Raw genomic sequence first — 72,089 nt, forward strand, 5'->3', positions numbered from 1 at the left:
ATAAACCCAAGTTAATAATAAACCCAAGAGATTATGAACCGAAGGAAATAATACTAAACCCAAGGGACTAATATTAAAAACTCGTCATTATTAAACCAAAATATAAATATTACAAACACTAAAATAAACATGGTTTATTTTCATGGTGAGACAATATTTGTCACATTGCGACATTGAACCATGGTTAAACACCATTGAAAATGGTTGACCACAATTTACATTATAAACCTAATGGAATAATAAACCCAAGGGATTGATATTACAAACCAATGGATTAATACTAAAACCCCAAGGGATTATGAACCGAAGGGAATAATATTAAACCCAAGGGATTGATGTTACAAACCAATGGATTAACACTAAAACCCCAAGGGATTATGAACCCAAGAGAATAATATTAAACCCAAGGGGCTAATATTATAAACAAAACATTGGTAAAACCAAATATAAATATTACAAATGCTAAAATAAACATGGCTTATTTTTATGATGAGACAATTCATGTCACAATGCGACATTCAAACATGGTTGACCATGGTTCCCTATGATTGACAATGGTTGACCACGATTGATATTATAAACTCAATTTATTAAAAAGCCTAAGAAATTATGAACCCAACAGAGTAATATTAAACCCAAGGGAGTAATATTAAAAACCCAACATTTGTAAATCTAAATATAAATATTACAAACACTAAAATAAACATGGTTTATTTTCATGGTGAGACAATCTTTGTCACAATGTGACATTGAACCATGGTTGACCATGGTTAGCTATGATGACAATGGTTGACCATCATTGATATTATAAACATAAGGGAATAATAAACCCAAGGGATTGATATTATCAACCCAAAGGAATAATAAAACCAAGGTATTAATGCTGAAACCAAAGGGATTATGAACCCACGAGAATGATATTATACCCAAGGGACTAATATTATAAACACAACATTGGTAAACCCAAATATAAATATTACAAACACTAAAAAAACGTGGTTTATTTTCATGGTGAGACAATCCTTCTCACAATGCGACATTCAAACATGGTTAACCATGGTTGGCTATGATTGACAATGGTTGACCATGATTGATATTATAAACCTAAGGGAATAATAAATCCAAGGGATTGATATTATAAAACCAAAGGAATAATAAACCCAAGAGATTGAGATTATAAAGAGAAAGGAACAATAAACCCAAGGGATTAATACTAAAACCCAAGGTATTATGAACCTAAGGGAATAATATTAAACAAAAGGGACTAATATTATAAACACAAGGTATACACACCGTAATATAAATTTTAAAAATACTAAAATAAACATGGTTGAATTACTAAACCCTAAGAATTTATATTTTAAGCTCAAGGGATTAATAAACCAAATGGATTATTAATATTATAAACCCAAGGAACTAATAAACCCAATCGTTTAATATTAAAAACCCGACGAATTAGAGAACTGAAGGGATAAATATTAAAGACCTAAGGGATCAAGAAGCATAAAGGATTGATATTATAGACACAAGAGATTCATAAATTTGACCATGATTGATATTATAAACCAAACCTAATAATAAACCCAAGTGATTAATACTAAAACCCCAAGGGATTATGAACCGAAGGGAATAATATTTAACCCAAGAGACTAATATTATAAACCCAACATTGGTAAACCCTAATATAGATATTAGAAATACTAAAATAAATATGGTTTATTTTCATGGTGAGACATTCATTGTCACAATGTCACATTCAACCATGGTTCATCATGGTTGGCTATGATTGAAAATGGTTGAGCATGATTGATATTATAAGCCTAAGGGAATAATAAACCAAAGGGATTGATATTATAAACCAAAAGGAATAATAAACCCAAAGAATTAACACAAAAACCCTAAGGGATTATGAACCCAAGGGAATAAGATTAAACCCAAGGGACTAATATTATAAACCCAACATATATAAACCCAAGGGAATAATATTAAACCCAAGGGATAAATCTTACAAATCCAAGGTATATAAACCCCAAGGGATTAATAAACCCTAGGTATTCTTAATAGTATAAACCCAAACACAAAACTAAATCTCGTCTAAAAGCATCGATAAGCATTAATAAACCTTATGAATAATATTACACCCTAGGAATACAAACCTATAGATTAATAAACCCAAGGGATTGATACTAAAAACCCATGATAATAATAAAACTAAGGGATTAATGCAAAATAACCAATGGATTATAAACCGAAGGGAATAATATTACACCCAATAGATTAATATTGTAAACCCAATGTCTATAAAACCTAAGATAAATATTGCAAACCCTAGAATTATCATGGCTCACCATGGTTGATTTTCATATTGAAACAATCTCTGTCACAATGCGACATTGAGCCATGGTTGACCATGGTTGACCATGGTTTTTTTTTTCTCGTTAATACTATGCTATTCTATTATATACATGAACAGGAAAACAATTACAGTCATTGAGTCATACTGCCCAAGGTCATGGATGGCACTTTGGACTGGAAGTTACCAGAAAGAGCAGCCCACGCAGGGGCACCGCAAATGAGACTAACCGCCCGTGCAGGGGCTTTAAACCATAGAAGTGTTATCAGAGCCAAAATTGACCACCCACGCAGGGGCTCAAAAAGGAAAAAGGAGACCTTCAGTAGGAGCCCGTGCAGGGGCTTCAAAAACCATTCAAAAACAGCAAACATAAACAGCATAAACATAAACAGTAGGCCTAAGGAGACATAGCATAACATGGGTGAACCTGAGCAGCGACGCTGAGCAAGAGGACGGCTAATCGTCCGGCTCCTCCTCGATAATTGGGTACCAACCATAGTCTTCAGGAAGAGGGTCCGGTTCTTTCTTGTCCTCCGCTGGAGAAGGCGCTGCCTGAGACGGAGGTGGACTAACAGCCCATTCTGGAGCAGCCTCTGGCGAACCCTCGACGTCCCTTGAGCTTCCTTCCTAGTGCTTCTTCTTGCTGGGGTGATCCTCGCTCTCCTCCTTCGGTTCCACAAGGAAAAGGACCGAGACATGGGCGTTGATGCGGGAATTCTCCTGGGGGCTACTGAAAGAGAAGACAGCCGTGCTAAACGCAGGTAAAGGCTCCGAGTCCAGTTCTGGGCTTCTAGAGTCCAAGAATTGGCTCGCTTGAATTGGATGGGCTTCAGCCACTCTATGGCAGAGGTAGCGACAGCAGCGAGATTGGGGTGGCGCCTCGGAGGGACGTGAAGACCTGCCTCGGCTAGTGCCTCGACGGCTGAGAAGGCGCTGTCGTGGCCTAACCATTTTCCCACAGACAACCGGAGGGAAGAACAGAACAGAAAGGGAGGAATTGGGGAAACTGAAGCGCCTGCCACCCGCGTTTTCCGCCTGGAGGCCGCAGTAACTTGACAGAGGAATGGCGTGAGCAGTAGCTCCGTGAACCATAAACACAACAGACGCAAACTTCCTAATCCATGAACCAGGCTCCAGATTCTGGGCTCGAACCAACATAATGCAATCCATCCCCTCACCATTTTTAACCTCCTCAGCGAATTCTCGAATTTTACATGCCATAACTGCGCTCTGAGAATGCATCTGAACCCCAGACAATGCATTGAAATGTCGTCCCAGTACCCACGCTTATAATCTTCGGCGGCGGAGCGCATTGAATGCCTGTCTCAGGCATGAGGCCACACATGGCCTCCATGTGGCTCCCCTCCTTCGCTCATGGTGTCACCCGCATCCGGGGAACCATGGTTGACAATGGTTAACAATATTTGATTTTCATATTGAGAAAAACTCTTTCATAATGTGACAATGGAACATGGTTGACCATGATTATAATCCCAAGGGATTTATATTAAATCATAGGAGTAATATTATAAACCTTATGAATAATATTTCTCACTGAGACAATCTTTGTGAGAATGCAACATTGGACCATGGTTGACCATGGTTGATTTTCATATTGAGACAATATTTGTCACAATGTGACATTGCACCATGGTTGACCATGGTTGACCATGAATGATTTTCATATGGATACAATCTTTGCCAAAATGTGACATTGGACCATGTTTGATTTCCGTATTGAGAAAAACCTTGTCATAGTGTGATGTTCGACCATGGATGACCATGATTATAAACGAAGGGGATTTATATTATACCCAAGCATTAATATTATAAATCATATGAATAACATTACACCTTAGGAATAACAACCCTTAGATTAATAAATAAAAGGGATTGATATTATAAACCTAAGGGAATAATAAACCAAAAGGTTTAATACTAAAAACCAAAAGGATTATAAACACAAGGGAATAATGTTAAACCCAAGGGATAAATATTATAAACCCAAGGTATATAAACCTTAAGGGATTAATAAATCCTATGGATACTTAATATTATAAACCTAACCACATTAGTAAATATGGTTGAAAAACATCGATAAGTGTTAATGATATAAACCCAATGAATAAATTATTGACAATGATTGTCACCTTGTTTGTCACATTACGACGATGCTTGTCCCACTGCGACGTTGGATAGATTTTTGTACCATTAACAATAATAATATAATTGCCTTCACCAACTACACTTCTTTTTCTTAACCAATTACACTTCATCTACTTTCTACTCCTATATGATTTGGACCTTCCAGCAACTTCCGCACTGCATGTACCTTGTCTAGCACAATATCTTACTCTTGTAAAAAGAATTTTCCATGTAATCTATTTCATATCAGAAGAGAATTAAATATTTAGTAGAAATTCCATTGTCAATTAATAAAAACAAAAAGAATTACTTAAATATTCCTTCAAATCTAACTTTTATCCTATTGATCTATGTCATGAATTGAATTACATCCTTGTGGAGAACTTCCTTCTTAGGTTTGAACTCTACTTTGCTCTCCTCCTCCATATATCTGTTTCATATCATAAGAAATTTAAATTTTCATTTGAAATTTTATCTTTATATAATAAATACAAAATACAATTAATTAAATATTCTTTCAAATCCAATTCAAAATAAATAAATGTGATACACAATAGAAATCTGGGCTTTATAAATTTCCCCAAGCATTTCACATGAAATCAAAAGTAATAAATTGTAATATATATATAGGTATACATGAGATTATCTAGAGCAGTAAAAGTAAGAGACAAAGTCTTAAACAACTGAATAATCTCTCTTTTCTCTCAATATCAGCAACCTAAATACAAGCTAGAGAATAATAGGAGGCCTTTTTTCTGGCACACATCTCCACTTCATACTTCAAAGTCACAAACATAGCAAAAATATTTGTTGGCATATGTTTTGCAATTTCCATCTACTCTTTTCCCTTTCCAAAGCATTTTGATCCACTGAGTGTTAGAAAATGTTGTGAATGTTGTTATGATTTCATTTCAATTCAGTTGACATGGACATCCTTAGATGTCACTGTCATTTCAATTGGATTCGTTGGGTTGTAATATCTTAAGATGAAATATAAAACACACTTATATGTGCTAAGGCCACAAAATTGTTTAGAAATAGAAAACACACTTATATGGCCTAACCCCACAAAAATGTTGATAGTAGACTTATGAAGGGAGAATAAAGAATGCGAAATCTGCATCACACCATTTCTAAGCAATTGATTTCAGATAAGGAGGCAGTAATTTGGTTTAATGTTAACAAAATAAATGTGCCCAGCCTAAACTACTGATCATTAGCACACATCAGAAGACCTATTGGTGTGAAGAAAGCAAGGGCATTGTCCCTCTAGAAGAACCATGAGCAACACTCGACAGAGGAAATAACAAAGCAAAAACTGGAACAGGTCAGTAGTTGAACATGAATATGCGTTGCCAAATTAAGTAACGACCCTTTTAGGTAGATACCCTGTAATTTTTAGCCACCTCACCCGCATTTTTTTAGGGCCACGTGAGGAATCAGTTCTAAAAACTATAGATGTGACAAGGTAATGAGGAATGAGTTCTAAAAACTATAGGTGTGACCATGTAGGTTTAATTAGGCATATATAATAAATAACAAACGAATGGCCCTTATTACGAGAATGTATTATAAAAAAACTGATTGATGACTGGTTCGTAGGGCGACTGCAGGATTTTCCCTGCGGTAGGCATCTATATTTACCTACCCATGCTCTGCACATTGCCTGGGAGTAGGCAAGGGTGCTGACCCTCACGCAAGTATTTGTTTCCATAGCTATGCCAACTGGGGTTGTGTGAGACCATATCTTTGAAATAGAATCCTAACAGTGTGGGAGAACGAACGAATCCGGATAAACCCCAATTCCTTTTAAAGGTTTTCATAGAATTAAATTTTATCTAGTTTCTCTGAGAGAAAAAACAAAACAATGCATAGTCAAAAATATAACTCTACTCTATTAAAATCGAACATTATAAAAGAAAATAAACCTATAACTATCTAAGAACATTGAATGAAAAGAATCCTTAACGATAATCCACAGCTCTTAAATACATACAATCTTAGAAATCCAAGGCATCAGAGATCATGAATGTTTTTGGGTCTATCTTTACATGGAGTTGGAATACAAGGGAAAATTATAATAGTAGCATATCTGTATTTAAACCTCAGTCTATTCTATTTATGAGTAAAATGCTAATTAGGGAAGCCATAATTTATATTCTCAACTGCAATAGCAGCGAAAATCCATAGCATGCATTGTACAATTATTGATTGAATCTATAATTCTTCTGCCTCTGTACCGTAAACACAAAGCCAAAATAGGAAGTATTAGGGAAAATAAATGTGCATAATAAAATGTTCCAGCCACACTCACAATTAATTTAGAGAGTCCATTAAAAACCATCCTAAAATACAAATAAAAAATAAAAGGGTGCATACCTTGTCCCGGTAGGATCCCGTCCCATGTTCTCTTCTCTTCTCTTTGGCATTATCCTCCCTCCTAACCCCAACCAACTAGAGGCAACCTCCTCTCCCTCCTAACCACAACCAACTAGAGCTAATGTCCTCTCCCTCTAGACCGAGAATGAAAAAAGAAAACCAAAACCAATCCAAAACAAAAATTCAAAAATAAAAGCAGAACCAAAAACCTAGAAAAAGACAGAAACATGAAACAATTATTCAATTAAGGATGGCCATGCTTGAAAAACAACAAAAACAGAAAACAAGTGAAAACATATAACAAATTCGGCTATGATTTCTTCTTTAGGTTGCATGGCCATGCTTGAAAAACAACAAAAACCGAAAACAAGTGAAAACATCTAACAAATTCGGCTCTGATTTCTTCTTCTGCCAACCTAAAGAACCCTACCATGTTTGATATCCTGCTCACCCAACTCACAAATTCCATGTAGTGGGATGGGTCCATGGATTGTGAAGCTCCACAGTTAGCATCAGATGGAACAGTACCAAAGGGGGCATAATCAAGGAAGCCAAGGTAAAAATTTGTGTTTCATTAATTTAATGTTAAATTATGAATGATTATGTCTTACAATTGTTTCCAGATGACGTAAATTACATTTTACCTTAATCTTGCACATATGTCTAGAGACACTCTCGCTCACATGCAATTTGTCTGGACACAAAGAGAATATGAATAGGCGGCCATTACATAGCCACTTTTATGACAAAGGCGCACAAGTAAAATATTAACACGTAGTAACATAACTGGTATGATAGGGCACGAAAATGTGTCATCCAAGTTTCAACATTCATACATTTCAAAATGCAAATACACATGACTTTCAATAAGTGTTTGGCACAATTTTTTTAATTTAATTTTTTTCTAATCCCACATAAGTGGAGATAAATAAGAGCCACATCAATTTTTTAATGATCATTTGGTAAAAAATTAATTTAAGTAGGGTTTAAACACTTGATTTAGATATGCAAGGAGGTTATCACTTTCAATTTCATTCATTGATCAAGTAGCTATGACATCATTAAATTTACACCCTCCAAGTAGAAATATTAATTAACAAAATGATTAAAGTGCCCAACTTCAATAAGAGGGACACCTATAGTGTAATAATATCGATGAAATTACTAAAGTTGATTATAAGTTTTAAGTTTATAGTTATATGTTTTTAAACTTATTGAAATTAATTATAAATTTATTTCTTCTATAATTTGATTTCCTTGTCATAGACTCTACACTTTTGAAAAATTTTCTTTCGATCTCTTAAAACAATGATGAAGAAGCCCCTTTCTTCTGGCCCTACATCTTATCCCTTACTAAGAGCTTCATTAATGATGAAGCCCCTTTCTTCTAGCTCTACCTCTTAGTCATCCCTCACTAAGAACATCATTAATTATAAGGCTTCCGATGGATTTGTTTCCTCACGATCAATTTACTAATCATCTCTTTCATTGTTAATGAAATGAATTTGTTTACAAGTTGCTCGAGATAGATGTGTTAGTGTCAAGCTTCCCTACCATTGAAAACTCAGTCATCGAATTTTTATGCCGAAGTTTGATATAGAGTGTGAAGCATCAACAACCCTAACAAATTATGCTGAAAATACATATATAATATGGTTTACATGTGACAAAGAGTCAACACACAAAAGTAACATTTTGTAGATTACAAGTGGATGTGTAAGGCAACATACAAACTTAAATTGAACATTGTTGACTAAGGTGGTATGGATTTAGCATAAAGAATGTTTTAGGAGAAATATGAATTATTTTAATTTAATAATATATTAATTTATATTAGAAAATAAAATATAATTATAGTTATAATGTTAAATTTTTAAGTGATAATGTTAAATTTTATTTAAATAAATTAAAATTAATGTGAAAATACATTAATGAAATACAATGTAATTAAGTGTTAAAGTATTTGATAATAATGATTTATATTTTATAATGATGATGTTAGGACTTTAAACTACTTATTTTTAATATTTGTTTATTTAATTTTAATTTCAAAAATTTAAATAAATGGAAGCAGTCTATTTTTAAAAAAAATTAATTTTTAATTTAATTAATAAAAACCAAATTACAATACAATAATTTGAATTTAGCGAAAAATTATATATTATTAATTACTTTTATTATTAATTCTTTTAATTAATAATGTATTATAATATCTATTTTATAATATCCACCATGCTTAAAATTAATGCCCACACGGCTTTGAATTAACTATAATAATATACTAAGGAAAAACCGTCACCAATTCGAATCCCCTAAATGAATCAACCAAAAAAAGATATTTGTCTCGTCATGATGAAGAAAAGTAAATAAATATATATATATAATATAAGTTTACATCCAAAACTCCAATGCATTTTTTCATTACTACAATGTATATTTATTAAATTTTTATTAATATTAATATGGGTAAATAATATATAAAATGCGGATAATGAATTCAAAACTGATGTCGAGATTGGAAAGATAGAGGATGGTTCTGGGAGGTTGTCTATTAGGTGGTACCAGGACAGCCTCTATTACCTTTAGAGGCAGCTGAATTTGCCAGCAATAAATATCAGGGTTCTCCAATGCATTTTTTCAGTACTACAATGTATATTTATTAAATTTTTATTAATATTAATATGGGTAAATAATATATAAAATGCGGATAATGAATTGAAAACTGATGTCCAGATTGGAAAGATAGAGGATGGGTTGTCTATTAGGTGGTACCAGGACAGCCTCTATTACCTTTAGAGGCAGCTGAATTTGCGAGCAATAAATATCAGGGTTCTCCATGGGTATATCCAGCTGCCACTTCAAACTTGACCTACTTCCCTTCTCGAAAGGCCCTGACCCACTTAAATAGATGGAGGTGACAGGTTTGCTGGTGGTAGCAGACAAGTTGTGAGGGGCCGGAAGATTCGGGAATCCGGAGGAGGGTGCTAGGTAAGACGCGAGTACTCATTTTTGTAACACTGTAGATTCCTCGATTGCTTGATGATACCTACTATACTTTGTTAGGTCACAAGTCAGTACCTAATTTTCTAGATGTGAGTACCTATTTTGTTATGTCAGGTCAAATATGAGTTCTCATTTTTCTAACTATATATATTTTTATTTTTTTCTTAAACAGAGAAAAATTTAGTAAGTGTATTAATTTAACTAGTCTATTATCAGTTAATTTTTAGTGTATTTTATTTATTTATTTTTTTCTTTATTGAATTATATTCATTATTGGGTTGAGTATTTTTAAATAATTTTCATTTTTATAATTTAATGCTTTTGTCTTAAATGTAATTATTGTGATGATAATTAAGATTCTTTGTTTGTTATTTTTGCAACACTTTAGATTCTTTGATGATATAGAGGATATTTTGTCATTTTTCCAACTATGTAGATTATTATAAGTTAATTTTTAGTGTATTTTATTTATTTATTTATTTCCTTATTGAATTATATTCATTATTGTGTTGAGTATTTTTAAATAATTTTCATTTTTATAATTTAATGCTTTTGTCTTAAATGTAATTATTGTGATGATAATTAAGATGCTTTGTTTGTTATTTTTCCAACACTGTAGATTCTTTGATGATATAGAGGATATTTTGTCATTTTTCCAACTATGTAGATTTTGTTTTGATGGTATAGGTAGCATACTTTGTTAAATCATAGAGGATATTTTGTCATTTTTCCAACAATGTAGATTTTTGATGGCAGGTAGGATACTTTGTTAAGTCAGATATGAGTTCTCATTTTTCTAAATCTATATATTTTTTTCTTAAATAGAGAAAGGTTAGATATGTTTATTAACTTGTCTATATTGTAAGTTATTTTTCCATGTATTTATTTAAATTATTTCTTCATTAGTTTTTTTTTTACTGAATTATATTTACTAATGTGTTGGATACTTTTAGATAATTTTCATTTTCATAATTTAATGCAATTTTTTTTTAAATATAGATTCCTTGATGATACCTAGGATACTTTGTTAGGTCAGATGGGAGTACTAATTTTTGCAACATTGTAGATTTCTTGATGATACCTACCATACTTTGTTCACTCAAATATAAGTTCTCATTTTTCTAAAGCCATGCATTTTTTTTCTTAAATAGAGAAAGGTTAGATATGTCTACCAACTTGTGTATATTATAAGTTAATTTGACTATTCTTTTTATTTACTTTTAGATATTTTTTTTTCTTCTTAGTGAATTATATTTACTAATGTGTTGGGTTTTTTTAGATAATTTTCATTTTTATAATTTAATGCAATTTTTTTTTAAATGTAGATTCCTTGATGATACCTAGGATATTTTGTTAGATGAGATGTGAGTATTCATTTACTCTTACTCTACTTTGTTAGGTTGCAAATGAGTTCACATTTTTCTAACTCCATACCTTTTTTCTTAAATAGAGAAAGGTTAGATATGTCTATTAACTTGTCTATATTGTAAGTTAATTTTTCCTGTATTTCTTTTTTTTTCTTTTTTTTTTTTCTTCTTAGTGAATTATATTTAATAATGTGTTAGGTATTTTAAAATAATTTTCATTCTTATAATTTAATGCAATTTTTTTTAAATATATTGTTTTTATTTCTTTAGATTTTATTTTATTTTGAATGAGGTTGCATTTAAAGGGTTATTTTTATGAAGATGAGCATAATGAAAAGATTTTATATTTATATTTGTGTTTTCAATTCTTTTTAGTTAATGTTAAAATTTTATAAAAACATTTTGAAAATATAAGTTTAAGTTATGTAATATACCTAATCTCAGTATTTTATGGGTTTCTCATGGCTTTATAGTTATTTACTTTTCAAAAAATGAAAATTAAGTAATAAAAAAAATTATAAGAAATAAATTAAAAAAAAAACATAAAACAAATAGACCTAACAAATTCTCCCTTGTTATAATATATATATTTTTTTTCCAATATTCTTAAATACTATTTCTTTATTTCAAATATTCTTAAATATTAATTTTTTATTTTAAATATTCTTAAAAAAATATAGAGAGTAATTAGTATTAATTTGCATATAGATAATTTTTATTTTTGTCTTTGACTAAAGTTTGACAGACACACACATATTCCCTTTAATATTCTTTTTAGTTAAACTTTTATAAAAACCTATTGAAAATATAAGTTTGAGTTATGTAATCAACCTAATCTCAGTGTTTTTTAGGTTTTTCATGGCTTTATAGTTATTTACTTTTCAGAAAATAAAAATTAAATAATAATAAAAAATTATGAGAAATAATTTAAAGAAACATAAAACAATTAAACATATATAAAAGTCAAATTTTCCCTTGTTATAATATTTTTTTAAGATATTCTTAAAAAAATATATAGTAATTAGTATTAATTTGCCCAGAGATAATTTTTATTTTTGTCTTTGGCTAAAATTTGACATATACATATATATATTCCCCTTAATTGGCACCTTAGGGGTGTTGTTGATTGTGAAAGTTTGAGTCTCTGGTGGTACGGGACATTGGGGTCCGGACTTTGTAAAATAGGGAGGCGTTCATTGATATGGATAGGGTTGGGTGGTGGTCTATTAGTTAGCAACTTAGCAGCACACAAGTCATTAACAGATTTAGGGAATTTAATCGCGTGACCTATTTTAAGAAAAAACCACGCGTTGTGATCGGCCATTTCATTAAGATCTTCCCAGTAATGGCAAAGGGAAATCCAAGAGTATATGAAAATCAATTTACCTGCTCGAACGACGATTTCAGTTCCCCGAATTCTCCCAGAGTTTGAAGTGTGTTCTCCGTGGAAGATTTGTGGAGCCCTAAATCTTCCGGGAACGATTATTGTAGACATCAAATCTCCTTAGAAGAAATTGGTCGTCCAGACAGAGTCTATTACCTTTACCTTGCGAGCAATAAATATCAGGGTTCTCCATGGGTATGTCCAGCTGCCACTTCAACTTGACCTACTTCCCTTCTGAAAAGGCCCTCACCCAGTTAAATAGATGGACATGACAGGTTTGATGCTCGTAGCAGACAAGTTGTGCGGGGCCGGAAGATTCGGAAATCCGGACGAGGGTGCATAATTCCTCGAATGCTTGGTGATACTACGTCCTAGTATACTTGTTATGTCAGATGTGAGTACCTATTTTCCTAACACTGTAGATTCCAGGATGATATTTAGGAAACTTTCTTAGGTCAAATGAATTATATATATATGTTTTTTTTTTCTTAAATAGAGAAAAGTTAGAGACTTAATTTAGCTGCTCTTTCCGAGAGACGGGAATGCAAATAGAAAACATCTCCCGGATAAGCTTCTCGGTCAGGTGGTCTTCTTAATAGAAGAGACATTTGTCCATAAGCTTGTGTCTCTTTGGAGAGATCATCATAAATGATTGATGTGAGTTGTTTTTTATAGATGAAGTATTCAAGCAAAGTTGCTCCTGTATAAGGGGCAAGATATTGTAATGTAGCACGAGAAACCGCAGTTTCTGTTACCACAATGGTATATGCCATTGCCCTACGTTCTCGGAATGTATTAACTACCTGAGCCAGGAAGAAGCTCTTTGACCAATTGCTACATAGACACAAATTACATTTTGACTCTTTTGATTAAGAATAGTATCTGTAGCTACTGCTGTTGTCTGTCCCCAATAATTAATTCTCGCTGACCACGTCCTATAGGAATCGTAGAATCAATAGCAATAAGCCCTGTTTGAAGGGGTTCTTATACCGAACGTCATGATATAATACCTCGAGCGGTTCGGACGCTGAAATTTTACCCTTACCATCAATGGGTTGAGCTAGAGCATTTACAACATGACCCAAATACGCATCACTTACTGGCAATTTTTATTTTTCCTGTTGCTCTCACGGAACTACCTTCTTGTATCATCAAGCCATCCGCCATTAATACAACTCCAACATTATCCGATCCCAAATTTAGGGCAATGCCTACTCTACCACCTTCAAATTCCGCTAATTCCCCTGCCATTACTTCACCAAGACCATGAATACGAGCAATGCCATCTCCTACTTGAAGTACGGTGCCAAGAAAAGTTAGATATGTCTACTAACTTATTTATATTGTAAGTTAATTTTTCATGTATTTTCTTTTTTCTTTTTATTGAATTATATTTAGTATTGTGTTAAGTATTTTTAAATAAAATTTTTAAGTGTAATTTTTTTTTATGATACTTAAGATACTTTGTTAGGTTAGATTCTTTGATGATATCCAAGACATTTTGTCATTTTTCCAATAATTTAGATATTTTGATAATAGGTATTTTTAAATAATTTTCATTTTCACAATTTTCTTTTAAATGTAGATTTTTTGATGATATCTAGGACACTTTGTTGGGTCAGATGTGAGTACTAATTTTTCCAACATTGTAGATTTCATGATGATACTTACGATACCTTGTTAGGTCAGATATGAGTTCTCATTTTTCTAAAGCCATACATTTTTTTCCTTAAATAAAGAAAGGTTAGATATGTCTATCTAATTGTGTATATTGTAAGTTAATTTGAGTATTCTTTTAATTTATTTTTAAACATTTTTTTTTCTTTTTACTGAATTATATTTTCTAATGTGTTAGGTATTTTTAGATAATTTTCATTTTTGTAATTTAATGCAAATTTTTTAAAATGTAGATTCCTTGATGATACTTAGGATAATGTTTTAGGTCAAATGTGAGTACTCATTTACTCTACTTTGTTAGGTCTGATATGAGCTCACATTTTTCTAACTCCATACTTTTTTTCTTAGATAGAGAAAGGTTAGATATGTCTACTAACTTCTATATTGTAAGTTAATTTTTCTTGTATTTCTTTTTTTTTCTTTTTAGTGAATTATATTTATTAATGTATTGGGTATTTTTAGATAATTTTCATTCTTATAATTTAACACAATTTTTTATAAATATATTGTTTATATTTCTTTATATTTTATTTTATTTTGAATGAGGTTGCATTGAAAAAAGGGTTATTTTTATGAAGATGAGCATAATGAAAAGATTTTATATGTATATTTCTATTTTCAATTATTTTTAGTTAATGTTAAAATTTGATAAAAACATATTGAAAATATAAGTTTAAGTTATGTAATACACTTAATCTCAGTATTTTATGGGTTTCTCATGGGTTTAAAGTTATTTATCTTTTCAAGAATGAAAATTAAGTAATATAGAATAATTATGAGAAATAACTTAAAAAAAAAAACATAAAACAATTAAAACTATATAAATGTCAAATTTTCCCTTGTTATAATAATATTTTTTTATTTTAAATATTCTTAAAAAACATATATAATAATTAGTATTAATTTTCACCTAGATAGTTTTTATTTTTGTCTTTGGCTAAAGTTTTACCACATGAATATATATATATATATATATATATATATATATATATATATATATATATATATATATTCCCTTTAATTGGCACCTTAAGGGTGTTGTTGATTATGAAAATTTGAGTGTGTGGTGGTATGGGACATTGGGGTCCGCACCTAGTAATATAGGGAGAGGTTGATTGATATTGATTGGGTTGGGTGGTGGTCTATTAGTTAGAGGCACAAAAGTCATTACTACATGTAAGGAATTTAATCACGAGTCTTATTGTTCACCACTTTTGTCATTTTCAACTTTTGTTTGCCTACATAACAATTTATCCAACTAGTTTATAATATTTTTTTCATGTGCCATCTTTGTAGTAGAAATTTGAGGGTGGTGGTGCAATTATTAATGGAGGTAGTTCTACTAGTAGAAGGATTTGTTGTTGGGAATTCCTATTACCTAATAGTTTGAGTAAGTTTTTACAAACTCTGTTGTTGTTTGCATGCATGAGGGTTCTTTTTGCAATTCATTTAACAATTGACTCTTTCCATCAATCTACTACACAATTTGATTTCTTATATAGATTTTTTTACTCCCAACCCTTATTTACAATGGTGGCTTGAGGGTAGTGGTGTGGTTACTACTAGACCTGGATTTGTTCGTATACAATTTGATGGCTGGAAATTACTATGAAACTTGTCTTCTTCGGAGTAGTTATTTGAGAATGTTTTTTACCCCCACAAAGATTATAGCCTATAGGCTATCAAGGGGTGCTCTCTTTAGTTTTGTGATTCCTATGCTTGGTTTATTTTGCATTGTAGATCGTCCCTTACAAACATGATTTCAGCATACAAAAGATATTTTCAATTAGAAAAATTGATGCATGAAGATATGAACAAGGGGTTATTGGAACTACTCAAAATTCTATGTTGTTGTTAGTCCCTCTATTGAGGTCTATACACAACCTTTGATGGATAATATTTCTATAATGAAACATAAGTAAAATATACAGTCCTTGAAGTTTTTATCTACTATAAATGGTTGTTATTTAACTTATTCATTTGATTTTCATAAATATTATAGCTTGCTACTAACTATTTGAATATTTGTTTATAACTCTTCTTTCTTCTAACATTAAATTTTTTCATTGATGAATTTATGTGCGCTGTTTTCACTTAGTGGAAAGGCAACTGCGGTAAAAAATCTAAGGTAACCTCAAACCTCTTTGAGGTTAAAATATAGCCTTTAGCCTCGTGAGGGATCTCTCTCTAAAACTCAAATAGTCTAGGTCAATTTAGCAGTAGGTTTTGCAATTGAGTTCTCTAGCCATATTTAGTTTGTAGGATAAAAATTTGGTTGGCCTGTATATAAAACACACCATTGGGCATGGAGTCCAGTTTTACCAAATGATGTTATAGATCTAATGAGAAGGACACAAAAATCAAGGTAGCAATAAATCCTTTGACAATTTGAGAAATTTAAAAGAAGAAGGCTGAAAAGAAAACAAATATTTAGTTGATACGAACAACAAGTACTAATGATTGAGAAATATGACAAAGAAGCATTAATGAATCCCAATCTCAAATACTAATGTTTTCTAGACATGAAGTTTTTTCATAACAGAGAAATAATAGACAGGGAACTGCAACACATGAATCTTTTGTGAATGCTCAAGAAACTATAATATATCTAAGATTTGCTCAGATACACTAGAATGTTAATGTTTTTTCAGTAAAATCCAACCCTTCTTCATTCTTCAGAAATTATCTTTATAGGAAAGACTGCAAACTAAAAATAAGCTTCTAGGAAAACTTAATTACAAAATCTAAAACTAAAAATATACTTTATCAAATGAATGCATATAGAAAACTTCCTAATCCTATCAGCATCTAAAGATAATGTTGTTGCTGGAGTCATGGCTGGATATAAGGATCAGCTAGTCGAATTTGGTGAGGTGGCATCCAAGTCAACAACTATCCATGAGCTTTTTCCTCATGAAATCTTGAAACATAGGGTCCGGTGATCCCTTTGGAAATGAAAAACCATGATAGATGTTAGAAAACTGAGAGAGTTTTTTCTAAATGGGTTTGTTGTGGACAAAAAACTATTTTGCGTCGTCAAGTTTATTCCCATTTATCCTAGATATGGTTTTGAAAACAATTACTAATACAAGATTGCAAAATTATGAAAAGCAACCTTTTAAATCCCCTTTTGAATATTTGAGGCCATAACACATGTTAGAAAACTAAAACAGGTTTTTGTAAATGGCTTAGCTATGGCCAAAAGCTACTTTCGGTTTCATAAATTTCGCTCTCATTTATCTCAAAATAATGCTCGAAATTTCTGTGATGTACAAGAAATATTGCTTTTTAACTCACCAATTTTATTGAAAATGCTGATAAGCCCGTTGTCAACGAATTTCTTTAGAAAAAATTATCGGAACATTAAGGCGTTGATAGCCCCACTATTGATGATTTCCCTATTTATTACAAATAAAATAATGGCACTTAAATAGTTAACATTTTATGACATTTTCTAAAACTAGAGTTAACGTGATAACAAATCACTTCATGGGGATGTTGTCGATCATAGATAGAAGCAAGAACTCCATACACCAAAGGCCTCATCCATTGGGTGACTCCCAACCAATAATCAAGAAACCTGTAAGCTGTACCACAATGAAGTCCATATTGAAACTGCAAACTGAAAACTATATTGCAATGTGAAAGATCAATTTTTTTATTACAATTCAATCCACATTCGAACTATGGTTTCACCCTGAACACCAATTTCTTGAAACTAAAAACTAAAATTCATGCTTTTTATTTCCTACTCTAAGATGAAACATGAGTTGTTGTTAGGTGATGTCAAACACCCAATGCAACCATGCAAGAATCTTGTCCATGGATTGAATACCTTGCATGTATTGGTTATGGAGTAAACCAAAAAGCCTATTTAATGACAACTCAAAAGAAGATCTAAAAATAAATTTGATATTTATAAAACTTGAAAAATTGGGTCTATTTTCTGACTCCAAACATGTTCCAAAAGGATCCTTATAAGAATCGAAACTCATTTTACAAATTTGTGAAATTTTTTCACTCTCATATGGAACTCTGCGAGGTGCATTTTCTTTCTCAAATACCTCCATCTCATGATGTCATAATGCTGCAAGAAAAAACTTTATGGACAGGAAAATGTTTCCTACAAAAATGATTCTTGATTATCTTTATGTTTATAAGAGAAAGATGAAAAATCCATGACTTTCAAAACAAGAGTGTTTGAGGATGGTTGTTCATATGTTTCAACAAAAGCATCATCTTGATATCCTCAATTTTCTAGTTTTATATCTTCAAGAGATGTGAGATCCTGAATGACCTCTCCATTTTGGAAACCGTCCACAAGAACTTTCTCTTCTTCCATGAATGAAACATGAGGTAAATGATCTATAGAAATTACTAACTTCATATCATTACCCGTTTGTTGGTCACTTAAAGTCTAAACATTTTCATCAACTTCAAGGGAAGAATTATAATTTTCAAGTTTAACATCCTAATCTAATTCGCTTTCATCCGAGGAAACATCCATTTGTTGTCGGGATGAATATTCACATAGGGTTTCATAGATTTTCTCATTCATTAAATATGCATTACCATGCACATCTTATAGATACTAAATGAAAATTTCATATTTTTCACAACAATATTCAAGCAACAATAAGGGAGGGTGTTTTTCTCTATAATGCTCAAAGAATGTTGTGTGAAAATCTTTTAGAGAATACAAGTTATGAGGTTGTAGTTTTTCATACCATGATCTCGCATCTTCTTCTAGGGTAGCCATAAACATCTTCATGAGGTAGTCTTTAGGCAAATAAACACCTAACTTATGAATATGGAAATGAAATTTGACCGAATTTAAAACAACATCATCCCTTTCTTGATCATTATACTTTGGAAGACAAGAGTGCCAATCTATGTGATGGACGTGATTTAGAAAACTAGGAATATGACTACAATTCATCTGAGCATACCTTGCACAAAGGGAATCCATCTCAAGAAAATGGAGTCACCAAATAGTTCTTTACACAACTGAGTCTTTGGCTAATAGAGTCGTCATGAAGGTTTTGAGTTATACATTAAGTTGATAATGGAGTGGCTAGATGAATGATGCACAAACTTTCTACATCTGTCCTCTATTCACCATCACAGAGCATATCTAATCTTTTTTATTCTCCCAAGGATTTTTTTACATGAAATTTTGCGTCCCCTGCAATGATGCCAAAATGTTATCACTTAGAGGAAACCCAGCTACGGGAAACCCTCCAAGGTAACCTCAAACCTCTGTTAGGTTGAAATATGGCCCTTCAACCTGGAGGGGGATCTCTCCCTAAAACTTAACTACTCTAGGTCAATGTGGAAGTATGTTTTGCAATTAAGTTTTGTGGTGAGATTTAGTTTGTAGGATGAAAATTTGGTTGGGATGTATATAAAAAACACCATTGGGCATTGAGTCCAGTTCTATCAAAATGATTCTACAAATCTAATGAGAAGGACACAAAAAATATGCTAGCAATAACTCCTTTGACAATTTAAGAAATTCCGAAGAAGAATATTAAAACGAAAACAAAAATATAGTTGATAGGAACAAGAAGTACTAATGACTAAGAAATACTATAAAGGAGCATTGATGAATCCCAGTCTTAGATACTAACATTTTCAAGACATGAAGAAGATTTTTCATCACAGAGAAATAATGGACGGGGAATTACAACACATGAATTTTCTACAAATTCTCATCAATCTATAATATATTTGAGATCTTCTCAAATACAACATAATTCTAATGTTTTTACAACAAAATCCAACCCTTCTTCATTCTCCAGAAACAGTATTTATAGGAAAGATTGTAAAAGAAAAACAAGTTTCTAGCAAAATTTAATTACAAAATCTAAAAGTAATAACATACTTTATCAAATACATGCATATAGAAAACTTTCTAATCCTATCCACATATAAAGATCATGTTGTTTCTGGAGTAGTGACTAGAGATAAGGATCAGCAAGTCAAATTTGGTGAGGTGGCATCCAAGTCAACAACTGTCCATGAGCTTTTTCGTCTCGAAATCCTGAAAAATAGGGTCTAGTGATCCCTGCGAAAATCCAAAACCATGATAGTTGTTAGAAAACTGAGAGAGGTTTCTATAAATGGGTCTATTTTGGACAAAATGTCTTTCAGCTTCATAAAATTCATTCTCATTTATCTCGGATGTGATTTTGAAAACAATTGCTAAAATTGGATTGCAAAATTCTAAAAAAAAGCCTTTCAAATACCCCTTCAAATATTTCAAACCGTAACACTTGTTAGAAAATAGAGATAATTTTTTCTAATTTGTCCTCATTTTTCTAGAAAGCATGCCCAAAATTACTATGTTGTAGAGGAAAATCAAAGTTTTAACGTGTTAATTTTATCGAAAACACTGATAAGCCTATTGTTAGCGAATTTCTTCATAAATGATTATCGGAACATTAAATTACTGATAGCCCCATTATCAATGATTTTTGTGTTTATTATAACTAAAATTTTGACACTGAAACTATCAACATTTTCTAAAAAAATAATAGTAGAGTTAATGTGATAACATGCCCCATCGTGTAGTGTCTTTGCACTCAATAATATATGTTTTTTCTTGAAGTCTAAAATATGAAAACACTAATGTGAATGTATTTAGGAACATTATGTCGGTATTACTTGTGACATTTAACTATTATCTTATGCATGCATGGCTTACCTTTTGTATTGAATCAAACAACTACCATGGCGTTCTAGTTGGTGGTACCTCGACTCTAGTTCTAGAACACAATGCAATCTAGATGCTCTATTATATTTTAGGTTACAAAGGTGTATTTAGTTACATCATAATCTAATTAAAAATATGGATTTGTATTTTCCTTTTGCAGATAATTTGTAGTGGCAGTTAGATCTTAACTATAATAATAACTTGTGCTAAGCCTCTTAGTTTATGTCTAGATACTCTACATAAATCTCTATAAAAGTAGTATAGACAAATATTTTAAATTCCAAGGTTTGAAAATTGCCTCAATCAAAGCTCAGATGTGACAGTTATGCCTCCTAGAAGTTGACCTACCTTATCGATCATCATGGTAGTAGTGGATGTCACATAATCCAACATTACTCACACATGTGGGGCTAGCCACATGTGGGATTTTGTCACATACCTCTTCACTATTGTAACTTTTTTTTTTTGTATTCGCACTAAGAAATATTGCCTTCTATTATCTAGCTGTTTAGATGATAGCCATATCCTCCTTGATTATTTATTATTATTTATTATTATATATATATATATATATATATATATATATATATATATATATATATATATATATATATATATATATATATATATATATATATATATATATATATATTTGAGAAGAATAAAGAGACCACATTCCTTACTTCATATTATACATAACTCATGTTGTAACTTCCCTTCCTATCTACCTTTCTTTGGCACTTACATAGACCCTGTGCCTTACCCCTAAAATAAATGACCGTTATTGCACCAGGAGGATTTACTATGAAAATTGAATTAGGATATAACTTGTTCAATGAGCTTAATACTAATGGCAACGATGTGATTTTTCCTCCATTTACTATTGTTGTTTTTTATAAAGTAAATCTACCCTTCATCAATTTATTAAATTAACTTTTCTTTGGGTATTATAGTATTTGGGTCATATAACTATTGGGCGCATGTCTTCCAATGTTCTCATGGACTATTTATTGTGCTAATAGTATAAGATTAATAGAGTTGATGCCTAGAAATATATTTGGTTAAAACTCATCCCTAAGTTATGATCCCCCCTAGTAGTGTATTACACACTCCACTACACGAATTATCAGAAGGCACAAATATTTATGCCTAGAAAAGTAATGGCCAATCCCCCTCTGCTAGCACATCGAAAGCCATGTACGCATCACATGAAGGCTCAAAATTAGGTTTCTTGTTTTTTTTGGATGGCTAGAATGGATCGAGATGATCTTATGATTTTCCATGCAAATCCTCAAACCCTAAACCACCTGGTCCAATTTCCCTCTTATCAGTTGTGGGGTGACTTACACTCTGAGAAATGCACAATGAATACAGAGGCATTCGAATAGTTGTGGGATTGTGGTTAAATATGATTCTTTCCCTATCATGGAGGCCTCATATTGTGGCTCCTAAAACATCTCTGGCATTCTTTATGTCACACTATACTAGCATCATCATGGAAATGAGGGAGTAATTAGTAGATGGGTTTTCAGCACAAATCGTTGAGGAACTACCTCTTCAACAAATCTTCACCCCCACCTGCCACTGGCAAGGAAAAAATTCTAATGCATATGTGCTTTAGATAACTATTTTATATGAATTAAAATTTCTCATGAACTATGTTTTGTTTTTTTTTCATTTATTTCCAAATGACCAAAATTACACCAAGTTTTATTGCTATGGATAATTCATTTTTTGGGCATGTTTACTTCTTATAATTTTACAGGTGAAAAAATATTCTCTGTTATCTCCTTGAATACGACCCTAATAAAGTTTTTTAATGATACATGATTATCATACTTATTTTTTACTCTCGTGCATAATTTTGTTGTTCTGAACATGGTTCCATTTATCGATTTGGGGATTTATCATGGAGAGACAATCATTACTTGGGGTGCATATAGGTACTCTCAATTTCACTATTCAGAGTGCACTTGTTTATATTTAATCTACACCTAATATTATAGAACTAACATCCGCAATCACTCATGGCTTGGTGCAATATTCTAGGAAGGACAATGCCTTTAATTAAGGACCCATCCTCAGTAGGTAACATGTGTAGTTTCTAAGAGTTTCTTTTGATTTCCCTATAATTTATATTTCCCATTATCTCATGCAAGACTTTTAGCTATCAAATTCTTTATTGTAGGTAATGTCAATCTATCTACACACATGATTTTATGTTCAAATTGAACCAAATATCAACACTATCTTCGACCTGCTAACCTTTTGTTGTTTTCTCAGATCGGTTATGCATACATCTGCTTCTTGAAGTGGTCATGCAAGTGTAGGAGGAATAATTTCTTTCTGTATTTGTTTACTTCTCAATTTAAGTTCCATGTTGGTGCATATAGCCACATAAATAGGAACCAAACTTTCTATTGTTGGAAAATTTGTTATGTTTTCGCATATTAATAGATTTGGGCAAGGGACAAAAATCATCCCCTATGTTTATGTGCAAAACACTTTTCAGAAATCTCTAAGTTTTGTAAGTTCAGAAGAGAATTTTTTCTCAATTTCCTTCTAAGTACAATGTATATTTTGATTAATGGTAACATAAAATCCCTCTCTGTGACAAACATTTTTCATTTTCATTCTTGCTTTCTCAAATCTCATTTTGGTCTCATAACTGATCACTATATTTGTTTATAGTTGGTATGTTTTCACCTATATTATGGTTTCAATCATTGTATGCCATTGCTGCAAAAATAAATGGAATCAATTTAATTTTTTTCTTTATCTTTATTCATTACCTTTACAACTGACTTCACAGCTCTGTCAAATAGTCAAGTTGTAAGGAGTCTCGTTCTAATGATCTAAAATCACCGTAAAGGATTTATGCCACCATCCCAAATGAAGAAATTTTTCTTTTCTTTCGACGAACTTTGTACCAAGGTTTAATCATCATCTCGGTAACTATATTTCCTTCAATTCATACCCCATAAACCACAATTTCAAATATTACTATCATCCCTAGATAGAGGTCGAATACAACCCCTCTTTTCTCACCTTTTTCTCCTACCTCGCTTGAAACCATGAGGAATAACTTAGGGGTATTTTGAAAACTATAAAAATTTGAAAACCATTTTTAATAACATCATAAATTATGGCTTTTGAAAATCATCTAGACTTCTATCTTAGCACATGAAATTATCTTTTTGTAAATGTTCTGTAGAGTTTTGATTCTACATTAGCTCAACTTCTCATTATTCGATTTACCTCCCCTATATTTATATTTACCTAGGGTATCTTAACAATCTAGAAACTCATGTTGTTTAACCTTAACTAAAGTCTAAGATAATCCCTATGCACGTAGATGGCCTTGACTCAATAAGGCTTCTATGTAACCTGCTCTAAATAAAATCATAAAGTATTGATATATTCAATTTAGAAGTCATCACAATTTCCCCTCACATACTGTTCTGCATGTAGTGGGGTCTCTTTTTCAATAAGTCTTTGGGTTTGTTTGAGTCGTGTGCAATCCATTGTGTAGAGATTTATTCTTTATATGATATCTTCTATTTCATGATAGAAGCAATAACTAGTCTTCTTCCATATATTATAATGGTTCCTGTGAGAATAATTTGTTTCATGAGTTCAGACATTTGATAGATATATTCTTTTCTCTTTGGTATCTAAATGGAATCATCACAGTCTTAGATTGTTGTTTTATCAATAATTGAATTATCAAATTCATAAAATAAAATGTATAGGTACCAACATACGAAAAACTGTGCTCCAAATTTATTCTAGCTAACCCATAAGTAGAATTATTTATTGACTTTAATTATATTGGCATATAATATAGCATCAACTACTTATGTACTAAATAGCTAAGGAATCTCATCTATCTACTAGATTATTTGCTCTTTTATGCATATAGATTTTACTCATGTAAGTAGTAAATAAATTACTATCTGCTATGAACTATATTGTTAGTTGTATGTTTAATTTGTACCTCTATACTAGATAGTAAATTTTCATATGAGGTGTTTTCTTGGAATCATTTCTTATCTTTGTGAGCCTTTCCCCTAGCAATGTCCAAAACATGTGCATAGAATATTCATGTATAACTAACTAAATATTCTTTAAACTACTACAAATCGTAAATATAATGTGTTCAACAACTCTATTTAATTTTTTTTTTTTTTTATTGTTGTAAACAAGTAGATTGGCTCTCGTGTTAGTTAATGAATAAACAAATAAACATTTGATAATTCAACGATTAGAAATATAAGAAACATAAATTTCAATTGCAAACATCAAAATAGTTTTCATGTAAAATAATAAACCTATAAACATAATCACTAACTATAGGCCAACTGGATATGCTTGGAATGAACAAATTTCCACCTAACCGTGAACCATCACCACTCATAACCCCCTAGCCAAGATCTCATTACCCCTGAATCGACAACCTACTATTATTCTAGACTAGGTATTTTTATGCTCTGCTTCCCTAGCATACTTTTATTTAGTGGCGTCCTGCTTTTTAGGGCATGCCAACTTAATAGCCTATGATTTTTCCTATATTTTGAAAAAAACATCTTCCCTTTTTCAATTAAATCCCACCTTTTTTCTCCTGTGATGCTTTATTCACTGTTACTCGGTGTTTTTTCTACATTGGGTGATTTAATATAATTTTCTCTCTAATGATATTAAATCTAATTTAGCAGTCCCTACAAATATTTAGAAATGATTTTAGGGAAGTTTGTCTCGATCTTATCAGTCTGCATTAGTTTCTGGATCTAGGTAATTATCTCTTTAAGTCAAGTGTTTCTTTCCCAAGTAAATATCCAATCTTTCTCTTTTGATTAATAGAACTTGTTATTACATCCTCATACTTTATCATTTATTTCAAATCTAGTTCACCATGGCTCCTCTAGGCATCACTACTAAGAATAATTCAATTTAAAAATATATTTACGTAGAAATGGAGGGGTATTATTGATCTGAAAATTAGATCTTAGATTACTTTTAAGGTATTACAGACTCATGTGCATGGATTTGCCTATATTACTTAGTGCAACAGATCGATAAGATTGCGAATAATATAGACAATGAGCAGTTAGAGAAACATAATAGACAAACACACATAACACAACAAGTTTAATATGGATTTCACCCAAAACTCTTGGGCTATGTCTCCTAGTCCAGCCTTCAGTGGTGACCTCTCTATTATGTCTTCAAGAGCAGAGTTTTACAAAATGTGAGCTCAAATTGAGTCTCAACACAACAAATACAAAACTGCAGGAGTTTGCTTGAATCCCTCAAGCCTCTCTGAGTACACAGAGTCTCCCTCTTACTCTCTATCTTTGTCTTTGCTCTGTCTCAGCTCTGCTTCCCTCTGTCTTTCGTCTTTTGTGGCTTTTAAGCTAATCAGTGTTGTCTGTTCGTTTCCTCTTCTAGGCTCTCTGGCTCCCAGCCTCTGTCAAGCTCAAATCCCCCTCGAAGTGTTAGCAATCATTGCCAAACACCTTCAGGGATGGTGGCCACATGTTCTATAACGGAAGGACCATCGGCGCCTTTGAAATCCTCAGAATAGTCATTCTCTATTTACACAGATAAATACACTAAAACACAGGAAAATCTACCAATCTATCATTTATCGGTCTTGAAATATCATTAAATCCACCCTAGACTCCTATCAGGTCTGCCTTTATACCGCTATCACATATCCACCATTGATCTGACTGATCTTCATCCAATGGTTGAGATTCATTTCGTGTAGCTAAGGCATACGGAGATTACCTGCCTGAAAAGGTGGTTTTCTTAAGCCACAGTTAAGTAAATGTAGCCGAACTGGAGAAATTAGGAAGAAAGCCTCCTGATGCCAAGTAAATAAAGCACTGGAAATTTAATCTAGGAACTTGAAAAGTCATTAAAACATTACAGTATATTTTAAAAGACAGAGATATGAGCCGTGGCAGTTAACGGGCAGAGCTTCAATTAAATATCAGTTTCAATTATAAACAGAGAGACTCTGTTGAAAAAAAACATTTATACCAAATTCAAATTTCTACGTGAAAATAATTCAAGAGAACACAGCGTGAAGGCACAAAGGAAGTAAATAGTAATAGAACCCTCACACAAAGGAATAACACCAAGTAGGCCATAATTATCTCATGACGTAAAATAAGAAGTATACAGACTTTTGTAAATTTATAGCCGAGTAAGTTTAAGAGCACGGGTTGAAATAGGTAAAGCCTGGAAATCCGAACAAGAAATAGACTAATCAGACATCTAGGTCTTCGGGTCGTAACGACCAAAACCCTTCATTCAAAACATTAAAATAAACTTCTTAAGCTTCTGATACAATAGTAGGAATAAATTCCTTAGCCATTTAATTTGTTCTGTAATTTGTCAAAAACCCCTTTACAAATATAAACAAAGCCGACATGTATTCGGTAAAAAAACTTGACCATAACCCTACACTATTTACATGCTGCCCCTAACTATCGAAGGGCTGAAATTGATACGATCATACCCGAAATTTCGCAGTAGTGGTATTTTGGTAAGGAAACTCGCGCCCTTTGGGGCAGTAGAACGAAACCCCCGGCCTCCTCGCCTTCATTCCTGTAGATTCACGGAAGAAGAGGGGTCAGCGAAGACCCATGGCCATATTACCTTGTCAAGATAAACAACATCCATCAGAGAAGAATCAAAAGGAATAAATGAAGACTAAGAAACCTTACCTGGTTCGTAGAGTTGAAGGCAAGCAGAAGACGGAGGATTCCTCCATGGAACCCCTCTGCTATTGCATAGCGGCATGACGCACCGAGTTATGCAGCCTGACGGAGAAGCGAATCAAACTCCCGGAAGCGGGGAAACCAAACTGAATTGAAAAAATGAAATGAATTTCCAGCCTTCAAGCTTGAATAACCCTCCCAAGCTCGCCTAGCCGTAGGATCCAGAATGCAAGTGCCACACCGTCGATGTGAGTAGCATCCCAAGGAATCGGCAGACGAGGTACTGTCCTGCCATGCCACGTTACCATGGCTGGGCAGGACCATTAAATGTTAGAAGACAGACAAAAACCACTGGTGGATGGATGTAAGATGAATTTAAATAAAAATCTAAGTAATGAATTAGATCATTGGACTAGTCAGCAATGGAGTAGAAGCAGAACACGTGGAAAAGCCTAGCATTGGGTTAACCACGTGACAACCGAGAACCCAACTGTACTATGGATAATGTTGCAAGGCTTGAACTAAAAAAACTGATAAACTTCATAATACAACAAATCAACCTGTATAGCAATATCAAATGATAATTTATTTATTTAATTATACAGCGACCCAAAACTCTAAAGAATTGTTCAAATATTTTGTATTATTCATGTATTTGCATGTAAAAAAATAAATAATAAATGTGCTTAGGAGATGTGACAGTGGTATGAGAGCCCAGATTACAAAACTGTGGCCTCTGGCAATTAATTGTTGAAACTTTTGATACAATTTTTCAATGATTGTTAACTTACTGATGTATTAAGTTTAGGACACTAGTAGAATCATAGAAGAGGAGGCAGTGTTCCACACAGGAATATGGCTGGCCCAGAATTTGCGGCTTTCCCTCAAAATAATCCTGAAATATGGATACAGCTGGGAGAGGAGGCGCACAATACCAATCTTACAATATTGGAAACAGTTCAGGAACTAAAGAATGAGATGGCTCGGCTGCGGGAGGACAATGCAAGATTAACTATGGAAAAGGAAAAAATTATGAAAAGCCTGTTTGATAGGCAGAATCAACACCAACCGATTCCCAGCCCCGAACGGGAACGAATGTCTGAAGAACAAGGTTATCAGACAGAACAAGAAGAGAATCGGGAAGAGAAATTGGATAACGCTTTGAGCACCCCACAACAAAAAGGCAGCAAATAGAATTACAAGGGGAATTTCGAAAAATAAAGCCGCCACATATTGATGGAGAGTTGGAAGAGGTAGGTGAGGCCTGGCTTATTAACATGAATAAGTACTTTCAGTTATACGAATATGATCACAACTTAAAGGCCCGACTGTCCATCTGCCAACTGCAGGGGAAGGCCACCTTATGGTGGGAAGAGGTTAAGATTGTGCGTGGGGTAAATGAGCAAAGTATCACTTGGGAGAAGTTTCAAAAATACTTCAAGGAAAGATACTTGACTGAATGATTTTATGACGAGAAAGCCAAAGAATTTCATGAATTGCGGCTGGGGCAGGAAACAATAGATGAGTTTATCACCCGATTTACCTCTTTACTCCGATATGTGCCTTATATACGGGAGGAAAAGGCTAAGGTACAACGATTCATCAGCAGTTTACCTGTGGCAATGAGAGAAAGAATTGAATTTGAACCTGAAAATGATGGACGAGGATTATACGAAAGGCCAGGATATGCTATCAGCAAAGTAAGCAGAAGGGAGAACTTGTGGGGAAAAAGTGGGCAAACAAGAAAGGTAAGAGGATCCCTATAGGCAATAAGGGAAATCGAGGCAGCATTGGCAAGGGTTTCTAAAAAGGGAAGAACACCAGAAATCTGCAAAATAATCAGTTCAAAATTAGACCACCTGCTGAAAACAGATTCAGTGAGTAGACTAGTAAAGTTGATAACGAAGGGACAGCAAGACCCTCGGTGCAATGCTGGGGATGTGGAGGGCCACATTACGTTTAAAATTGCCCTCACTAGAAGGGAACCGATTAGATTTCACAGATCCACGAGGCATCTATAGTAGGTGATGTGGCCCGGAGCATCCCAAAAATTAACGTAGCACTCGAAGACCATCAGGCGGAGTACCAGCCGACAATGGTGGAGTTTGAAGGTAAAATTTTTGATCATCCTGTTTCTGTTTTAATTGATCCCAGTGCTACGTTAAGTTATGTAAGTCCAAAGGTTATGGAATGGTGTAAGTTACAGTCGATTAAGTTTAAAAATTCTTGGCTAGTACAGCTCGCAACAGGAGCAAAGTGACATGTGTTAGCCAAAGTTAATGACTGTCCACCTGAAATAGCAGGTTAGCCTTTGAAGGTAGATCTAAACATACTTCCCCTTGGGTCGTATGATGTGTTGCTAGGCATGGACTGGCTGGAAAAATGCTGGTCCATTATTAATTGCAAAACAAAACAATCTGCTACAAAAATGAATTGATAGAGCAACAAGTAATGCAAGGAATTTCGAGGCCATTACAGACATGGCCCATAAGCGCTTCACAACTAGCGAAGTGTATCTGGAAAGGGTGTATTCCAATAGTTCAAGAGTTTGCAGATGTGTTCCCTTAACAGATACCAAGACTGCCACCCAAGAGAGACATAGATTTCACCATTGAATTGGTGCCAGGGGCAGCCCCGGTGTCCCGCGCTCCATATTGTATGAGCACACCAGAATTGATGGAGCTCAAAATGCAATTGCAGGAGTTATTAGATAAAAAATACATCTGCCCCAACGTGTCACCCTGGGGAGCCCCCGTGTTGTTCGTCAAAAAGAAGGATGGAACCCTTCGCATGTGTATGGACTACCACCAGCTGAGTAAGTTGACAATTAAGAACAAATACCCACTAGCTCGTATTGATGAATTATTCGATTAGGTGAAAGGGGCTACGGTATTATCTAAAATTGACTTGCGTTTGGGATACCATCAGATCAGAATTAAAGAGGAGGATATAGCCAAAATTTCTTTTAGGACTCGCTATGGGCACTATGAGTTCGTAGTATTACCCTTTGGGTTAACCAATGCCCCCGCGACCTTTATGTGCTTAATGAAAAACATATTTCATCAATATTTAAACAAATTTGTGTTAATCTTTATTGACGACATACTAATATACTCTCGAAGCATCGAAGAGCACAAGGAGCATCTTAGATGGGTATTGAAAACTCTCTGGGAGCATCATTTATATGCCAAAAACAACAAGTGTGATTTCTTTAAGGAACTGATTCAGTACTTAGGACATATTATTACGAAAGACGGAATTGTGGTGGATCCCAAAAAGATCAAGACCGTAATGGAATGGCCAGTACCGAAGGATGTAATGGATATAAGATCCTTTATGGGGTTAGCAGGTTACTATAGGCGGTTTGTGGAAGGATTTTCCAGAGTGGCCTATCCTATCACCTCCCTGCAGAAAAAGGGGAAATTTTTTAAATGGACAGCTGAATGCCAAAAAAGTTTTGAACAACTCAAGCATCTGCTCACCACTGCGCCTGTACTAAGCATAGCAGATCTGGCTAAGGATTATGTGGTATGCACGGATGCAACTAAAGAAGGGGTAGGAGGAGTCCTGATGCAGGAGGGTAAGGTAATCACCTATTAGTCAAGGAAATTGAAGGAAAATGAGCATAAATATTCTGCCTATGATTTGGAGTTGGCAGCTGTCATTCACGCCCTAAAGATGTGGCATCATTATCTGTTAGGCAGAAAATTTCTCCTAATGATAGATCACCACAGCCTGAATAGATATTTCAATAAGCTTACCTTGAACGCTAGACAAGCACGGTGGGTAGATTTTCAGAGCAGTTTTGATTTTGAGATTAAACATTTGAAAGGGAAGGAGATCCATGTATCAAACGCTTTAAGTCGAAAGGTACACTGCCTCTACGAAATTTCTTGCAGTGAAGGGTCGACTACCTTCGATGAAGTGTTGAAAGAGGCAAAAAATCAGGATCTGAAATATCAACAAATAGGGCAGCAAGTTCAAAATCCAACCAGCAGTGAATATCACCAAGGTTATGTGATGGATCATGCCAGCCTGTTGAGATATAAAAAAAGACTATATGTGTCCAACCAAAGTGGCATTAAAAGTAATATTTTAGATGAACTTCATAAGAGTCCCTACGAGGGACATCTAGGTTACCAAAAATTGATTACCGCACTCCGGAAGGAGTATTACCGGCCAGGCATGAAGAAATATGTAGCAGAGTATCTGTCATGATGTTCGGAATGTCAACAAGTCAGGCCGTAACATCAGCACCCTGCGGGGCTATTGCAGCCACTACCAATTCTAGAATGGAAGTGGGAAACTGTCTTTATGGATTTTATAACTGGATTACCAAGATCTAAAAAGAGCAATGACTCTATCATGGTGGTGGTGGACAAATTAAGCAAAGCAGCCCATTTTATCCCCATAAAATACACTTTCAAAGCGGTGCAGATTGCCAACATCTTCATGCAGAATGTTTTCAGGCTACATGGGCTACCAAAAACCATAATTTCTGATCGCGATGTGAAATTTACATAATTCTTCTAGAGGACTCTATTTAAGAGGTTGGGAACTCAACTAAATTTCAGTACTTCCTATCACCCTCAAACAGACGGACAGACAGAACGGGTGAACCAAGTAGTGGAAGACATGCTCAGATCATACATAATGCAACAACCGTCAAAATGGGAAGATTATCTGCATTTGGTCAAATTTGCATACAACAACAACTATCATACTTCTTTGCAAATGAGCCCTTTTGAAGTTCTGTACGGAAGAAAATGCCGCACACCCTACAGTTGGGGGGACCTTAAGACAAGCTGTTGTTGGGGCACGAAATGCTAAAGGAGATGGTCAAGAAGGTGCGGAGCAACTTAAAGGCAGCTCAAGATAGGCAGAAGAATTTTGCCGATAGGAAGTGAAGTTTTAAGGAATTTCAAGTAGGAGACCACGTGTATGTGAGAATAAGACCTAAAAAGAGTACATTACAGTGGAGCGGGTGCAGCAAACTGGCACCACGGTTTTGTGGGCCATTTCAAATATTAGCAAGAGTTAAGCCAGTGGCATACCAACTTTCTCTACCAAGCTACATTTGCGGCCATAACGTCTTTCATGTGTATGTCTTAAAAAGATACATTTATGATCCTAAGCATATAGTCAGTTGGCAAGATATCCAGGTAAAAGGGTAACTTAGGTAGACCTAAATAATTGTGTTATTAAAGAAGACAAAGTGATGTAGGTTTTGTTTGTTTCAGGTCGAGCCGGAAGGAGAATTCTCGGTCGAGCCACTGAATATACTAGAACGGAGAGAAGTAACGCTGTGAAAATGAGCCATCACCCAGGTTAAAGTGCAATGGTAGCACTTTGGACCGGAGGAGGCCACCTGGGAGGATGAACAGCTCAAGAAAGAAGCATATCCGGGTCTGTTTGTGTCAAAAAAAATGGGATGATGTTTGACTTCAGGGGGGGAAGATGTGATAACCCCAGATAGGCTATAAATATTTGTTTTACCACAGTAAAGACAGATATATTGTAAATATTTATTTTACCAAAGTAAGCAGACATACTGTAGTATTTTGGTTTTTCCACAGTAAAAATAAAAAAACAACAAACTGGTAATCATGGTTGTTAATGTTAAGTTAAATAGTTTGTTAACTTTGAAACAGGAAAATGTGGTGAATTAAGCAGGCTCTGTAACTTCTCAAGGGAAGTTGGGAAAAGAGCAGTTGTTGGAAAGAAAATCCCTATCTACCTCCCATGCTCGAAAGAAAAGAGTGGAAGGGGAGGGAAAAATTCATGCTGATAGGTTAGATGGAAAGTGAAAGGGTGTGTACGCTAAGTCTAGTGAGGACCATATAGCTTAGCACTGTGTGCAAATGACCTTGCAGAGGACAGTGGTCCTACAAGAAGCTAGGGGGGAGATTTGGTCTGGAGGACAAATCTCAAGGATGGGAGGATAAGGAGCTGCAGATGTTAAGGTGTCTTCTACCCTGATGATCTTTTTCTTTAAAGAATTAGGTAAGTAACACCCTTTTAAATATCTATTGCTCAGTCGACTTTATAAGACTTATTATGTACGTTATTGGAAATGATGGTAATTTAAGTACTTGTATGTGCAGTAAATAGAGAATTTATAGGAATGAAATGATGCAGTTATGGTTCAATGTTGTTTAACCCTCGGCAATAAAGAGTTTTAGTGACAAAACTAATTGGACCTGAACTGGTTAATATACTATCCCTAGGTCTAGGTAGGGAAATAGTGGTGAATAGGTAAATATTAACTACTGACAAATCTTCTATAGTCGCGCTGTTTGCAGAAGTTAAAAGAAATAGTTCTGGTAGTTCTTTTCTGAAAATTTGTGAATAACACTAAACTGGAAGATATGCTTAATTCGATATCTAGAAAAATTGAACTTTAAAAACAGGGAAAAGAAAACCCATATGTTTCATTCTCAGGAGGAGTTAAATAAAATACAGAACTGACTTCTTTCTTTCGAGACAAGTTATGGCAGAGAGGACTTAACACACAGAGCTGGGAATTAGTGAAAACCCTATTAGCCTAGCATCTACGTAAAATAATGAAGTCGAGAAATAGAAACAGTAAATACCCTATCTATTATCAAACTGAACAAACAATGGAAAACAATTAAGTAAATGTAGCCAAACTGGAGAAATTAGAAAGAAAGCCTCCTGATGCCAAGTAAATAAAGCACTGGAACTTTAATCTAGGAACTTGAAAAGTCATAAAACATTACAGTATATTTTAAAAGACAGAGATATGAGCCGCAACAGTTAACGGGTAGAAATTCAATTAAATATCAGTTTCAATTGTAAACAGAGAGACTTCGTTGAAAAAAAACATTTATACCAAATTCGAATTTCCACATGAAAATAATTCAAGAGCACACATCGCGAAGGCGCAAAGGAAGTAAATAGTAATAGAGCCCTCGCATAGAGGAATAACACCAAGAAGGCCATAATTAACTCATGACGTAAAATAAGCAGTATACAGACTTTTGTAAATTTACAGCCAAGCAAGTTTAAGAGCACGGGTTGAAACAGGTAAAGCCCAGAAATCCAAACAAGAAATAGACTATTCAAACATCTAGGTCTCTGAGTCGTAACGACAAAAAAACTTCATTCAAAACATTAAAATAAATTTCTTAAGCTTCTGATACAACAGTAGGAAGAAATTCCTTAGCCATTTAATTCGTTTGGAAATTTGTCAAAAAACCCTTTACAAATCTAAAAAAGCCGGCGTGTATTCGGTAAAAAAAATTGACCAGAACCCTACACTATTTACATGCTGCCCCTCACTGTCGAAGGGCTGAAATTGATACGGTCATACCCTGAATTTCGCAATAGTGGTATTCTGGTAAGGAAACTCGCGCCCTTTGAGGTAGTAGAACGAAACCCTCGGCCTCCTCACCTTCGTTCCTGTAGATTCACGGAAGAAGAGGGATCAGCGAAGACCCATGGCCATATTACCTTGTCAAGATAAACAACTTCAATCAGAGAAGAAGAAAAAGGAATAAATGAAGACTAAGAAACCTTACCTGGTTTGTAAAGTTGGACGCAAGCAGAAGACGGAGGAGTCCTCTATGGAACCCCTCGCGACACGACGCACCGAGTTATGTAGCCTGACGGAGAAGCGAAACAGAATCCTAGAAGTGGGGAAACCAAACTGAATTGACAAAATGAAATGAATTTCCAACCTTCAAGCTCGAATAACCCTCCCAAGCTTGCCCAACCATAGGATTCAGAATGCAAGTGCCACACCGTCGATGCGAGTAACATCCCGAGGAACTAGCAGACGAGGTACCGTCCTGCCACGCCACATTACCAGGGCCGGGCAGGACCATTAAATGTTAGGAGATAGACAAAAACTGTCGGTGGATGGCTGTAAGATGAATTTAAATAAAAATCTAAGTAATTAACGAGATCATTGGACTAGTCAGGAATGGAGTACAACCAAAACATGCGGAAAGGCCTAGCATTGGGTTAACCACATGACAACCAAGAACCCACCTGTACTATTGATAATGTTGCAAGGCTTGAACTAATAAAATGGATAAACTTCATAATACAACAAATCAACCCGTATAGCAATATCAAATGATAATTGATTTATTTAATTATACAGCGCCCCAAAACTCTAAAGCATTGTTCAAATCTTTTGTATTATTCATGTATTTGCGTGTAAAAGAATAATAATAAATGTGCTTAGGAGATGTGACAATTGCAATGGGTGGCCTCGAAGCGTGTAAATGAACAACGCGCAGGTCATTTATTCTTCAAAGATTCCATGTCTTTCACATGAGCCTACAATGCCGACCGCGTTCCTAACCAAGGCTACATATCCTCCACCATCATATGTTTTATGCGACAAGTTATCCGAGAGCTCTTCCGAGATTTCGAAGTAATTTCCATAAGACATACACTCCGGAAGAGAAACTTTGTAGTTAGTCATGATGGATATGGAGAGATTCAAAATAGATGTGAGGACTGAGGTTATCATTTGTCCCTCCTTCTAGCGCCAAAATTTTGATGGTGCTGGAACTACCAACATGTCAGGGGATCTCCCTAGTAAGAAGTCCCAACTAGACTTCAAACTCTTTGGTGTAGGAGTCCCAACAGCGGGTTGTACGTTATTGCCTTGACCGCAGTTTCACACAAATTCAAGCAAGATGTCCCTGTTGGTAGCAAGGGTGTTACATATGCAGTAAGTCAAGGAAGGTGCATGAGCGGTTCTAACACATGGAGGGTGAGGTGAGTGGGCCCCTTGGAAACCTATGAAAGCACGGAGTTAAGAAGCGAACACACAAGCTAAGATGCATCACAAACTGGAAGGCAAGTGAGCTAGCAATCCAAAGTGATGCTTAAACCAACAACACATTCCAGTAACATTCATACATTCATATACAAAAAATAGCTACACATTCATGCGTAAGCAAACAAATACATATATTATTTAGAGTGAACAAGATAGTTGAAATACAATACGACATATGCATGAAACGTGTTGGCTCTGTTATACTAAGAACTGTAAGTTCCACTCATACGATACAACCATGACCAACCACTATTTTTGACAGTGGAACGTTACAGACTGATGTCTGCTCCCCCAAAGATATACACTAGCTCTACACAGTGGAGAAGCCAAGGCTCATTACAATACTGTCTAAGCTTTCTCTAAGATACTCCTATTGGAAGCTTGGTTGACCAAAAGCCTATACAATATATGAGGGACTATATATAGCAAAGGGTGGGGTGGCCCTTGACATTCCCCTTTGTGACTATTCACCTACCCTCATGACTCTTCAACTACTCTATGATTGTTACATTCAACTATTGACACTTGAACTTCCACTTGACAAGATGTTACATATTATCTACACATCTACCCATGTGAGATAATATATGCTTGATAAAGACATGCAATACATCACTAACACTCAGACCATTGCGGTAAGACCAACTCTTCGACATCCTTGCGATGATCGACGATGGTGAAATGATGCCAAGCTTGGTCATCCGTGATGGTGTCTGTGTGTTCAATGTTGACATCCTGTTGAAAGCGAACTCTTGCCTCCGTTACATCCTGATACAATGATATGGCTGCTCTGTCTAACTCGTTTGATATCATGCGCATCATCGTCTTGAGTATGGCTGGACCAACAACATACTGATACATTGTGTCTATGTTGATCTCCAAGTGTGTGCTGGTGACCATGCACATCAACTTGTCGAAGTACATCTTCAGATCCATTCGTACTTGCTTCCTATCTTTGCCTCGGTGAGTGTGCCAAATGGGTGGGATCACATGCGTGCGCACAATGACATGCATGCTGCTGAATTCCCTTTCAGGCAATCAACAACACTGCTCACCTTGTCTGCTTCGTGCCAGCTGCTGGGATGGATCTATAACTTGTATGGGCTTAGTTTCATCCATCTGTGCATGTTGTGCCCCTTGCTGTACCTGTTCTTGCTGCAACTCATTCTCTCATATGTGCAACTCATGTTCTTCCTTGAGTTTCCGCTTCACCACATGCAACTCCTTCTCTGTTTCTCTCCCTACCTTCACGCGATCTTTGTGTTGCATCGTCACCTCATAGCTTCAATCTCCAAAGCTCGTTTCGTCACGAGTGGATTTGCTTTGAACTTGTAGCTTTGCTCTGCCTCTGTGTTGTCAATAACCTTCCTCTTGCATTTGTTGCATGTAGGTGTGATACCTTCTGCTACTACTGATGGTGCTTCTCATTGTGATTTTGTTTCCATTCATCTTGATATCCTTTTCCATGAACAACTTGATGCCTTCGTGGATAGGCAAGTTTATAGACACTTGATAAACTGCATCCCCAAGTGTGCTCTAAACGGTGTCTTTAACTATGCTCTCCTGGAAGCCATTGTACCTGTGCTGCTGAGAGGTAGACGAACACCTGTGATACCTTGAGACATATAAACACTCATGACAAGAAATCTGTTAGTCGAAAACCAAAACAAACTAGACGACTGAGATGCAACATACTTGTGTGACTGTCTGTGAAGATTGTGCAATTTTCATCGGGAGGCTGGAAGACTGATTGCCAAAACTACACGAGGCGCAGTCCGGGATGTCGGGAGGCTGACTGACTACTCAAACTGCACAATGGATAGTCCAGCATGGCCTGTTGAGGACTGAAACTACGCAATGCGCAATTTCAGTCAACAATAACATGTAACCAACAAACTGCATTGCGCAGTTTCTGGGGCCAGAAGGATACTGTCTCCAAGAATTGTGCAATGCAAGTTTGGGGGTCAGTGTTGGGCCAAACTTGCGCAATTTCCAGAGGGCAGGCAAAGACTTCGCTTCTGAAATTGCGCACTGATAGTCGAGCAAGGCACAGTCTCGGCCAAGGCAGCCCAGAGCGGGCGATGGGTGACTGAAAACATGAGAAGTCTGAATGTAGATGAGATGAGTACAAGCAAGAGTGAATGATTACGCATGAAAATAGTAAGTGGAGGATTCAAAAAACTGGACAACATACATGCGAGTGAAGTGAGTCACCACAACGACGAATGTTGATGCAAAAACAGTGTCATGCATGCGACAATAGTGAGATGCGAACGCAAACTAAAATGATGCTTCTACAAGCTAACATACATTGAAATGATAGCAAACGCTCATTGAAAACAAGAAGACAACACTGACACAAAGAGAAACACAAAAAGCGATAGGAACACAGCGCAAAACATGCAAAGCAGACTTACCCCAAAGCAGTTTAGATAAATGCGCCGATGACTCCTAGATATAATGTGGGATGTCAAAGCAGCAAGGTCGATGTGAGGAAAGAGCTCTATAATGTCCCTTTCATAAGTTTTGATAAAATCGAGGTTGTGATGCGCATGCCACAAATCTAGGAAAAGCGACACTTAGCAGGAGGATTCTGAAATGATCCTTGCATGTAACCTCCAACTGTTAAAAATAGATCCCATGATAAACCAGTCAAGAAGTCCTCTATGACTATTGTGTGAATTTTTAGTTGGTTGGAATGCACTCTAAGGCATGATGGCACATCTAACTAGGTTTTTCTTTAATTGATTGTAACTTATAAAAATAGATCAAAGTGCTCAAGGTTATCATGCACCTTCATCTAATCTCTAGCACATGCTAATATCATTCTAGACTATTGTCGATGGAAGGGTCACTCCAACACCCATACTACTATATGTTGCCTCCATGAGCACCCAAGCTCTCCAAGCGACTTCATTCCCAAGGGATGATGACCAAGCTATTTTGAACCAATCAAATCAGCCCCCTAACATACTACTTCATTCTAAAACATAATGAATAACATTGAACAATTTTTTGAAACTAAATTTTTGAGCTTTGATACCACTTGCCATGGACCTTAAATTTTTTCACAAAATTTTCCTTTTGTCATCTCCAATTGTCCAACACTTCCTTGCCTCAACATTAGTCAAGTATCTTGACTCACTTGTGGCCACAACAACCAAACTATGCTCTCCACTTAAAGTCTACCCATAGCTTCACTTTAAGCTATAATAGTTATGACTGACACAACCTAGTACATCCAAAAATAGCCATGCACCAACTCACCATAGTGTCAAAATATCCCAAGAATACTTATCCAATATTATACCATAGCCACCACAATTCAACACAAGGAACATTAGACCCATCCAAGTAAAAACAACCACAATTTACAATTTGAGATAGCACCAAAAGTGAATGCCTTAACTATATTTATAGGAAAAATGTTATAATGTACAATAGATGAGCATGGTGATAGACTACAATTATACTAGGCATATGTGCATACATGCACTATCAATAAACCCTTATAGAGCAAAAGGCCTACCTATTAGAGGTCATGTTTTCTTCTTCATCTCACTTGTCCAATGCAATTTCTTATACTATGTCCAATCCAAATCTTAGCACCGCTACAGAGATTCTTACATTCCTTGAATGACTTCTAATTCTTTCTTAAATGTCTTTACACATTGAGACATCTTCCTTTTTATATGACACATGTTATGCACTTGCAAACCTCTTCATTCTAAATTGTGGACCCAAGTGTCGTTCTTCATCTTACTTCAATTCAATGACTTATTTTCCAATTGTATACCAAGTCATTCAACTCAACCTGGGGCTACCTAAGTCATCCCAAATTTACATAGTCCATCTATTTAAGTATACCTACCCATAGTTATTATTCCTAAACTTATTTGAAGGCAACTTCAAATTAATTTTCCCTTTAGTTCTCCACATCTAACCCATATTCACAAGGCCTCACTACTCATATAAAAAGAACATAAAACACTTTCATCTCTTCATAAGTTATTAACTTTGAAACCTTCTCCACCTAGGTAATATACTTACTACCATCTAACTTTCCATACAATAAGTAACATACCATTAAATGTTTAAATAAAAAAATTTATCCGACTCTCTATATATATAATTATTATATACGTATCGTAATATTAAAGATATTAAATAGTAAAGCATTTTATTCTCTTTTGTCATTTTCGTATCGTAATACTAAAGATATGAAATAGTAAAGCATTTTATTCTCTTTTGTCATTTTCTTATTCATTTTAAAAATATTATAAATAATCAGTATTTTAAATTATCAGCTCATGTACCCATTTTGAGATAAACCCAAAAGTGAAGGGACTTAACTACACCGTACTGCATGTATGCGGACAGCAGCTATAGGATATCTAGTCAAACACCTACACTGATGATCCAGCGATTCTGAGCAGGTGTAGGCGATTCCGATATATTTAACAGCAACATCATCTTTCGTCCTAGCACATCTGAGCATTTCTGAGAAGGTGTAGGCGAGTTCCATCCATGGAGAAACATGATATCAAGGAATGTTGCTCCCAAGTTGAGCTGACTGTAAACGTTTTGGGATCTGTCATGGTGCCGCCTTCCCGACCTTCTCCCAGAACCACACTCTATCTCTCCAATCTAGATGACCATCTTATCGTCAGGCGCAGATTCGATACATTGCTTGTGTATAACAATGACTGTGATAATATTTATGGTCCCACAGATCCTGTGAAAGTTGTTAGGGATGCACTGTCACGAGTATTAGCGTACTATTACCCACTTGCAGGCCGGGTAAAGAGAACCGAAGATGGCCGAAAACTGCAGGTGGAGTGCACAGGAGAGGGCGCTCTCTTTGTGGAAGCCTCCACGCATAACACTCTTTCACTGCTGGGCGAGTTGGAGGAGCTGAAACCTTCATTTGAGCAACTGCTCTTTCAGTTTCCGCTCACTGCACAAGTCGAGGACGTACCCCCTCTCATTTTTCAGGTGAAATTTTTCCTCTTACTTTGCCATTATTCCTCAATTTTAATGGATTCGCTCAACTCCAACTTGAGCTGATCTTGATTGTTGCGTTTGTGTGTTTTCTGTTTTGACAAAAATAGGTAACTCGCTTCGATTGCGGGGGTTTTGTTGTGGGTGTGAGTTTCAACCATAGTCTGTGTGACGGACGTGGGGCAGCCCAGTTTCTCATGGGACTTGCAGAGATCGCGAGAGGAGAGACGAAGCTGTCTGTTGAAGCAGTATGGCAGAGGGAATTTCTGAAACCCCAGCAGCAGTCCCATCTGGTCCGTTTTCCGCATGATGAGGTCCTTGAAAGTGGATTCATGGTCAACCCTAATTGCTCAATGCAGCAGCAGATGGCCAATGTGAAAACCGAAGACCTAATACTGGCTTCGTTTTTCTTCAGCTCGGATGTTTTACAGAGTATAAAGCAGCCCATCGCAGAAGAGTTGAAGGAGCATTGTACCACGTTCGAAGTGTTAGCAGCGTTGGCCTGGCGGGTAAGAACAAGGGCTCTGGGGATTCCTCTTGATCAAGCTGTCAGGCTTATCTTCGGGGTGGACGTGAGGAGGGCGTTCAACCCCCCTCTTGCAGAGGGATACTACGGCAATGGTCTGTACCTAGCATGTGCACGCAGTAATACAGCCCGAGAGGTTGTGACTGGATCCCTTTCGCTTGCCGTAAAGATGATAAAGAAGGCAAAGTTATGTTTAAATGAGGAGTACCTGAGATCGAGCATAGCGTTTCTTGAAATGAAACGCTCATACCCAGAGATGACAGAGGTGCATATGTGTGTTGAAGATGCGTACCTTACTGACTGGAGGTGGCTGGGATTTAATGAAGTGGACTTTGGGTGGGGTGAACCCGTGACTGCATGCCCTATCAGTTTGCTCAGGACTTTGGGATTGCCCATTGCATTCCTGCGTCCCCCGAAAAAGAAGAGTGGAGTGAAGATGGTGTTGTGCGTTCCATGAGCAGCAGTCAAAGCACTTGAATCTGCTGTGAATTTTGGAATATCTTGAAATTTGACAGTTACGAGAGTGTCAGATTCCGATATTTTTAGAATCGGTAATCAACATAAGGTTAGTAGTTATGCAATAGTGAGTATCATTTACAATATTATTTTAGTGAGAAAATCAGGTGATGATGATGATGATGATGATGATGATGATGATGATGATGATGATGATGATGATGATGATGATGATGATGATGATGATGATGATGATGATGATGATGATGATGATGATGATGATGATGATGATGATGATGATGATGATGATGATGATGATGATGATGATGATGATGATGATGATGATGATGATGATGATGATGATGATGATGATGATGATGATGATGATGATGATGATGATGATGATGATGATGATGATGATGATGATGATCCACTGACACCTACAATTTTCTTAGTTTTTAATTATCTGACTCCTTGTCTTTCTTGGCCAGATTGGTGCTGTAGTTTTCTTTTTTTTCTCTACGGTCTTCCAACTTCCTTTATCTTGCATCTCCTTCATCTTTTCTGGTTCTTGGTACATTGGTGTTTTAGCTTCACGATCTATTGTGTTCATCCTTTTGAAGTTAGTCGGAGAACAAGTTTGGTCTACGAGATTTGCTTCGCTGTTAAGTGAAGCTTTAATTTGTGTGGTATTCGAATCTTCATCACTGTTGATGCTTGAGGGGTTGTCGAGTTCACTTTTTTGTTGTTGGGTGGGACTTTCTCCCTGCTTGTCTTGAGAGTTGTTTCTTTTTTGTTTATTACTGTATGGTAAAAAATATATATTTTAATGTTTAATTCTTAAAAGTGTTAAGGTGTAGTTTAATTTTTTTTAATGATTTGGTAGTTTTTTTATAAATTTGCTTATAATCTAATATGAATTTGTTGAGTTAGATTTGTGAATTTTAACTCATTCAAGTGTCATAAGAGTGTTTTAAGGCTTTGAATTTCATTTATATATTTAAAAATTAATTGTAAACAACAATTAAAAAAAATATTGCTCAACCCAAAATTTGTTTTTGTTAGATTTAAGTTAAAAAAAAAAAAACAAAATCCAGAATAGCTATATATGTAAATATTTTTTAATATTTTTTTTAAATAATATATTTTAATATATATTTATGTTGATAAATTTATTTTAAAATAAATGTATGGAAAATAGGAATTTTATCTTTAAATTTAATATATTTTTAGCAATAATAATAAATAAAAAATTAAAATTTGTTTTAAAAACATTTATGCGTTTTTTTACTATTAATCAAATATAATATATATATATATATATGAAATTCTGGTAATATTTTTAAAATTTAAAATAAAATGATAATTAAGGTATATTTCGAGTCCAGATAAATTTACATTAATATATTTTTAGATTATATTAATTTAAATCAATAATATTAATTACATTATATATATGAGTGTGTTTATTTATTTTTTAAATATAGGTTGTTTTTAAATAGAGATTCTAAGAATTTAATTTAGTTATTAATCATTATTAAGTGAACAATATGAATTTGCTTGGGTGGAATAATTGTATAGAATATCTTAATAGTAGTTGAAGATTAAATTCTCACCAACTATTTGATAATTATTGATAATTAAAGTAAAATTCTATAAGTCTTATTTCAAAATATAGAAACTTATTCATATAATGACAGTAATTTAAAATAAAATTATATGTTAGTTAATTTTTATGATTTTTTTAATCTTGAAAATATGAGATGAACCTTTTTAATGTGTATGGATATTTACTAACCATTTAATGTATACAGTTGTTTCTGTATTCAAGCTTTTGTGATCCATAATGAATTAAGCAATGCCTTTAAGTAGAAATCACATAAGAGAAATTTTTGACCTACGGTTTCGAACCACATCATCAAGACCAGAATTTATAGTTGTATTAATTTAAAAATATGTTAAATAAATTAATACAATTTCACACCATATGCATTAAATTCATAATATAATTTTATAAAGCAAAAATCAAAATATGATTTACATCCACAAGGTAGAAGGTTGTTTAGAGGAAGCAGGCTCACGATCTTAGCTAGGATAGTCATCACCCTTCTTCTCTATGCTGATGATATTGTTCTTCTCGCAATGTGCCCATCTGGTAGCTGGGATAGTCATCATCCTTCTTCTCTATTGTAATGCTCCTCGTGAAATGATAATGTTGGGTAAAATAGTAAATTTAACTGTGAGCTAAAACTCTGTTTGATAAGTATAAAAACTCTGTTGTGAGTATTGTTAATTATTATGATACCTAATTATGTCTTCACTATTTAATTTGAGTGTATGGTTAATATTGGTTATTAACTGCTGAGGTAGTTAATGGAAAAAAACCTAACCACCTTGAGGGGACAGTTGAGACCCCAGGATGAAAGGTGGGGAAAAAGGAAAAAATGCCAAGTGTGGTTGGGATCAGATGGCAGAAAGGTGGAAGATGCTATGTCTGGTAGTGACCAGATAGCATGTGTTGGAAGGTAGAAACTTCCTAAATCCGCTAAGTCTGGTTAGGATCAGATAGCGAGACCTGGCGTGGCCAGAAGAATTGAGGACAAGAAGATCTGCAGAAGTGCTTGGGGGTGGAAGACCGAGAGGGATCTTCCTACGGACGGGAGGTTGACAAGCATTACAAACAGGTTTGTTTCTACTATACAGGTATGGCTTGCTAAGCATATAACTGTGGAATCTTTTTATGGTCTTCTGTAAATAAAAAAAAATATAAAAATGGAAAAAGCAACCTATTCATTTCTTTTAGATCCAGCCTCTGCACAGCCGGCAGAGACAGAATCCGGATCTTCCAGACAAACACAAATATGGAACATGTCGAGCTGGAAGCTCTGTGGTGCAGCTGTTAGCAAGAATTTTTAACCAGAAATGAATATTGTAAAACCCTTCTCTGTGTTCAAATATGAAAAGAAAACTCTAGCATTCTCTGTATTCAAGAAACGAAAAGAAGCTCTAGCATTCTCTGTATTCAAGAAACGAAAAGAAACTCTAGCATTCTCTGTATTCAAGAATCGAAAAGAAACTCTAGCATTCTTGTATTCTAATGAGAATGAATACGGAAAGAAAATCTGGTATGGCACACAAAATAAATGAGCTTATATTTCAAACTATAACCGCGTTTAAAGAACGACAATGAAATACCCTGACCCTCTATCAATGAGACCGCAGGCCGAATAGATTGTTGGCAGAACGAGGCCAAGTTTCAAATCGACAACATTTCCTCTACAAATCACATAACTGAGTCATTTGACTAAAGACACATATATCTGCGGTTAGAATATAAAACAAACAGATACATCATTGTCGCCATGGGACAATAAAATAACCCGTAACAATATGCATGCACAACCGACATTAACAAATTGTCCCGGCTCTAGAAGAGTCGCCATAGCTGAGCTTAAGCATGTGATTAGCCAGCAGAGGCTACCAAAGCCGAACCATTAAAACAGATGAACTAATCATTTCAAAAAAAATAGATTTACTCTGAGAAGGAAATGATTATAAATTAAATTTAAGCCTGTGTTCATAGTCCAGTTACAGAGAAGGCGGGTAAGCCGAAAACACCACAAAACAGAGCTAGAGTCATACCAAGAATTCTCGTGCCACATTCATGATTTCTCAATCATGTCTAAACTAAGAAATAGTTCCATACAGACCGATATCATCGTTTAACAAAAGCATTTCCTGCGTTCAGAGGCGTAGTTTATAAATGGAAGACAGTTATACATTTAAAATGAAAGACAGTTAAACAGTCAAGCTCGGCGTACAGCGCCTCTTAACAGAGGTTCCCGCCTGAGTAAGGGCGAGGAAACCAGTCATATAGAAAATGGGACAAAGAAAACTGTCAAGCAAGGAGACCCTTGAGTATGGCGAAGGGACTCCAAATGCGAGAGCATGACTCCCGACATCCCTGTTCAAATGAAAAAAGGTTCAGCCATTACCCTTGATAAGTCAAATAAAGGAGTCTCTGATAACGCATGAGTCTTACCTGATTTTGGGCTGGCAGAGGTGTGGAGAAGTCTCCCATCATCGTTGGTTAGTCGACGACCCATCCTCCTGAGCATGACAATAAACCATAAACTGAGAATCTTGAACAAAAACACTGAGAGAATTTAAAAAGAGCTAGCATAAACTGTAACCAAGACTGGAGCCGCAGAGGCTCAAGCACCCGACAATTACAAGTATTGAAAAAGAGATGTGGAACCAGGTTAAGAAGAAAATTATACCTGATACCGAGAAGAATAGTGTAGGCATGCTGTTGTGCGCCGATTATTGAAGTCGAAAGGTTTCGGGGTAAGGTAGAACGCCACAGCGCTGTAAGCGGCATACAGTCATTCCACAATGAAAACAAGAAACAGTCGGAAGGAGAAACACCTCTTAAATATCTCAAACTTTCTTACCGCCTCGTGGCTCAATCTTAGCCTTAGATCAGAACAAGCCTCTTTACCATCGTCCGATCAGCAGGTTGGAATCGGGAAAGAAAACAAGCGCGAAATGGTAAGCCCGAGATGTCAGGCCGTATGGCGCTTGGAGCACCGGGCACGCAATGGCACATGACGGCCTGTTGGCTGACCGTTCATCAAGCCAAATGGTCGACGCAAATCAAGCCAGCTGGATGAGCGCCGAGGCCGGTCAGAGCGCCACAGCTTCAGTTCCCTCGGGGACTTAAACCAGCTCATGGATAGTAAATGCCATAAATCCAAACATTTATGATTAAGAACTCTTTACCGTGCTTTGTATACACTTTGGGTTTGTAACCCGCAGATTAGAATTTCGCCACAAACCAAAGCTTATTCAATGTATAAACATTATCGAACACTGGGTATGGAAAAATGCATAAAGGGAGATAATTATAACCCTTATATGAGCGGGTAGGGGTATACATAACATATATAATTGTTACAATGTAAACTTTGATTGTAATGCTCGGCAAACAGTGGTATATTATAATTGTGTGGTGTGCGAAGAATATCAACGTGGTATGTGTGCATAGTTTTATGCTGGAAAGTAATTTTTTTTTTTTTTTTTTTCAGTACAGTAATGGTGTGTGACAAATTGGTATCAGAGCCCAGGTTTACAACTCTGTGACCTCGGGTTAATTTAATAAACAGTAATGCATAAATAGTATCTTAGCAAACAAGTAAGAGTGCACTGGAATATACAAATTACATCTGTTGAATGAGCTAATCCTATACAGGTAACATCGGAATGAGGAGAACAAGTAGCACTCCTCATGGAAATTTGGATCAACCAGATAATGTTGCTCGTTCTCAGGGGAATCCTGAGTTATGGGTACAACTGGGAGCAGAAGGCCGCAACACTAATTCGACAATATTGAGGACAGTCCAGGAGCTGAAGGACGAAATGGCCCGTTTGCGTGAGGACAACGCAAGATTAAACGTGGAACAGGAGAGGATTCTGAAAAGTTTATCTGATAAACAACATCAAAAGCGGTCCCATCCTAGGCCTGAACAGACACGAGTAACAGATGAACAGAGCTATCACACTGAACAGGAGGAAGCAGAGGAAAGGGCGGAGACATGAGGAGAGAAGTCTGTTAACGCTTATGAATATCAAACTCCAAAAAGACCGTGAATAGAATTACAAGGGGAGTTTCGGAAGATTAAACCACCTCATTTCAATGGGGAATCAGAAGAAGCCGCAGAGGCATGGCTAATCAATATGAACAAGTATTTTCAAGTGTATGAGTATGATCACCATCTTAAGGCACGACTGGCTATTTTCCAGCTGTAGGCCAAGGCCACATTATGGTGGGAAGAAGTCAAGATGGTGTGGGGGGTGAGTGAACAAGATGTGACTTGGAAAACTTTTCAAAGATATTTTAAGGAAAAGTACCTGACAGAACGCTTTTACGATGAAAAAGCACGAGAATTCCATGATTTGCGGCTTGGACAGAAAACCATTGACGAGTTCATAACTAAATTCACATCCCTGCTTCGCTATGTACCGTACATTCGAGAGGAGAAGGCTAAGGTGCAGCGGTTTGTTAGTAGCCTACCCCTGGCAATGCGGGAAAGAATCGAGTTTGATAATCCGAGGACGATGGATGAAGCGATTCAGAAGGCTAGACTATGTTATCAGCAGAGCAAACAAAGAGGAGAAAATTCTGGGAAGCGTTGGACAGACAAAAACAACAGCAGAATGACTGCGGGAGCTAAGGGAACTCGCAGCAATTTTCACAAGGGATTCTCGAAAGGGGCTAGCACTAGAAACTCATCAAGAAGTCAGATCAGATTTAAGCCACCTGCTGAATCTAAATATGGTGAACAGCTGGTGAGAATGGATAATGAGGGCCCAGCTAGGCCACCTGTTCAGTGCTGGGGTTGTGGCGGATCCCATTATATTAAAAATTGCCCTCATCGGAAGGAAAGCGATCAGGTGTCCCAGATCTACGAAGCTTCTACGGTAGGAGATGTGGCCCGGTCCATGCCCAGAATAAATGCAGCACTGGAGGATCGACAAGCTGATTACCAGCTAACAATGATAGAGTTGGAAGGTAAGATCTTTGATCGAACTGTTTCCATTTTAGTAGACCCAGGAGCTACTTTAAGCTATGTAAGTCCCAAAGTCGTGGAAAGCTGTAAGTTGCAAACTATTAAGTTTAAAAATCCTTGGTTAGTACAGTTAGCTACCGGAGCCAAAAGACGAGTGCTGACTAAGGTCAGCAACTGTCCATTAAGGCTAGCTGATCAGACAATAATAACATAATTGAATGTACTCCCTCTTGGATCATATGATGTGCTGATAAGAATGGACTGGTTGGAAAAGCGATGGTCTGTAATAAATTGCAAGACAAAAACAATTTCTTACCGAGATGAACTAGGAATGGAAAAGGAAATTCAAGGTATCCAAAAACCGGTGCAGATCCGGCCAATTACGGCCTCGCAACTAGCTAAAAGTGTTCGGCAGAAATGTCAAATATATGCAATACAAGTAGGGTATGCTGGACCTGAAGATAAAGTTGCGACTGTGGAAAATATACCAGTAGTGCAAGAATTTACAGATGTATTTCCAGAGGAAATACCAGGGCTGCCGCCCAAAAGAGATTTGGACTTCACCATTGAACTGGTACCCGGTGCAGCCCCAGTATCCCGAGCACCCTATCGGATGAGTGTGCCGGAATTAACTGAGTTAAAGATGCAACTGCAGGAGTTGTTGGACAAGAAGTATATCCGACCCAGTGTATCCCCTTGGGGAGCCCCTGTGTTATTTGTTAGGAAAAGGGATGGAACTCTCCGTATGTGCATAGATTATAGGCAACTGAACAAATTGACATTTAAAAACAAATATCCACTACCCCGCATTGATGAGCTGTTTGATCAGGTGAAGGGGGCGACAATCTTTTCAAAGATTGATTTGAGGTCGGGCTATCATCAAATCAGAATTAAGGATGAGGACATAGCCAAAACAACTTTTCGTACTCGTTATGGGCACTACGAGTTTGTGGTACTGCCTTTCGGCTTGACCAATGCACCTGTGACATTTATGTGCTTGATGAACAGTGTATTTCATCAGTACCTAGACAAATTCGTGTTAATCTTTATTGATGATATACTTATATACTCCCGGAATATTAAAGAGCAAGAGGAGCATCTTAGAATAGTGTTACAGACACTACGAGAGCATCAGCTATACGGTAAATTTAGCAAATCTGATTTTTATAAAGAACAGATTCAGTATCTGGGACATATCATTACAAAAGAAGGTATAGCTGTGGACCCCGAAAAGATCAAAACTATAATGGAATGGCCAATACCCAAGGACGTAGCAGATATCAGATCCTTCATGGGGCTGCCTGGATATTACCGGCGGTTTGTAGAAGGTTTCTCCAGGGTTGCATACCCTATCAGCTCCTTGAAAAAGAAGGGAAAAGTATTTAAGTGGACAACAGATTGTCAGCGGAGCTTTGAACAGCTCAAACACCTGCTCACCACCGCACCTGTGCTGAGTGTTGCAGATCCAGAAAAGGAATATGTGGTTTGCACAGATGCAAGTAAAGAGGGCGTAGGTGGGGTGTTAATGCAGGAAGGTAAGGTGATTGCATATGAATCCAGGAAGTTAAAAGAACACGAGCAGAAGTATTCTGCCTATGATCTGGAATTAACCGCGGTAGTTCATGCACTGAAAATGTGGCGTCATTATTTAGTGGGAAGAAAATTATTGCTGATGACCGATCACCATAGTTTGACTAGCTACTTTAGTCAACCAACCTTGAACGCTAGACAAGCTAGATGGGTGGAATTTTTGGGAAATTTTGATTTTGAAATTAAGCACTTGAAAGGAAAAGAGAACAGAGTAGCTGATGCACTGAGCCAAAAAGTGCATTACATTTATGAAATTGGTACTAGTGAAGTACGGTCTACCCTTGACAAAGAAATTGAAGAGGCTGCTACACAAGATCGGATTTACCTGCAAAAGAAGCAGCTGGTGCAGGATTTAAATACCCACATAATACAACAAGGGTACAATTTGAATGCAGTCGGAATTTTGTGTTACCAGAAGAAAATTTATGTACCCAATCAGAGCGGTATTAAAGAAAAGATTCTGGATGAATATCATAAAAGCCCTTATGCGGGACATCCGGGTTACCAAAAATTAATCACCTCGCTTCGGAAGGAGTACCACTGGCCAGGCATGAAAAGGGATGTGGTAGAATATCTGGCGCGATGCTTAGAATGTCAACAGGTTAAGGCTGAACATCAGCACCCTGCGGGTTTACTACAGCCATTACCCATACCAGAATGGAAATGGGAGACCATTACCATGGACTTTATTACGGGATTGCCAAAATCCAAAAAGAACAATGACTCTATAATGGTTGTAGTAGACAAACTCAGTAAGTCGGCTCACTTCATACCGGTTCAATCTACATATCGTGCGGCTCAAATCGCAAATGTTTTTATGCAGAATATATTTAAACTTCATGGGCTGCCAAAAACAATAATATCCGATCGCGATGTTAAATTCACATCAGTTTTTTGGAGGACCTTGTTTGAAGGTCTGGGAACTCAATTGAACTTCAGCACCGCTTATCATCCGCAGACTAACGGACAGACTGAGTGGGTGAATCAAGTGGTGGAAGACATGCTGAGATATTATGTGATGCAACAACCTACCTGATGGGAGGAGTACTTACACCTTGTAGAGTTTGCTTATAACAATGGATATCATGCATCCTTGTGGATGAGTCCATTCGAAGTACTTTACGGCCGAAGATGTCGTACGCCATCCAGTTAGCATGGACCGGAGGACAAACTCTTGCTGGGTCCTGAGATGTTGGAAGAGATGGAAGTCATGGTCAAGAGGGTCCGGGCTAATTTAAAAATAGCTCAGGACAGACAGAAAAATTTTGCAGATCGGAAAAGAACATTTAAAGAATATCAGGTGGGTGAGCATGTATATGTCAGAATCCGAGCTAGGAGAAGTTCTCTCCAATGGAATGCTTGTGCCAAATTAGTGCCTCGCTTTTGTGGGCCCTTCCAGATTTTAGCACGAGTGGGGCCGGTAGCTTATCAACTAGCCCTACCTAGCCATATCCGGGTCCATAATGTCTTCCATGTATCAGTCTTAAGGAAATATGTTTATGACCCTAGGCACATAATAAGTTGGCAGTACATTTAGGTAAGAAAAGGCTGTAAATAAACATAAACCAAAATGAAATGTCAGAAAAAAGCTAATCTGAATATTATGTGTTTCAGGTGGAACCGGAAGGAGAGTTCATGGTCGAGCCAGTGAACATACTAGATCGGAGAAGAGTCGAGCTGCGGAAAAGGGTCATCAACCAGGTTAAAGTGCAATGGCAACACTTTGGGCCTGATGAGGCCACCTGGGAGGATGAGCAGAGTATGAAGGAAGCTTACCCCAGACTGTTTTCAGAGGAACAACAACATTGGGACGATGTTGAACTTCAGGAGGGGGAGATGTAATGCTCCTCGTGAAATGATAATGTTGGGTAAAATAGTAAATTTAACTGTGTGCTAAAACTCTGTTTGATAAGTATAAAAACTCTGTTGTGAGTATTGTTAATTATTATGATAACTAATTATGTCTTCACTATTTAATTTGAGTGTATGGTTAATATTGGTTAATAACTGCTGAGGTAGTTAATGGAAAAAAACCTAACCACCTTGAGGGGACAGTTGAGACCCCAGGATGGAAGGTGGGGAAAAAGGAAAAAATGCCAAGTCTGGTTGGGATCAGATGGCAGAAAGGTGGAAGATGCTATGTCTAGTAGTGACCAGATAGCATGTGTTGGAAGGTAGAAACTTCCTAAATCCGCTAAGTCTGGTTAGGATCAGATAGCGAGACCTGACGTGGCCAGAAGAATTGCAGACAAGAAGATCTGCAGAAGTGCTTGGGGGTGGAAGACCGAGAGGGATCTTCCTACGGACGGGAGGTTGACAAGCATTACAAACAGGTTTGCTGCTGCTATACAGGTATGGCTTGCTAAGCATATAACTGTGGAATCTTTTTATGGTCTTCTGTAAATAAAAAAAAAATATAAAAATGGAAAAAGAAACCTATTCATTTCTTTTAGATCCAGCCTCTGCACAGCCGGCAGAGACAGAATCCGGATCTTCCAGACAAACACAAATATGGAACATGTCGAGCTGGAAGCTCTGTGGTGCCGCTATTAGCAAGAATTTTTAACCAGAAATGAATACTGTAAAACCCTTCTCTGTGTTCAAATATGAAAAGAAAACTCTAGCATTCTTTGTATTCAAGAACTGAAAAGAAATTCTAGCATTCTCTGTATTCAAGAAATGAAAAGAAATTCTAGCATTCTCTGTATTCAAGAATTGAAAAGTAACTCTAGCATACTTGTATTCTAATGAGAATGAACACGGAAAGAAAATCTGGTATGACACACAGAATAAATGAGTTCATATTTTAAACTATAACAGCGTTTAAAGAAAGACGACGAAATACCCTAACCCTCTGTCAATGGGACCGCGGGCCGAACTGATTGCTGGCAACGAGACCAAGTTTCAAATCAACAACATTTCCTTTACAAACCACGTAACTGTGTCATTTGACTAGGGACACATACATTTACGGTTAGAATATAAAACAAACAGATACATCATTGTCGCCATGGGACGAGAAAATAACCCTTAACAATATGCATGCACAGCCGACATTAACAAATTGTCCCGGCTCTGGAAGAGTCGCCATAGCTGAGCTTAAGCATGTGCTTAGCCAGCAGAGGCTACCAAAGCCGAACCATTAAAACAGATGAACTAATCATTTCAAAAAAAAAATCTAGATTTACTCTGAGAAGGAAATGATTATAAATTAAATTTAAGCCTGTGTTCATAGTCCAGTTACAGAGAAGGCGGGTAAGCCGAAAACACCACAAAACAGAGCTAGAGCCATACCAAGAATTCTCGTGCCACATTCATGATTTCTCAATCAAGTCTAAACTAAGAAATAGTTCCATACAGACCGATATCATCGTTTAACAAAAGCATTGCCTGCGTTCAGAGGCGTAGTTTATAAATGGAAGACAGTTATACATTTAAAATGAAAGACAGTTAAACAATCAAGCTCAGCGTAGAGTGCCTCTTAACAGAGGTTCCCGCCTGAGTAAGGGCGAGGAAACCAGTCATATAGAAAATGGGACAAAGAAAACTGTCAAGCAAGGAGACCCTTGAGTATGGCGAAGGGACTCCAAATGCGAGAGCATGACTCCCGACATCCCTGTTCAAATGAACAAAGGTTCAGCCATTACCCTGGATAAGTCAAATAAAGGAGTCTCTGGTAACGCATGAGTCTTACCTGATTTTGGGCTGGAAGAGGTGTGGAGAAGTCTCCCATCATCGTTGGTTAGTCGACGAGCCATCCTCCTGAGCATGACAATAAACCATAAACTGAGAACCTTGAACAAAAACACTGAGAGAATTTAAAAAGAGCTAGCATAAACCGTAACCAAGACTGGAGCCGCAGAGGCTCAAGCACCCGACAATTACAAGTATTGAAAAAGAGATGCGGAACTAGGTTGAGAAGAAAATTATACCTGATACCGAGAAGAATAGCATAGGCATGCTGTTGTGTGCCGATTATTGAAGTCGAAAGGTTTCGGGGTAAGGCAGAATGCCACAGCGCTGTAAGCGGCATACAGTCATTCCACAATGAAAACAAGAAATAGTCGGAAGGAGAAACACCTCTTAAATATCTCAAACTTTCTTACCGCCTCGTGGCTCAATCTTAGCCTTAGATCAGAACAAGCCTCTTTACCATCGTCCGATCAGCAGGTTGGAATCGTGAAAGAAAACAGGCGTGAAATGGTAAGCCCGAGATGTCAAGCCGTATGGCGCTTGGAGCACTGGGCACGCAATGGCACATGACGGCCTGTTGGCTGATCGTTCATCAAGCCAAATGGTCGACGCAAATCAACCCAGCTGGATGAGCGCCGAGGCCGGTCAGAGCGCCACAGCTTCAGTTCCCTCGGGGACTTAAACCAGCTCATGGATAGTAAATGCCATAAATCCAAACATTTATGATTAAGAACTCTTTACCATGCTTTGTATACACTTTGGGTTTGTAACCCGCAGATTAGAATTTCGCCACAAACCAAAGCTTATTCAATGTATAAACATTATCGAACACTGGGTATGGAAAAATGCATAAAGGGAGATAATTATAATCCTTATATGAGTGAGTAGGGGTATACATAACATATATAATTGTTACAAAATGTAAACTTTGATTGTAATGCTTGGCAAACAGTGGTATATTATAATTGTGTGGTGTGCGAAGAATATCAACGTGGTATGTGTGCATAGTTTTATGCTGGAAAGTAATTTTTTTTTTTTTTTTCAGTACAGTAATGGTGTGTGACATCTATGCTGATGATATTGTTCTTCTCGCAATGTGCCCATCTGGTCTTGATAAGCAGCTTACACTCCTTAAGGATTTCTGCTCTACCATGGGCATGACCGTTAACACTGACAAAACAAAAGTTAATATTATCAAATCCAAGAAGGACACTTACGCTAATTTTATGTATGACAATAGTAACTTGGAGGAAGTGTCTTCTTTCAAGTACCTAGGAATTGATATTCACCACAAGCTCAACTATAACTATAGCATTGAGGAAATGATTAATGGGGAGTGGAAAGCTTATTTTGGTCTTGAAAATAATTGTAAAACGACAAACCTCGTAATGTGGGATAGAAAGAGGTTCCTCTTTGAAAGTTTAGTGACTCGTGTATCTTATATGGATGTGAGGTTTTGGGTTGCAGCATCTCTAGAGAATCATGGAGAAAGACTGAGCAAATCCAGAAATGTTTTATAACATATAACCTCAAAGTTAAAAGCAATACACCCTATCCTATTCTCCTTATTGAAGTGGGTCTTTCCCCTATCGAGAGCTTAGCTATGACTAGGCTTCTGTTCTACAAGCACAAACTCAATAACATAGGAGACCATAGACTTCCTAAGCTAGCTTTAAATTCCAACCAAAACCACCGAAGGCTCAAACGAGGTTGGTATAAAGACACCAAGGCCTGGTTAAACCATTGGGAGATCAAAGAGAATGTTGCATTGCAAAACATTAATAACATTAAAAATATTGTTACTTATAAGTTCAACAAAAAAATGTGGTGTGAGAAAGATTTAGCAGATAAAAAAAAATTAAGATATTATAATGAGGTCATCAACCCCACCCTAGAAGATCAAAAGTATCTCTCTATTTTAACTAGCTCAACGAAGAAAATTGATATAGTCAAGATTAGAATGAACTCTCATGATCTCCATAGTTGGGAAGTTCTAAAACACCATGGATGGAAAGGATCTGCCATCTCTGTGAGAATATGAACATCGAGGATGAAAATCACTTCCTCGTGGAGTGCCCCGCTAACAACCACATGAGATCTTAGTTTCATAATCTTTGTTGCAATACAGACCTTCCTAGCCTTTTATGATGTCAAAATTATAGTGAGCTCGGGAGGCTTCTCTCCAAGTTTTTTGAGCATAAGGATAAAATCTTAAATCAAAGTAAATAATTCCTTTCTTTATATCTGATAGACCAAAGATTGGTCTCAGTGGACGTTAACCATCATCATCATCAATTTAAAAATATTTTAAATAATTTAATACAATCTCACACCATATGCATTAAAGTTATAATATAATTTTGATAAAACAAAAAAGAAAATATGATTTAATTTTTTTTCCCTTAACTAAAATTTTATAAATTAATTTTATTTTAAATATTAATTTAAAAATAATTTGAAATGAGTTTTTTTAATTAAAAAAATAATTTTTTAAACTAATCTTTTATACATATCAAATTTACGGTTTAAATAAATTCATTTTAATATATTTTTAATTAAATTAGATACAAAATAATAATTATCATATTTACAGTTTAAATAAATTCATTTTAATAATTTTTAATTAAATTAAATATAAAATAATAATTATATTTTTATATGAAAATATTTTAAAGATTAAAAATATTTTGATAAAACAATTTATAATATCACTTAATAAACTAAAAATTAAAATGATGATGATGTTGTTTAATGTCAGCTGAGACCAAACTTTGGTCTATAGGATGTAAAGAAATGAATTATTTAGTTTGATTTAAGATTTTATTCTGAAACTTAAAACGCTTGGACAGAAATCTCCTGAGCTCACTATAATTTTGACATCCTAAAAGGCTAGGAAGGTCAGTATTGCAACAAAGATTATGAAATTGAGATCTAATGTGGTTGTACACGGGGCACTCTAAGAGGAAGTGATTTTCATCCTCGATGTTCGTATTCTCACAGAGATGGCAGATCCTTTCCATCCATGCTCCATGGTGTTTTAGAAACTACCCAACTACCAATTTCACTATGAAGCTCATGAGGTTTCATTCTAATCTTCGCTATATTAATTTGCTTCTTTGAGTTAGTTAAAATAGAGAGATACTTTTGATTTCTAGGGTGTGGTTGATGACCTCCTTATAATATCTTAATTTTCTTTTAGTTGCTAAATCTTTCTCACACCACATTTTTTCTTTGAGCTTAGAAGTAACAATATTTTTAATGTTATTAATGTTTTGCAATGCAACATTCTCGTAGATCCCCCAATGGTTTAACGAGGCCCTAGTGTCTTTTTACCAACCTCATTTGAGCATTATGTGGTTTTAGCTTAAATTTAAAGCTAACATAGGAAGTCTATGGTCTCTTATGTTATTAAGTTTGTGCTTGTACAACAGAAACCTAATCATAACTATACTTTAGATAGGGGAAAGACCCACTTCTATAAATATATAAATGGTTAATTTCAATCCTACTATATTATATTAAAATTTCTATTAAACTTCAAAATTATTTTATTTTAAAATTTATCTTTAAAAGTTACAAAATTAATGCTTATTCGATCTAAGTGCTAATAATTGTTAAAACGAGTAAATATAAATGCACTGATGTAAAGCGAGAATAAATTTATAAAATAAAGTATATTCATGTCAAGTATTAAATAAAGATTTTTATAGCACGCTATTATAGAGATAGGACTTTATTAACTAATCCATTTAGTATTAATTGATAAATATAGATAAAATTAAAAAACAATATTATATTTCGAAAATATTTTAATATAATTTTTTGCATTGATTATTTATTTCTTTAATTAATAAATATATATTTTACTTTTCTTATAACATAAATAATAATTCCACTGAAGAATTTTAATTTATCTATAAATTGTTTTATTATAAATTCCCATAAGCTTCTATCATAAAATTAATGTTATTACTTTGCTAGTTATTTCGAAATTTATTATTTATTTGATTTCATGAATATGAATTAATATTTCTCTTGTTTAACTCTGTCTTTCTTAGTTGTTCGCGTACTCGGTCACGATTGCTCATGGATTTGTTTAATAACAGTCGCAAGCACATCCCAATGTCCACGGCTTTCGTGGGAGAACCTGCTATCATATTTGTGATTGACATAAATTAGAATTACAGGATCACAGGTCGTTAATCTATTTTTCTCCTATTAAATGTTATTCTATTAAATAGTATTTTTTAAGCGTGTATTTATAAGAATTTACCAAAGTCCATTCCACTCTAATTTGTGAGATGGGTTTGTGCTAGTACCTAGAGATCACTGCAATTTTAAAGATGGTGTTTGTGAGATTCCACTCTAATTTGTGAGATGGGTTTGTGCTAGTACCTAGAGATCACTGCAATTTTAAAGATGGTGTTTGTGAGATGGGTTTGTGCTAGTAGCTAGAGATCACTGCAATCTTAAAGATGTTCTTTGTCCATTGTATTAATGAGTTTTATGACTTGTCATTTCAGAGTTTGAAGATCCATCTTTCCATGCCCGAAGTCCTTCATAATCTTATTATAGTTAGGTGGTTTTATTCATTTTTCATGTTCATGAGAATTTCTATTTTCAGATCTTATTATGATTTTGATTTTGTGTTGGAAAAGCTTAGGGCTTCAATTGTATCTCATCCCCACTTTGGATTGGGAGGTGGACACCACTTACTTCCAAATTTCTAATGTCACAGTCCATCCCATTTTTTCAAAACATTTGTGTCAATGGAACTGTGATTTTGTAGATTAATCCCATGCAACCTTCAATGCAATTTGGCTAAGTTGAGTCATTCCAGATCCGATCTCTTCATTGTACTCTCAGACACATATCTCGTAGAAGCACTATCTCACATCATTGCAAATTTAGTCCTTGTAGAGCCAATAACTAGTTCCATTGGTTATATATTTTTGGAACAATGTTTGCGATTGCTTGAATATTAGTCTCATCATACACACCAGGATTGCCTATCTGATTTGTCTTGCCAGTTTGTAATCTCTCTAGAGTATGGATGAATGCAATCAACTCTTGTTCGTGCCAATATGGACTTGAGTAACTTGTACACTTTTATTTCTATTATAAGTACTCAACTAGTTCATGAGAGGTTGCTTGGTCAATAGTGCACCATCACAAAATTTTCAAGATATGAAAGGTTTTCTATTAGTTAAGGGATACATGATGGAGAAGTGCATCAAGTGGTTCAACTGATGTAGATGCATAAGCATCTTCATGAGTTTCCTTACAACTTGATTGGATATCAATCTCTTAGCATAATAGACCAGTCTCTTGTCATTTTACTCTTAAGAATTGGGGTATGTTTTGTTGAAATAGTAAATTGTTATTTTTAATTTGCTATCACTATAACAATATCAAACGACCTGTTGCAAGCCCCTCGAAAACAAGGGAACTCTCTCAAATATAAAAATGTGTGGTTTCATACACCTACATTTTCAATTTTCAACAAAATCCAAACACAATAACCAATTACAAAAAAAAAAAAAATTGGAACAAAATAAAAGAACTCAGAAACTGCTACACAAATAAATATGTTACAACTTTGTAGTTTCATATTTAAAAGGATAAATGAAAATATTTGCAAGACCTTAAAAAAACAAGGGCACTCTCTCGAATATAGAAATATTTGTGTTTTTGTACACCTAAATTTTCAATTTTCAACAAAATCCAAACAAGACAACTAATTATGAAAATAAATCATTGGAACAAAATAAAGTAACTGGAAATCCTACTAAATAAATAAATATGTTACATCTTTGTAGTTTCATACTTAAAAGTATAAACAAGCATCTTTTCAAGCGTCTTGAAAAGGAGGGAACTCTCTCAAATATAAAAATATTTGTAATTTTGTACACCTAAATTTTCAATTTTTGTTTTCAACAAAAGCGAAACATGATAACAAATTACAAGAAAAAATCATTGGAACAAAATAAAAGAAGTAAGAACCCTGCTAAATAAATAAATATGTTACATCTTTGTAGCTACATATTTAAAAGGATAAAAGAGCATTTGAAAATGTCTAGGGCATTTCCCACACTTCCAAAGATAACAACGATTCAAATTGCCTCTAGTGAAAATTTTATGAATTTGTCGTATGTTTTGGGCCAATGATCTTCACATTCAATCCTTATTAAAATGAACCAAATTTTGATATACATCATGGCATAAAATAATGGTTTAAAACCCTATGTATAAGGAGGATACCTTTTATAGAAGAATTGAGAAATGTTACAGAAGCATAGTTGGATCTCATTCTAATTTTTCCTCACTATATTGGTTCCTTTTGTTACAAAAGGTAGCTTCAATCAAATATTTTGAACTTATTATCCATATTACATTTCTAATAAGATCTCCTTCTAGAGTGAGTTAATATGTATAAAAAAGTAACATGTCTTATCCTTGCTTGGAAAATAGGTGCTTACAATGCATTACTATTATGTTAGTACAATATCATACAAGCTATATCATCAATCAAAACCATGCCTCGAAAGAAATTCTAGGTAGAAAGGAGTAGGTGGAACTTCAATCCATTTCATGATATTTCTAATAGCCAAATGAAACATTTCTACCATGGTGGGTCATGGTAGGTCATAGGGAGTGGGCTTATTCACATGATTAGAAGCCAATTTATTTTTTTTGGTAGTAGCTATCCTTGTAGGGTAAGAAGGACTGTGAAGAAATCCAATCACCATATTAGTGCTCATCTTGTGGGGTTGATTCCATCATGATTACTCTTCAGTGCCTCTTAAAAAATGTAGGTACTTGACTGTGATAGAGGATAAGAAAGTAGGATCATGCCAAGTCATTTCAATCAATTAGATAACCTCCATTCGTGGTAACTAAAACAATAAAATTCTTTACGTTGACTTGAACAAACCCGTTGTTGCCTATGCTTTTAAGAACAATTGTCACAAGATTTGATTTCACTTCATCAAAAGAGACCATATTAATTTAAAGTATCCAGGAAAACAAATGCATAACCAACAATTTTGCTACATCAATCATTAACAAATTTACTCATTTTATGATTGCATAATATCATTTTGGTAGGAAGCACAAAAACCATCATTACTAAAAATACAATAAAGATAACTTATGTATACTTTAGCTTGCACAAAAATATACTAATAGAAGGATCCTTTATGCAAAAATTTCAAGTTTTCCTCTGTTCAAGAGTGAAAAATGTGCCAATTAAGTCTACAGTTGGATTCTAGAAATAAAAATAAGGTAGGGTTGGTAGGTGGCATCATCCTGGTAGTTTCCTTTTCACCCAAGTGAATGAGGCTAAAAAAAACCAGTGTTTACATTTCTCCTTGTTGATATTTATGTTATAAAGCAAGGAATCATTGAGAAATAGCCATAGATATTAGGGAACACTCGGTTTCTACAAATGTACTGATATTGATATTTTTCCCAACTCTGTGTGGACTAACTCAGGTGAGTGATTCATGTTACATATCCTATTTATTTGTGATTGCTTGCTTGTATTGGTTGCTGCTAGTCTACACTTTGTTTTGGGGATAAAACTAAATGCTCACAATGATGACTACTATGCATTTATTGTGACTTGTTTATTGCAATTGTTGGGTACTGTGTTCCTTAGATCTGTTACATTTGCAAATTTCATTAGTACACAAGTTTTATTGATTAATTTTGTTGTTGGAGGGACTAGGGGTAGATTTTTATGTGTTGGTCTAATCCCTCGGGCTAGATGCTCGTGTTTTCTTGTGTGATGATGGTGGAGAATTGGGTTGACACTGGATTTGGGGGTTTGGGTATTTTTGGATGTTTAATCCTTCTTCTTCAAATATTCATACACATTTTTTGTGGAAATTCTTGCCAATTTAGGGAGTTGCCTCCTTATTGCATCAGGAGAAGCTAGCACACCATGCATTTAGGGTGGCCATGTGCATGGGTGTGATTTATCAAAACACTTATTGTGCATATGTGTAAAAGTAAATTGAACCTAGAGGGTGAATTTGTTGCAACACAAATCTATCTAAATTTATATATGATGTTGGAGACTAAAAATGGTCAATATATCAAATATTGGATCTCAAATTAGGCAACATGGAACTTGTCAAGCTGTAGGTGCATACCACACCTTGGGTGAGATGGGTTTGTGCTAGTATCTAGATATCACTATGATCCTAAAGATGGTATCCGGTTTTTTCAGTAATGAGTCTTATGACTCATCACTTCAGGACTTGAAGATCCATAATTACACAACCAAAATCCTACATAATCTTATTACATTTGGGTGGTTCTATCCATTTTTCATGAATGAGAATATTCGTTTGCAGATCCTATTATGATTTTGATTTTGTGTTGTCAAAGATCCGAGATCCAATTGTATCTCATTCCCAACTTGGATTAGGAGGTCAACATCACCCACTTCCAATTTTTTAACGTCATAGTCCATCCCATTTTTTCACCCAAATTGTGTCCATTTTTTCACCCCAAATTTTCACCTAATCGTAGGGATTGGGTGAACAACTGTAAATAGTGTAAATAAATAATAGAGAAAATGGAGAGTCATTGGGAGATGAAACACAACAGTCACTCCCTCATGTATATAATAATGAACAACCTAAATGAATAACATAATCTCATTTGAGGAGTTACCTCCTGGCCTGACATGGTATCAGAGCCAATTCTAATTTTAGTTTTCCTCCCTTTATAACTCCCTCATGTTCTGCCTAATTTTGCAAAACTATCACCTTCTTTTGCATCCTGTACACTTGCACTGGTGATTTCTCTCTCTTATCCTTGCAAGATTCTGCGCATTATTGAATTCAATAGTCTAAATGCAATGGGAGTGTTGAAGGGTTGATTTTATGCATTAAGGAATTGCTTTGCCTACTATGAAGACTGGAGCCGGTTGCTGCGTGGAATGGTCATGTGATACCAGGAAGTGTTGCGACTGTGTGTTGGAAGGGTGACGCAGCTGGAAGCATGGAGTTATGACCAACATTGTGAATGCAACTGCATTTGAGTCTATTATTCCCTGGAGCGTGGTGTTGGATTGAGTATGCTCTGAGTTTGGTAGAAGAGAAAATGACCCTCCATTATATCAATATTTGGAGACTGCTAGGAAACGTTGTATACTGCTGGTACGAATTATTTATATGCATTGAATGATTGTGTTGTTGGTTTGATATCAAAATGCTGCATACACTGATCTGATATCAAAACATTGTATACGCTGATATTTCAATATGAATATTTTGAAAGTCTTGATATAAATACCTGCCATATATAAATCACTGTTCCTCAGCTCCACTCCCATAGCTCCGGTTGTCACAACATCGAAGACTGTTGGGGTATTTTTCAAACTGGTTGCAAATTTGCTACTACAGTTCCACAGACAAAAGTTCGAGGTATGGTGGGTGTATATGGTGTGAAGGGCATTCAACTCCTTTTAAAATGGTGGTAGTATTAAAGTTCGTTAAGATTTTTGAATGGTGATAATAGAATGAGAATTTTGGATGGTATTTTTTTTTCGGATATATATTATATGGTTTATATGTTGAAACCATCATATAATATATTTGTGAGTGGAGAAATATATGCTACATTAAAAGTATTAATATAGTGAATTCTTTTCCACCTAAACAGAAGATATACAAAAAGGTTTTGTTTGTTTTGGAAATCAAAAGCAATTTTTTTTTTTTGGGAATGCATTCACTAATATCTATTGTTGGAGTAGTTCTCTGTGGGAAAGAGAACTATCCAAAATGGTCAAGGAAAATTAAACACACTCTCATTTTTAATGAGCTGTGGAAAGGAGTGTGTGTTCGAGATGAAGACAAAGAACTAGAACAATCTACCTCAGACAAGGAAAGTGCCATTTGGGAAAATAAGAATAGCAAGGCTTATGCATTGATTGCAGCATCAGTAAATGAAGAGGTGAGTCGTCATATTTCACCATTTTCAAATGCTTTCGAAGCCTTACAAAAAATGAAGGAAATCTATGACTCACACTCTGCACTTGAAGTTGTTCAACTCATGATTAAATTGTTCAGCCTTGAATTACAAAATGATGATCCTCTTGCTCTTGCGTCAGAAGTAAAATCTATTATGCATAATATCAAAGTCACTAATGTTGAACTGGACATTCCTCTGATAGATTTTCTCAAGGAACTTTATCCCACTTACTCAAATTATCTTGAGTCATTGCAAGCAAATGGAAACCTCAAAGATATTACCCTTGACTGCCTTGTGAAAAAAATTGCTAAAAGAGAGAAAGCTTTTGGGAAGAAGACAACTCCTCAGTCTTATGAAGAGGCTGTGTGTCTTTCACATAGAGATAATAATCTTGCTCAAGATTCTTCTAGAGGAAGAGGTGGTCGAAGAGGAAGAGGAACAAGAAATTTCAGAGGCAGGGGGGGGCAGACACTCTCAAGGAGAAAAGTCAGATTTACATTGCATACTTTGCAAAAGAGATGGATCACATGATGCATCCACCTGCAAGTTTCCTTGGGATAGAATTGAGTAGGAAAGAAACCAACCCAAAAGTAAAACTAATGACAAAGAGAAAGGTAAAGCACTTGAATCCTCTCACTATGTTGTGGCACACTGTAATATTGGAGTAAATGAAGACTTATTTAATGCTTCACTTTCTTCTTGGAAAAATGATTGGTTGCTTGATTCAGGAGCAACTTTCCACATGACTTTTAGAAGAGATTCTTTTGAAGAATTTATTAACAATGTTGATGGAGAAATATACTTTGCAGACAAATCAAAACTCAAGCCGTCAGGGCTTGGCACAATCAGGCTTAAATTGTCTGGACTTCCAGACTTTCTTTTGCATCATGTTTTATATCTCCCACATCTGAGGAGAAACTTGTTTTCCATGGTGCACATCCGCCAGCAAGGAAACTCCATTCACATGTTTGATGGCAAGGTTGAGGTAAGAAAAGCATCATACCACTCACTTGTTATGACAAGGATAGAAGAAGAAAGGCTTCTCAAGATATAGGGTACCTTTGCTCGTGCACAAAATTTTTCATATAATTCTCATTATGATGAAGGTACATTTCCATCAAGTTTATTATGGCATGCTAGATTTGGACACTTGAACTATGATAACCTCCACTTGTTTAAGAAAAATGTTGTTACTGGTTTGCCTACAATTCCTAGGAAACTTAAGAAATTTGATGCTTGCATTCTAGGAAAGCATAACAAACAATCTTTTCATGATTCACATTCTAGAGCACATAGAAAACTTGAACTCATTCATTCAGATTTATCTGGTCCAATGTCTGTTCCTTCAGCAAATGGAAATAAATATATGATGACATTTATTGATGACTACACCAGAATGTGTTGGGTTTATTTATTGAAGAACAAATATGATGCTTTTCAAACATTCAGGAACTTTCATACATTGATTGAAAATGATTCACAATCTCATATTGGCTCTATTCGCACTGATAATGGAAAAGAGTACACTTCAAATGAATTTGAAAACTATCTTCGCCAGCATGGGATCAAACATCAAACAACCATGCCTTATAATCCCCAACAGAACGGAGTAGCTGAAAGAATGAATAGGACAATCATAAATATGGTGCGCTCCATGATGTTTTTCAAAAATGAAAATTGATGTTTTGGGCTGATGCAGTTCTATGTGCTGTATATGTAAAGAATAGATGTCCATCTAATGCTATTAGAAACAAGACTCCTTATGAAATATTGTGTGGGCACATTCCTTTGGTAAAGCATCTCAGGGTCTTTGGTTCCACATGTTATGCCTTGATACCAAAGGTACATAAAAACATACTTGGTGCAAGAAGTCATAAGTGTATCTTCCTGGGGTATTCAAACACATCCAAAGCATATTGTCTCTATGATGAAGTCAATAAAAATTTTGTTGTATCTAGAGATGTAATGTTTCTTGAATCATCCAAAAATGACAATGTTGTTGAGTGCCAACTTGGTCGCTTGGATAGATTCGCAAATGCAAAATCATTTCAAGAATTTGATAATCATATTCCACATCTTGATGGGGGGATTCCTATAGTAGATCAACCTGTGGAATATTCTTCTAAAGCACTCTCTCCCCCGAATGAAACTCCAATAACGGATGATACTTTGAGTGATGTGATTGACATAATTGGGAGACTCAATCTTCATTCAATCCTAACTCATTCAACTGAGCAACCTGGACCATCTCAGAAAGGTCCCTCAAAGTGGCGGACAAAGACACTTGAAAGTTTTCATCCTGATGAGGTTGGAAAGATAGGAACTAGAAATTCAACCCAGAAAAATGGAGGTGATGTAGATGACTCTGATTCACCTATTGATATGGATGTTTCTTATGATTGTGAATTGAATTTGTCTACAGCTTTTGAACCAACTTCCTTCAATGAAGTTGCTTATCATGATGAATGGAAACAAGCAATGCAAAAAGGAGTATGGTGTGTTGATAAAGAATGGCACTTGGAAGCTGGTTGATTCTCCATTGGGAACCAAACCAATTGGCTACCAGTGGGTCTACAAGAACAAGTATAAAGTTGTTGGCTCATTTGACAAGCACAAAGCCAGGCTTGTGGAAAAAGGTTTTTCACAGATGGAAGGGGTCGACTATGAGGAGACTTTTTCCCCCATAGCAAAATGGGCTACCATCCAGACACACGTTTCCCTAGCAACTCAAAATGGTTGGAAAGTCCATCAAATGGATGTAAAAACTTCTTTCTTGAATGGAGATCTAAAAGAGAAGGTTTTTATGTCCTATCCTAAAGGATTTTCTGTGAAAGGACATGAATATAAAGTATGCAAACTTGTGAAATCCTTGTATGGCCTCAAACAAGCACCACGAGCCTGGTATGAAAAAATAACTGAGCATCTTCTGAAACTCAATTTCAAACATTATGATCTTGATGATGCAACTTTGTTTGTCAAGAAAGTTGGAAAAATAGTTGTATATGTTATGGTATATGTAGATGATCTTTTGATGACAGGGAACAATGAGAGCTACATTGCATCCATAAAGAAGGAATTGAGGAAAGGTTTTGAAATTATTGATTTGGGCTATGTTCATTACTATTTTAGTATTGAAGTAACTCAACATCCAAAGTCAATATTCCTTTCTCAAAAGAAGTACATTGGAGATCTGTTGAACAAGTTTGGCATGGATGAATGCAATCCTCTAACTACTCCAATGGAACAAAACTTAAATCTCACATCCATTGAAGGAAAAGAATTTGAGAATGCAACAAAGTATAGATAGCTTGTAGGAAGTCTCAACTACTTGACTACTACCAGACCAGACATTTTGTTTGCTCTTGGAATTCTCTCCAAGTTTATGCAAAGGCCTTGTGAGGGAAATTGGTCTACTGCAAAAAGAGTTCTAAAGCACTTGAAGGGAACTCAAGACTTTGGACTCAAGTATACACAAGTGGGCAACTTCAGCTTGATTGGATACTCTAATTCAGACTTCAATGGAGACAAAGAAACTAGGGTATCTACTTCTGGTTATGCTCTGAGTCTTGGATCAGGAGCTATCTCCTGGAGATCATGCAAACAATCAGTTCTAGTAGATTTACAACAGAGGTAGAATATGTGGTAGCAGTTGAGGCAACAAAGGAAATTGTGTGGCTCAAGAAAATTCTGGAAGATTTGCAGGTAAAACAAGTACATTCGACTCCACTCATGATTGATAATACCTCGGAAATAAAGTTGGCCAAGAACCCAAAGTTCCATGATCGAACGAAGCACATCAATACAAAATATCATCTGATTGAACATCATGTTCAAGCCAAAACAATCCATCATTGCCATTGTTCCACTAATGAGCAGATTGCAGAAATCCTCACCAAAGCGCTTGCAAGAGAAAACCTTGAAAGATTCAGAACGATGCTTGGACTCACCAACATCCCTTTATATTAAGGGGGTGAATGTTGACAGCTAATCATAGGGATTGGGTGAACAACTGTAAATAGTGTAAATAAATAATAGAGAAAATGGAGAGTCATTTGGAGATGAAACTCAATAGTCACTCCCTCATGTTTATAATAATGAATAGCCTAAATGAATAACATAATCTCATTTGAGGAGTTACCTCCTAGCCTAACAGTTTTGTAGATTAATCCCATGCAACCTTCAATGCAGTTTGGCTAAGTTGATTCATTTCCAAAGCCGATCTCCTCACTGTACTTCGAGACACACCTCTCGTAGAAACACTATCTCACATCATTACAAATTTAGTCCTTGTAGAGCCAATGACTAATTCCATTGATTATATCTTGCTAGAAGAGTGTCTGCAATTTCTTGAATATTAGTCCGATCATACACACTAGACTTTCCTATCTTATCTGTCTTTCTATTTTGTATTCCCTCTTATGTATGGATGAACGCAATTATCTCTTGTTCATGCCAATATGGTCCTGAGTAACTTGTACACTTTTCTTTTTATTATAAGTAATCATCTAGTTCATGAAAGGTTGCTTGGTCAACCATGCACCATCAAAGAATTTCCATGACCTGATGACATATTTTCCATTAGTTAAGAGATCCTTGATGTAAAAGTGCATCAAGTGGTTCATTTGATGTAGATACATAGACATGTTGATGACTTTCCTTACAACTAGATGAGAGATTGGTCTCTTAGCATTATAGTTCGGTCACTTACCATTTTACTTTTAAGAATTGGGGTATGTTTTGTTGAAATAGTAAATTTCTATATATACTACATATGTTCAACAATCTTACTCATTTAGTATAAGTGTTTGTTTTCATATAGATCTCATCTCTTATGATAATTTCATGTCGATATTTCCTCATTCCAACTAACGGAACTATAATGCATTTAATCAATTACGTGTATTTTGGACTTCCCTCTTGCATTGCCATGTCCCTAATAATTCTACTCCATTGTAACATCCACCACCCATAAATTACGTGTCGTTTGGACTTCCTGCTTGCATTTCCATGTCCCTAGTATTTATAATCCATTGTAACCTCCACCACCCATAAGTCACACTACTTAGACATCTATAAGACCCATTAAGAATTTAAAAGTATTTATTTTCAGAAGCAGTTATTGGAAATCTCAGACATCATGCGCTTGGATGTGAAAACGCAATTGCCAATAACCATGAGCTATAAAACCCCAAAGTTTTATTAAAAAACTGCCTAAAGCCTAGGTTGTATGAAAATTGGAAACATATATTAGTTTCAGAAATGAGAATGTCACGTAAATATAAATGTTAGAGGAAACATTATAAATAAAAAAAAATATACATATATAATAAATAGATTTTATTTTTTTAATAAATATATGTAAATTGATTTTATTTTTTAAATAACCCATTCTCTTGTAATAGATAAAAAACGTTAATGACATCCCCAGAAGGCAACCATAAATCACCATTGATTGCATTGTGTAAAATAAAAAATTCCTTGCTAAAAATCCAAAGGTCTATGCTTGGAACAATCAACAAATGCAATATTAGAACGCACTCGTAGAGGCTAAAATGCATTTTTGTTTGGTGAAATGTATTTCCATGTATGGTATGGCCAGAAACATTTTGGGCACATATAGTATATGATTGAGCTCATCCAATAAGTCGTTCATGACTTCCAAGAAGACTTATAACAAAGCAATTGTTTAAAGAACATGTGGAGGATCACCATAGACATATCAGTAGGCTGTCACACCACAAAAGTGGTATGGGCAATATAAGAAACATTGTTGAACGGTGCTAACAAATTGGATGGGAAAACATATCAAAAGACTTGAAAGAGTGGTCCAACTATATTATGGTAAATAATTTTCAAGAATTTCCTATATAGCTAAAAGTTGTACCATCTGGAGATAGGGAAATGAGATCAAATTCCCAAATTCTTCTTTCACCCAGGAGAAAAGAATCTACAGAATCAAATTTTGTTTTGAGCAGTGGCAGGATGAGTGTATATGGAGGCCACAACACCAAATTGGGCCTTTGGTGATTTTTGAATCGCTTCCTTTGGCTTTCTTTGATGGCGCCTATGAAGGGAACCAAGAAAGATGTGGCACGGGAGAATGCATCTTCTTAAAACCATTTCATTTTATTACTCTTGTTGGGCCCTGAGTATTTATGAAGAATTATCAACCCTCGCGGCCTTCCCTCAGATAGAAATTGATTCAAAGGAAGTTGGAAGACTCCATGTTTATGAAAACTCAAATATTACTGTGAACATGCTTAATGGGAAATCTTCTTTACGAAGAATTCAAGTTGTTATGGATCAGATTCTAGAAATGAAGACCAAATTAAATTCCATCTCCTTTACTCATATTTTCCATGAGCACAACTCCCAGGAAGATTCCTTATCCAAAGCTGGAGTGCATGTGAAGGTTGGTATGATTGAAATCTCTGAAGTCAATGACAGAGTATTAATCGATAATCCTTTCCTTTTACTTTTAAAGACTACTAGTCTTTGTATTGTTCAAGTTCTTGTTAGTGTTTTTCTATTTTAGAAATTATATATGGATAGTAAGTGCTTCAAGCATTTAGAAACAATATCATTCATGAAAATTGAAAATGTGTGAAAATGCAAAAAAGAGATAATAGCAAATCGTTCAAAACAATTTACTTTGCAGAAAATATTAGCAACACAAATAAATTAAAAAATGAAAACCTAGACTTTCAACATTGGTAGTAGGAGGTCTATTGACGATATTAAATGGAACTTTTAACACACTGGGAAATGCAATTTCATGATCCATACGACTGGATTCCCTCGTTAAAGAAAAACAAGGAATCTAGATTCAGGTTAAACTTATGGATACACCATCAACACAAATGGATGATCCACCTTATGACGGTCTGTGGAGCCCGAAGGTGTTGGTAAACATTCCAAACCAGTAACTAGGATCCCCAGGGTGGAAATTACGGATTCCATAGAGGTTTGGTGATTCTTCCAACACCCCCCCTCAAACGCAGCTCAGGGGAATCGAACTTGGGTCCAAGCTCTGATACCATGTGGAGGTTTGCTGTTATACCAAAACTCGCAGGTGTTGGTAAATGTTCCAAACAAGTAACTAGGATCTCCAGGGTGGAAATTACAGATTCCATAGAGGTGTGGTGATTCTTCCAACATGGTCACTATACTTGAAATGATGAGACATTCAGATTATCGAAAGAAATCTAACACAAATTTTCATGTCAGAGGCTAACTATAAGACCATAATCCACTTTCCAAATCTGGTCCTGCAATTTTGAGGTTGTGGGAAGTCCACCGGTAACTTGATGCATGAGCCTGGATATGCAATTTCATAGTATTGGCACATGATAGAGCAGCAAAGCATGATCCATTAAATTTACACAAATAAGGCGCCCTATTCATTAACAGGCCCCTACATTCACTCACCACGCCCCAAACGTTCAACGAGAATTAATGGTTTGTTCTAAAGAATCAGGAAGAAGGGTCTACCAGCTCATCCAGATCAAAGATGCCTATTGTACCCACAAAGTTTCATGAAGGAAGAGGTTTTGGAATCACAAAGGTCGGGGATTATAACATTTTTGGTAATAAAACTTCAATGGTTGAGTGCCATTCCTTACCGTTACAGTGACTGGGGAGTTAGTAAACGTTTGGATATGTCGCTTGATGGAGACACCTGACGGTCTTGCAGTTTTTCCT

At 35.6% G+C, this 72,089-nt stretch overlaps 2 protein-coding genes across 2 annotated transcripts; both read left to right on the forward strand.

Moving 5' to 3' along the window:
• Positions 1–29,028: 29,028 nt before the first annotated feature.
• LOC149253869 (uncharacterized) lies at positions 29,029–31,969 on the forward strand. Its single transcript, XM_089454610.1, has 4 exons — positions 29,029–29,145; positions 29,263–29,499; positions 30,323–30,566; positions 31,410–31,969. The coding sequence occupies exons 1-4, from the start codon at positions 29,029–29,031 to the stop codon at positions 31,967–31,969; spliced, it is 1,158 nt and encodes a 385-aa protein (XP_089310736.1).
• Positions 31,970–40,900: 8,931 nt separating this feature from the next.
• On the forward strand, positions 40,901–42,830 carry LOC149253870 (taxadien-5-alpha-ol O-acetyltransferase-like). The gene is made up of 2 exons (XM_089456951.1): positions 40,901–41,564; positions 41,681–42,830. The coding sequence occupies exons 1-2, from the start codon at positions 41,097–41,099 to the stop codon at positions 42,551–42,553; spliced, it is 1,341 nt and encodes a 446-aa protein (XP_089313077.1). The 5' UTR covers positions 40,901–41,096; the 3' UTR covers positions 42,554–42,830.
• Positions 42,831–72,089: the final 29,259 nt, after the last annotated feature.

This window comes from Pinus tabuliformis, chromosome 7 (genome assembly GCF_031772625.1).
Source record: "Pinus tabuliformis cultivar Carrire ecotype Pingquan chromosome 7, CPIR1, whole genome shotgun sequence".
Lineage (NCBI taxonomy): Eukaryota > Viridiplantae > Streptophyta > Pinopsida > Pinales > Pinaceae > Pinus > Pinus tabuliformis.

Excerpts from the sequence above, each read along its gene's own strand:
- LOC149253870 (XM_089456951.1), top strand. The coding sequence starts at position 41,097 with ATGGAGAAACATGATATCAAGGAATGTTGCTCCCAAGTTGAGCTGACT. Across the intron at positions 41,565-41,680 it reads TACCCCCTCTCATTTTTCAG|GTAACTCGCTTCGATTGCGG; the intron begins GTGAAATTTTTC and ends TGACAAAAATAG.
- LOC149253869 (XM_089454610.1), top strand. The coding sequence starts at position 29,029 with ATGAATAAGTACTTTCAGTTATACGAATATGATCACAACTTAAAGGCC. Across the intron at positions 29,146-29,262 it reads AGGTTAAGATTGTGCGTGGG|GAAACAATAGATGAGTTTAT; the intron begins GTAAATGAGCAA and ends CGGCTGGGGCAG. Across the intron at positions 29,500-30,322 it reads AAAGTGGGCAAACAAGAAAG|ATACCAAGACTGCCACCCAA; the intron begins GTAAGAGGATCC and ends TTCCCTTAACAG.